The following is a 72,089-nucleotide window of genomic DNA, read 5'->3' on the forward strand; positions in this document are numbered from 1 at the left end:
ACAGATGAATCATGTGATCAGTATCATGAGAAAGGATTGATCTAATTTATGTTACTTTTAACTTTTAAATCATATTGTGCCACGAGTGTATTTATTATGAAATTTTCTGCATCACTTGCACTGTCTTCTCGTGTACATGCTTACAGTTTTCCAGTTTGGGAACTAAAAAATCTTCCAAATCTGAGATGAATTACTCTTTTTAAAACCTGATATCTGGGGGCAAGTGTTGCTGTTATGCTAGACTGAGTTTAATTCTTTAAGGGTAGAGAAGAGATGAGAATGAACAAGTTTAATCGCCTGAAACACCTGATCTTGGGGTAGAAAACATTAACTGGTTTCAAAGTCAGTCATATCCTACATGATCAGAAGGAGCTAGCAACAGGAAATCTATCTGCAGATCTTAGCTTCCAGACTAATCCCCATTACTAATAAATAGAGCAGATTCTATTTTTAGACATTTAAAGCTGTTATGTTAACACATATAATCAAATTAGTGATTGAAAACTCTTACAAAAATTGTGGCTGCCCATGGTCAACAGTGTGTTTTTAAAATTTGAGATATATGGTAGGATATAAACTTCAACAAACAATGGTACAGTTCCTTACAAATGACAATTTAATGACAGAAATATGAAGACTCTTCAATTTGAAATAGGTTGGGCTTCAATCCTGTAAGACACTTACAAAAGTAAGAAATCTCATTGAATCTGCATTTCAGAGTAAGCCCATGTGGTAAAAACTATCCATCGAGATAATTATATTCCTTTCGTCCTGAACCTTTCAACTGCATTTCTCAAAAATGAATAATTGAAAAAAAATTTTTTGCTAAGTTGCCATTTGACTGATACAGCATTTCCATATTGATGGAACCATGAGAAAACATTTTTATCTAATAGAAAAGGAATTGAAAGCCGTAATGAAAATTTTGGTGGATTAATTCACATACAAAGGATGATCTCAATAAAGTGCATTAATAAATTCCACTATCATCCCAAAGGGCCTGCTATGGTATTTTTAACTTTATTCTGGAAGGATAGAAAACATGCCTACTTTCAAATAATATCATAAAATTGCAAAACAATGTTGCTTATTTGTGTTAAGCACAAGCTATTACTTGCTGTAAAAATGGAAATATTTCTTTGTGAAAGATTTTGGGTTTAACTTACACATTAATCCAGTCAGATCAATAAATGTCACATTATGTTTCAGCAAATAAATTTTTTGCAAACATAGTTTCAGAAATTCTCTTATAGTTGTCTCTGTCCACCCTATAGCCCATTGCTATACATATATTTTGAAATTTTTAAGCTTCATATACTCCCTAAAAAATAAAGGAAATAGAGGGTGACTTTGTAAGCTGTGACAAGAGAGAGTTTATTTTGTTTGTTTCGCTCTAACCTTCATTAATCTTTATATGAATCTTTACATTTGTTTCAGACACAGGATGCTCTGCGAAAATGCAGTTCAGAATGTTTGAATATCAATGACTGGAAAAAACATGATGGTCTAACTTTTGCATATAAAGCTGTTGCGGTGTATTTATTACGGTGTAGCTTTCTCTTCTGGGAGATTATCCAGTTAGCTAAATCCCTCCTAAATATTTATTTTTATGCAAATCTTCTTTATATTTGCAAATCCTGACTACACAAAATTTATTATATGGCATCTCTGCAGTGTTTGGGCCACAAAAACCTCTGTATGGACGTCCTCTGTTTCGTGACCCCACAGCTGCTGTTCCCTGCAGGCTGGCACCGTGGGAGGTGCACTTTGGTTTGCCAAGAGCCATCAGCAGCCTTGGAGAGAAGAACTGCGCACACACTCGTCCCAGAAAGGACCTGAAGTGCCTATCAGAAATGCCCTTGGCATGGAAATTCCCTCTCATTTATTTTCTACCAGAGGAATGCTGCTGCAGGTGAAGCTCCCAGACCTCCCTCAGCACCCAGCTTGGCACCTCGAGCCTGTGCTGAGGACACCGGTATGGATCCTGATCTTCTGGGCATTGAAAGCTTCTGGATGCAAAGACCATCACTGGTAATGCTGCTCTTTAAAGCAAAACTGAAGATTGCCATGGGAAAGAGAATGCCATGACAGAGCTTCAGTGAGCTTACAAGGCATGAGGTCTTTTGTGCTATTTAAGAGTACAGTAATTTCTGTAATGTGAGGAGGAAAAATCAAGCTGGGACTCTCAAAAAGGTTTTTTCAAAATGTCCCTTGGCTTTTTCAACATCTTCCTTGAATTCAAGCTGAGAAGAATAAAAATTTTTAAATTGTCAAACACTACATCAAGCTGTTACAACTAATAGGCATAGCAGAAAACTTTTTAATAACAATACTTTAAATAAAACCTTATTGGCAGAAAGCAAGCAATCAGTATGATTTGAGAACCTTCCATGAGAAAGGCTTTCCGATGAAATAATGCTCTTACAAACAAGCAAGTTTCCCAAGGAAACGTTTTGTTTTGAAAGAATAAAAAAGCATGACTGTCATTTAGAAAAATGGAAATGTCTGCACCCAAGCATGTATGTAGCCCTTCTAGTATCCTATGACCCTGTATATCATTGGTAGAAAACTTAACAAGTGTAAAATTACATGCCATTGTTGTTTACATTAGGCTTTTTTTGTGTAGGTTTTCTTTTTTGTTTTGGGGTGTTTGGTATTCTGGTTTTTTGGTGGTTTTTTTGTTTTCTTTTTTTGTTGGGGGTTTTTGGTTTGTTTTTCGTTTTTATTTTTTCAGCCTGACAAAAGTTGAAACACATTTAAAATTTTGATTTTCTTTCCTCATAAGAGTCTTATAGACAGATACAAGTCTCTGACTAAAAATGGTAAATTTCATGATCATTATTTTTTATGGAAAACTTTTGTTGTCTATTTTAATTTTTTTATGGTTTAATACAATCTACTAAAACTATGTCAACATTGTATATTCATTTTATTATCTTTTTTTGTTTCCATTTTACTCTTGCCAAAAAAAAAAAAAAAAACAAGGAGAGGGGAATGAAATGTTATATTTCATGAAAAACAAATTACAGACAAACCCTTAAACATGTTTTCCAAAAAGTGAATAAAAATATGAAAATTATAGTAACACTTTTGCTTTTTGATGATTATAGTGTATTGCAAAAAACCTACTACTTTCAACAAGGATAATGGAGGAGTGAGGAAAAAATTATTATGTCAATCTTTTGTTGTTTCACCAGGTCCACCACAATTAAGAGTAAAACTCTAATGCCATTTAAGACAATGTCAGCTACACTGACAATTATATTCCTGTGTTCTAAAATGTCTAAGAACTACTTTCCTACCCCAGAGCTATTTCCGAAAAGACAGACCATCCATTGGCTCATGTGGGGTCACACGTGCCTCTCACACAGGTTTGCCAGCACACCTTCATTCTCCACAAGGAAATACCTGAAATGCCTCAACATCACAGTGAGGCTTCTTTATAAAATTCAGTGAAAACCTCAGCCTTTCACCATTTCCAAAGGATTGCTTTGCTACTATTCAGCAAACATTTTAAGAATAGGCAATAATCCTGCCTTTAGCACAAGCTCTACTGAAAAAATTTGTATCTCAACAAATATGGTAGTGTGAGGGCATTTTGAGTTTTGTTGTCTGGAGTAAGTAACAAATGTGAACTTGGCAGTTGCCATCTGGTTAATTCAACTACAATCAATAATGAAACGATGAGTGAAAGCAGGAAGAGGAAGAAACCTGTGAGCATCTCGCCTAATGAAAGTCTGAACACAAATTACGTCAGCCATGACCATAGTTAAGTTGCAAAATCTGCAGACTCAATAAAGAGGATGCAATTGGGCTGGGTAACAGTCAACAAAAAAATAACTATTTTTATAAATAAAGCATAATAATCTCATTTCGTTGCTATCTCAATAGAAATGAAACATGGAGGAGAAAAATACCTGCACAGTTTAGATGAATTTTGGCAAAAAATATAGAATCTCAATAAATATTCTTTGGAAGATTTATTAAAGTTTTTTTTGGACACAAATGCCCAAGACAAAATAAAACTACCATTTCCACACATGGACATTATGTGCTTTGCACTTTAATAGAAAATTTGTTGCTCGAGTGTTGACAGAACATTTTTAAATTTAAGATCTACCTAGAGTGGTGCGTGCTGTGGCCTCAATAATGTATTTGAAATAAATCTTTGTTACACACTTTAGGGTACTCTAGTCCAAATGCATGCAACAGTTAAGATGATGGGGGCACTTTAATTGTTATTTATAGTAACTGCTCTGTTTTCCTGCTTTGAACTAAGCATCACAATCTTTCCTCTCTTAAATTCCTATATTTTCTATCAACAGTGAGCAGGAAAGTATTGTACTGACCCCAGGGGTAGCAAATTGATTATGAATTGGTCAAGGTACTAAACACGGAACAGTAATGAGCAGCCTGAGCTGTCTGTGAATGCTCCATCTTGTTTATAAAGATGTTAAACAGAACTGACTGCCCCTTGCAGCATTGCCCATGGGAGCAGCACTGTGAAGAGTGCTAGATCTGATCTGAGGGTTTCTGCTAATTATCACACAGAGCTCTTTAAATGTACAGGTGACAGCAAAGGAAAACCTCACCGGATCTGAAGAAAGAGCAGTAATAGTTGCAGTCACATTTATCTGCTCCTCCACCCCCTTCTCTCTGCCCAAACCTGCGTTGAGTGAACACAGATTCCCACCCTCATGCAGTGCCTGGGAGCACAACAGGGGCCAGACACTGCTTGCACCAAGGTCACTGTGACCCTGGGACGCATCCAGCTGGGGCGGCAGCCCTGTCACGGCTTCTCCAGCTCTGCACCACTGAGGCACCTCCAGGCAAGGTCGGGCACAGCCACCCCCACACATTGTGTACACACCTGGCAGAAGGACTGTGACAATATTTGAAAAGGGGATGGAATACAGCTGAGCTCAAGCCTCAGACTCTGGCTTTCTACTGTGTGTTAATCTGTGGGCATCCTTTGGCAATCCCTAGAACTTGGTTTCAGAGAAGAAGCCAGCATAAGCCACTGCCGTGTCATTTACTGTAAGCCCACAATATTTTGACATTGCCCGTTAAACCATTTATTAAGAGCTCATTAATTTAATTTTTTTCTCTAGCAAGAATGGCTTAATTCTTTATGCCTGTAAACTGCAGCCTGGCACAACAACAAGGCCTGAAATTCTGTTTGATTACCTCTGTTAACAAACAAAATGAGCACAGTTTTCTAAAAGACCTTTTCAGCTTGGAAATTGAAATTGGCTGCTGGCTGAATTTGGTCTGAGAATATTTGGCATTTCTGCAAAGCTTCAATACTCCCAACCTGAATTTTTGCACTTCTATGAATTGTGTGTTGTCATGTCCGCCAGTTCAGATAACAGTTCCTTCCAGTATTAAAATGATTTTCTTATGCTTTTATTTTTCCTCTATTATAGTCTTTGCATCCTTTTCACTTGAGAACTTCCATATAAAAGGAGGACTTTCAGCCGGATTAGTGATCAAATATTTTTAGACATACCCTTTCTTACAATATGAACTTAGGCACAAAATCTATTCTTGATGATGACACTCTCAAACTGTCATCTCTGTGCAAAAGTCTAAATCTAGACTCCAGGTAGACAGTAGTGATCTAGGCAACTAAGAGTGGCTCTGCATTTACACAGAATAACATAGATTAAATGTTTAAATGTGTTTAGTAATACTGCTAGTATCTATTGTGGTCAAAGGTCAAAATATTGACCCACGAGTGAACAACACAATCTTTGGAAAATATTTATGTAAATTTTATCTTCAATGTAGAGAGCATATTGAAGATTTTTCCTGGAAGAAATCAACATCTCCTTTGCTTTTGTCAAAACCTCACTGATGATTCTGAGCCCCTTCATTCACACACACACACACACACACACACACACACACACACACACACACAAACACCCCTTTGGTTAGAAGTACTGTATATCACAATTGGTTTAATCCTACATGAGCAGAACCATGGACCTTCTGCATGTCAGGTAAAATTTCCAAAATGGTTGTGCTTTGGGTGCATAAATATATCTTGAATTCCTTGGTGTAGATTCCAAGTTCTTCCGCAGGCCTTTCCATGCTCCCTGGGAGCCATGCTTCCTGAGAGCTTCCACCCCATCCCTAAACCTACTAGTCGCACATCCATGCACTCTGCTCCACTTCTGTGTGTGTATAGTCACTCAGGCTATTTCTCCAAGAAAGGCCTCAATGGGGTGCACAACAAAAAAGGAATAATTTGGACCCTCCCAGTGCAACAGAAGAGTTCAGCAGGGATAACAGTCCAGATTTGGGTCTGGGTAGTAATGCAGGAAATGCAATAATGCTTGATCAAGGCAGATCAAATGGAGAGGGACTTGCTTTAAATTCCTTCTCAGTTTAGTCATTTTTCAGTAGCTCTGATAGAAAAAAAAGAAAAAAAAGAAAAAAAAAAAGTGTTTGACCCTCAGGCTAGAAATCTTAGTACACAACAAATACTATTTTAGAAATACTTGTCTTGCTGGCACTTCACCCAGGAGAAAGCTAAATTGAAATACACTTTAGAACTCAATTCATAGCAGTTTGGTCACTTAATAAATAATTTCTTTGATATTGTAGATATTTTTCACTGGTGCAATATTTTATATATAGCCCATTTGAGAAGACCAAAAGTCACAGGAAATTGACTAAACAACTATCACCATGCATTTCCTTGCCTTTATCTGGTTGTGATAAACATGAGGCCATGTCTTCATCACTGAGACTGCAGGGATCTCATTGACACCAACAGGCAGAGCACAACAGGTCTGCTGAGTCCACTGAGATCCCCCCAGAGGTCAATAGCAGCAGGCCCAGCTCCAACCCTTTAGTTTGCATTGCCTCAGGACAAGACCCTCCCAAACACCAATAGGGGAAGAAAATGAGATCCAACCACCATGGAGAACCATACATTTTATGGAAACGTTTCCCTCCTGCTCATTGCTTTCAATAATTCCTGTTTGTCCAAGAAATTGAAAGACACCATTAAAATTCAAGCAATTCAATTACTGCGTGTAACTGGTGGTACCCATGCACTGAATTGAGAAGCTGTATGATAAAATTAACTAATCTTTGACCACAACTCCACCTAACCCACCTCTCCGTGGATTGTCTTGATGTTCCAAATCTCAGAGCAGCTTTGCACAGCTGTAGCATCATAATATATTAAATAATGAAAAATAAAAATTTTTGAAAACCAGCCCACAAAGACATTTTAATTTTTTCTTCCCAGGTGCAACAGGTGCTCGCCTGAAATTATGCAGCCCAGATATCTGGAATGGGCAGCATGCTAGAGATAGTTCAATCTCTGACATTTTTACAGCCTATGAAGGAAAGAGAAGGTTATGCTTAGCAAAAAAAAAAATGAAAAACTACTCTTATCACAGTTCCCTATCAGATAGTGAATTAGCTACAAGAAAATGTGTAAAATATTTGTGTGTGTATCTAAATATATGCACACATATAAATACACATGCACACATACAGTGACCCTTGCTCAGGAATGTGCTGCTCTTTTGCAGGACACTGGGCACACTTCTGGGATATCTGCCAGAGCACACTTTGTTTAAATATTTTCCCTAGGGAAAGGCTTGACCTGTGGCTGCAGTCTGGAAGCTGAGGAGCTTCCCTGCACTGCTGTCTGCCAGGGCACTGGTGGCAGAGGCTGAGGGCCCAGGCATTGTGCCACAAACCAGTGCATCCCTTCTCACACACTGTGTGAAGCAGCACAATTTCAGCCCCTGTGGGTCTGTGAGCAGCTCCTGCACAAGCAGGGGCTGCTGCTGAGGGCTGCCTGCGAGCACATTTTTGTAACCCATGGTGCTCATATGTGAATGCTGCTCACCCAAATTGATTTCAGGGTCTTTATTTTGGTAATTTGAGGAGAGTGTGTGCTGTTGTTTCTCTCAGATAGTCAGCTGTGGGACTTTGCAGTGCCCATGCCTTCAGTCTGGTGCAGAGTAACCCCATGGAAGGGGAGGGACCCTGGTACCATTTCTGTATAAGCAACAGATGGTTATCATTAGGGAAAAAATCTATTTGCAGCATTGCCAAATGCATACCCATGACACTACCCTTACAGCCTGAATTTAAAAATCTGTTTGTTATTTGGAGTAATTGAGTGAAGATTCATTGGAAGCCTGTTTCAAACTATGAGACACTTGCAAACACTCCCTTCCAATTCCTGCTTGCAGTTTCTCCTTTGTAGCTGCTCTGTTCTTCACGTTGAGCTATCCATCACCACAGTCATACAAAATTGTTTTCATCTCTGTGTGGATGGGCACTGGACCACAAACAGCTTTGAAGATAGTTGTGTGAACATTCTCAGAGGGATTCTGCATGCAAAAATACCCTTTTTTCTGCAGTGTATACATTGTCATCCCTTGGAGAAAAGTCCCAAAGAAAAAATTTTCCTCCAGGAACATGTGGAAGGTGCAAATGAAAGGGGTCAGAAAGACTACTAGAGTGTATTTTATGTTCAACATTTGAATTAGGTAATTATTTGCAGTGTTACCTTAGTTTCAATATTTGAATCATCATGAAAACTTTTCTCAGATTTTAGACAATCCTTTTTTTCAGACACCTCTTCACTGAAAGCCATACCAAATCCAGCCTTCCAGCATATCATTTTTTGTTCTTCAAAGTGTCTATCTTAGGCTGCCCGGCCGAACCCTGAGTCTTATCTGAAATAGTATTTCTATGAAGATAAGAATTCTGTGATTCCATGGGTTTTTCCAAAGAAACTCTTCCGCAAAGCTACCACAAATTTCACAAGAGGAACTTTTTTCACATTTTCATTTGTTCTGCAGAGCTTTTAAATATCTAAATAGATAGATTTTTTTTTCTGTCCCCTGTCTATCCTCCCCTTAAATTGACAAATTAAAGCATAAGTTGCTCTTTAATGATTCAACCTCTGCAGAGGTTGAATTATGTGGTCTGTGAATGAAGAGAATATTGTATTATACCTGTTAGTTCTTTTTCTGCACTCAGTTTCTGGGAACCTGCATTCAATCAGCCTTTTTCCAGAGGGACATGTAGTGGTGACTAATTTTACATGATTTCCTACTGCAGTGTGTATCTGCCGTTTCATTTCCTTCTTGCTAATGCCTGCAAATATGGCTCTCTTTATCTGCAGCTCTCTGGGAATGCTTGTGAAATTCAGCTTCTGAAAAGGATTTGTGGCATAATATCTCAGCTGGAGATATTGTAAGATAATACTTTTTCTATAGCAACAGGGAAGAAATTAGCCCATATATCCTGTGGGATATTGTGAAAGCAGTTGAGAGGGACAAACTAATTACACTATCTCCTCAGCAGAAAACAGACAGATTAAGAGAGATACATCAGTTAAAAATTGTCTAGAAAGCTCATGCATGATTTTATCCATCTTGTAAATACAATGTCTTCTATTAAACTGATAAACCTAAAATCAGCATGTTTAGACTATAAATTAAGAGAGGACAGGGATGGGATTTTAAAAAGCATATAAATAATTCGGCCACAATAAATATTTATTGTGTTTGGAAATCATTTATAGCCTTCTTGGAAATTTCCAACCTAAATTATAAGCACTTCTGCCCAGGCTGTAATATTCAGTACACTGAATTTGAGAGTCTTCCATTCTGATGTATTCCCAATCACTAGATGTTAGCAAGTGCTTGACAGAATTATTTAAAAGGAAAGTACTGGAAGCCTACTGTGGAGTAAGTATTGGCACATGGATTTTAGATTTATTTTCACTGTACATAGCTGCTTTTTTACTCTCTCTGTAAATATATGTGTTTGCATAGATAGACAGATACAGATGTTAGGAACATATTAAACTTATGTACATATAAATTCCAAGTGTCTCTCTGTTGCTTACCTAGAAGATTTACTTACTAGAGAAGTTTTTAATGTGTTGAAGTGAGTCATTGCACGATCTTGTAAACTCATTGGTTTCTTCTTGGTTGAACCCATGCAAACGATTTTTAAAATAAAAACATCTAATCAGAAAGAATAGACATGTTTTCATTACTGTCTACATGCCTGGTGTTACTTGAAAAATACTGCTATAAAATTCAGCAGAATTACTACGTAGGAAGCCCAAAATATCAGTGGCGAAATTTGGGGTGCTCCAAGCTATTTCATGAGCTTCTTGTCAGATTTCTTCTGGGATCTCAGAGTAATTTAGCTTCTGAGAGATGCAGAGAGGTCAGTTAGCTGACTTTCAAGTTAGAGACAACTCAGAGCAGCTCTCACAGGTTCTCTGGGACATGGGTAGACAAGAAGGCCTTACCCAGTCAAGATCCATTCAGGCTACCTTCACAGTTCTCATTATTAAAACACAGGAATACTTAGTATCTTCTCTTTAGCTCAAATAAACACTCTTAAGCATTAAAACTGAATTATAGGTTAAAGAATCAACTTTTTCAAGATAAAACAAGTTTCAAGACAATATAGTCAACATGAAACAAATCTTAGTAATTTAAATATGTTACTTCACTTTAAATGCTTTAAAGAGATGAAACCCCTTAAAGATAGACCATACTTATGTTTAATTACTCAGTAGTGAATCAGATAGCTTGATGTCTGCACTCCTCATTTTCAGGCTGTAGTATTACTGTTCCCTGCAGTTCCTCAGGCTAGCCCTCTCTTGTACCTGTAATTTTTCCTCTTATCTGTCTTGGAAAAATCAATATCCTTTTCTGTGTTGATAGTCTCTTCCAACAGTTTATTCCTATGGACATGAACTTCAGGGATCTTTATATGGAAAAGAAAAATAGTCTTCTTCAAAGGGAAGACGACAAGCAATGACACAAAAGTTGTCACCATAAGCCACAGTGGCATTGGCATACCAGCACGTAGTGGTGTCTTGTGGCAGTGGGAGATCTGGTGAGACAGATCTGCCCAGGTGTAAGAAAGGTACTCACATTTGCTGGAAAAACTCAGAAATGGTGGAAGGTGTTAGTGTCACAAATTGTGTTAGGCAAAGATCAGTCCAGCAAAAGGAGTAAGAAGCAAAGGAAGGCATTATGCAGGGTATTAAAAGTGAGGCCAAGCACTACAGAAATTAGGAACAGAGACACGGTGAGATCAGGGCAATACAGTGGTAAAATTACCTTTCAAGCTTGCCACAAGATATGATGTTTTCCTTTATATTATTTTTTCTTTATTCTGTTCACTTTCCTTCCATTCTTTTCCACTATTTGCTTTAAAATTAAATGGGTTTAAAAAAATTATTGATACAACAATCAAAAATTGTAGAAAATCAACCCAATTATTTATCTAGTACATGGTTCTTATAGGAACTTCTTTCCCAGAACATAAAAATTATTCCTCCTTTTCAATATCTCTTATGGGCTTAATCTGCCCTAAAGTAGAAAGAGCAGCTTCTATTTCTTCCTTTAGTTCCAGGAAAAGACTGGACCTTCAAATCAGACAGTTACGTCCTGATAACAGGAACTGAGTCAACAGTCCAAGACAGCTGGGAAAATTTGAAACTGTTTTAGGGGAGCAATTATCAACTAACAGCAGATGCTGTATTTAGGGCCGGAAGCAGAATAGCCTGCAGTTGGCTTGTGGATTTCAGGTCATGTTAAAATATACTCAGCTTGGATAGCCTCTGTAACAGCTTTAACTTTTTGTTGTGTTTCAGTTGTCTGGTTCATGAGATACCATGAAAAAGAGCACAAGGCCAAGTTCACAGTGGCCATTTCTAGACTGTCTTGCAATAGCATCCCTGGCAAGATTGTTAATGTCAAATTCTACTGGGCGCTCTGAGCTTGCCCCAGTGACAGTACCTGAGGAAAAAGATCACAGTACCTGGGCTTCAGAGAGCCCCTCAATGTCACCATCAGTCATCAGCTGAGCCAGCTTTGATAGAGCTATCACAGAGTTGTGAAATGCTTTGGGCTGGAAGGGACTTAAAGTTGGCTAGTTCCAACCCCCTTGCCATGGAGAGATGGCTTCCACAGGACCAGATTGCTCAGAGCCCCATCCAGCTGTTCTTCAACCTCTTCCAGTGCCTCACCACCTCACAGTAAAGAATTTCTTCTTACATTCCGCTTTGGGGAGCATTTCTGGTCTGCTCATAAAATAGCCCAGAAATCCATATTTTTCACCTGTGCCAACACTGCTTGGGGCATTTTTCTGCCAAAGATGAAACTTTATTGGTGTAGCCCATGTGCATGAAGAGCTCGTGCAGGAATAGCAGCAGACATGAGGAGTGTGCACACACTTTTCAACACAGCCACTGCAGGTTCCACCTCAGGTTGAAGCCCATTCTCCCAGCAAAATATCCTTTTTGTAGTTTGTAGTTCACAACATGGTAATCCCAGAATGTGACCATTCCACAGATATGAATTACATGAGAATGATTTCTCAACTTGCTAAAAGCTCCCAGAGAAACAGGCAATAGAAATGGGAAAATATGAGAAGTCCTGTGCCAGAAGGAAGGGCAATGGTCCCTGTTCACTGGAAGTATGGATTATTTTGAAAATATTGAGAAAAGATGCTTTATGTCAGAGAAAAGACAGCTGCCAAATGCTGCTTGCTATGCAGTGTCAGTCTTTGTTCAGGTGTTCTCACAGCTCACTCTCAGCTGAGCAGCTGAATGCTGCATCTGCTCCCAGCTCAGTGCACTGACACTGCCCATCTTTCCCCATGACCCGGCTCCTGCATACCTGAGGGAAAGATGTTGGCTGGCAGGGTGGATAGTGTTTCTGTGCAGCCCTCTGGGACTGGGAAGGGGCTGTGCTGTGATGCCTTGAACGCACAAAAGCCTGGCATGGCTGGAAGGGAGTATGGTGCAGGAACAAAAGGTCTGCATCCTTCTGAGATTTGGCAGACTTGGGCAAGCAGGGGTGAGCTTTTGGCAGTGGGATGGATGGTCCTCACTGTCCTGTAAATCAGAAAATGCCAGGAGGGCAAGAATCCTTCTCAAAACATTTCTGCTACCTATAAGGGATCTAGCCCAGAGGTACTGGGTAGCTGTAGTGTCCCTCCTGAACAGTGGAAAATTATCTATCTCACTTCATTGATTGAGTCTACAAATATTCCAGATTCTTAATAACTGACTAATGAGGTTAAAACTGCAGAAATGCTTGATTTCTTTACATTTAAGCAGCTCCTGCTGAGAAAACATTCCCTTTGGCGCACAGGCACCAGCTGCTCTGACAAGAAACAGCCATGGGAGAGTCTGTTTTTGAGGATACCAGTTTGTTAGATTAATTTCCCCCTCTGTGGCACTCAACATGCCTCAAAATACTGCTGGAAGAAGTGCATTTTATTCAAGTGTCTGCTTTGGAATTTTTACTTTTCTTCCTCAGTGCTTCTTGCATAGCTGCTGCTGCTGTCCAACTAACTCTGAGCATTCCTGCATTCCCAGCACTGCCTGTCCCACATCACCATGTGGATGTGCACCATGTGCACCACGTTGCAAGGGGTTTTCAGATACAGAGGAGGCAGAAAGCTGTTTTCTGCTTCTGGCCTTTACCCCTAACTACTTGAATGCATCCATCCCTTCTGACCCTTCTGTACTGTAAGCCTTTACTCTCCTGGGGCTGTCCTGGCACAGGAACCTTGTGTATCACTGCCCTGAAGCAAGACTCCTTTGGCAGTGCCTGCAATGCTACTTTTCCTCTGCGTTACCACTGATATTTTTCTTGACCCAACACTGGACTTCAACATCTTTCTTTACGCACCAAAAAGTATAGGAATGGCACATCTGAATAAGATGTTCTATAGGATTTAGCCATGGCATGACACTGTTCCTTAGCATAAGCAAAATAAAAATTGTTTGTTCTGTTTGGATAAATTCCAAAGCCATTCATGTCATTAAGTCTTTTAAGCCAATTATTCTTTTGAAGTTCAATTAGCTATATTCTGACCTCTCCACAAATATAATTTGGTTAGGGAAAAGATGTACAACACCTTGATTGAATGAATGATCAAAAACTTCCCAGTGTTTTGTAGTGACAATAAAAAAGTAAAAACAAAAATAAGTACTTAGAGGACTACTTGTCTACAGATTTGCAGAGAGGAAATTAAAAAACCAAATACCTATTGTATTATACTGTATTTTATTATAGTTATTGTATTATACTTTTTGTATTATATTATTGTATTACATTTTTTGTGTAATATGTATACCTATTGTATTATACTTTTATGTTCATGCCGCCCAGTCTGGCAGCCCAAAGATCAATTTCCATGCCATATTCATAGTTTCCATTCTGGAATCCTTCAGTAATAATCAGCTCTTAGGGCACTGTTCTTGAGACTATCAATCAGTGTGAAAATTTAGATATGCAGCCACTTTCCTATAAGCCCTCTCCTCCCTTTCTGTATCTGTTGTGATGTGAAATTGCCTCCATGCAGATGAAAACCCAGGCTACCAGATCTAATGCTCTTGTGTGAGCACCATCATGTGTGATTAGAAGCTCTGAAAATCTGTGGAGATTCCAAGGTCAAAGCCACAGGAGTAAGTTACTGAGTTCCATATAAATCTGAAGAAAAAAATACCACAGCAAGGAATTTATTCTATGTTGCTACTTTAAGCTTTCTCTTTTTATCTCCTGTTTTGTTGTCCTATCAGCCTTCATTCCTTACAGCACTGCACTGCCTAAATTTTATACAAGTTTGGAGTTGTGCCATGTGTTTCACTGGATTTACCTACCCAAAAGATGCATTTATTCGTGTCTGGTCCCACTTACAGCTGCATTACTCTCTTCTAAAATGAAGCTTCAAATAGGGCCATATTCATTACCAAAATTCCACAAAACTTCCTGGGAGTTGTTACCATACATTTTTTGCTGGATTTTTATGGAGAGATATATATCCCAAGTACAGCATTTTTCTACTTTGCTTGTGTTAATGTAGGGTGATGTGAAAAATAAATTGTTGTCATTTAATGTTTACAAAGACAAAAGAAAAAAAAATAAAATGCTGTGGCATTTTCCCATATGATTATGCTAATCACCTGATTTTCTTTTCTTTCATATTTTTTCTCATTTTTCTCATCCTCATAAATGTCCCCTCCCTCTCGTTCCACATTCTGAAGAGTAAAAGTATCTTAAGCCAAAAAGCCAAACTTTTCATGTGAAAGCTGGTACCAAGCAATCAAATAAAAAGTACTTAACTTTGCTAAACTTTCTACTGATTAATAACTCTATGTCTTAGCTGGATTTTGACACCTGAAGCCATTTCTCCATATGGCAGACCAGTTTTCAGCTTTTTCCTCTTTAAAAAGGGGATTTCCCAGCATCATTCTTGCTGTCTATCTTTCCAGCTCATTTTTGTTAATATCTGCTCAGCCATTTTGCTATATTCTTTGTATACTTTTTTTACCTATGCAATTATCTGCAATGCAAAGAAATATTTCATAAATATAAATACATATACAAAGAGTGATAAACATAACTCTTAAGCGATTTTGAAACCATATCAACAAAAAAAAGCCAATAACAGAGCTCTAAGAAGTACTTATATCCTATTAACATGGTCACAAGAATATCAGAAGTTCAAGAACACTATAGATTTTGCAGTTTCATCAGTGCAATTATGGACTTTTTTTTGTATTTATGGTTTGCATTTACAAGATATAAATATGTAGTTTCTTTTCTTCTCCAACAATATCTACCTTTTCAAACCAAGTAAGTGTTTTCAGTATTGATAAAAGAATCTCCAGCTAAACAAATATAGTAGGTCTTAGTGTGTAGAGCTATCACAGAAATTTTATTTACACTTGTTCCATCATGATAGGATAGGTGAAAAAATACCTCTGTCATGTCACAAGAAAGTTTAGAGACTAGGTATGAGCAAGAATTCCAATAAAGTTGCCCCAGAAGCAAAATTTTTCTTTCACATCTAAAGAAATAATCATTAGAGTGTGATTTCTAAATGGAAATGTCTTTTCTTTCCTAGATGACATTACAACTGGCTTGTATCACTACTGAACAGTACCTTCATCTATAATATAAGCATAATCTTCCCCATTACTCCCTGAGTATTACAGCTTTGCTCATTTCTGTATGCAGCAGCATTCATTATCTTCTTCTTTTATGCCTTATCCAATTTCCCAATTGATCCTAATAGCTATAAAATTTGTCCTCACAATTTGGTCCTGATATAATTAAAATGTATAAAACTTTTAGATATACAGTTTCATTTTATGGCTAAATTGGGTCCATTCTGGGGGTTTTTTTATGCCCAGAGTTAACATATATATTTAAAGCTCTATTTTCTTGTTTCTTGGTGTGGTGCATCTCAGATTTTGAATTGTTATGAGTAACAGATGTACCTTGCTTTTTTAAACTGAGTCAAACTGGAATTCTTGAAAACATGTTTATCTTTGGGGTTCACTTGTGCTTTGTGTGAAGAAAAGAGTAAATATCTTCAAAACCAGGATAGGCTGTGAGGAAAGCACTCAGTTCTAATATGCTTCTGCACAGCAAGTGATATGCTTTTGCACAACAGTTTAGAAGAGACAGGGTACCTTTTTCATTACCCCCCTGCAGGACTGAGAGGTCCGCAACTCACATCTGAAAAGAGCAAAATAACACTCCTTTGTATTGTGTTAAAGAATTATTAACGAATTATTATAATATTAAAGAATACTAAACTATACTATATTAAAGAATACAGAAAGGATACTTACAAAATGCTAAAAAGATAATAATGAAAACTCGTGACACTCTCTAGAGTCCCAACACAGCTTGGCCCTGATTGGCCAATGAGTGAAAACACTCACACCACAAACCAATGAAACAATATCACCTGTTGGATAAACAATCTCCAAACACATTCCGCATGAGCCAAACAGAGGAGAAGCAAATGAGATAATTATTGTTTTCCTTTTCCTCTGAGGCTTCTCAGCTTCCCAGGAGAAAAATCCTGGGTGAAGGGATTTTTCAGAAAATGGGAATGTGACACCTTTGTTTATTTGTCTGGGAGAGGAGGGAGCCGACTGTGGCAGGTATAGTTGCATAGTTGTTCTGGGGCACGAGAGCAGGGCTGGCTTTGGTTGCTGCAAGGGCAAGAGTTTGCTTCCAAATGTTTGGTTACCTTGATGTGACATCTTGGAGACAGACTTTCTTCCTCATGATCATTCCTGGGTCAATGCCACCATTGTCTTTGTGCCAGGCCAGCAAGGAAAACAAGATTAAGGCTTTCCAGAGAAGGAAATCAAAGCATTTACAAACATCCTTTGCTGGGTGACTATAAAAACAACTGGATAGAAGGGAAACTAAATTTTAGGCAAATCAATTATTCAGGGAAATCCTAAGTTTTCATCAGGAAAATGTCACTGATAAACTTGAGAGGATAAGGTTAGCTATGCCTTGTGCTTCCAGATGAGAAAGCCATCTGTCTGCATCCACAGGGCCTCCAGTGAGGAATACAAAGGACGCCCACTTCAGGAAAGATGAAACCTCTTCCTACACTTTGTGCATTTTAAAAGTGGTGCTGCAATTTAAAAGTACATTTTAAAAGAATTATAATCCAGTGATTTTTGGGCAGAACTGCAGGGCATCTCTGTCAGATGTCAGGAGCTCTTTATTAGGAAGCAGCAGCTCTTTATTAGGGCTCTTTACCTTGGCTCCTGTTCCACCCTTGCTTGATGGCCACCTGGGGAAAGGCATAACCCTCCAAGGGTAGGTATGGTCCTTTCCAGCAGCAGAGAAAAGATCAGAGAACTTCAGCAGGCAAAATGGTGGCCTGAAAATATACCAACCCACAGGCCCAGACAAAACCAGACCTTGTTTACTACATAATTACCTTTCATTTTCCTGCTCCTCAGAACTCTCCTGTGTGTTATCAGCTCTAACAATTCCATACTAGCCATGCCCAGGCTTGTTTGAATAATGGTTTCTATTCTACTCAAATTCCCTATCTGCAGATAAAGCTAAGAAACTCAGTTCAGCTATGCAGGAGGCAGGGAGCAAAAGGGAAATAAAGCAGCAGAACTCATCCAGCCTTAGAAAATCTTGGCTATCTCAGTTTTAGTGACTTGTAACTGAGAGAACCCTAAAGAGATTATTTTAAAAAATTATATTTTCAAGGCCACTTTATTTTTCAGGGAGCCTGAGACCTGACATCTGAACAATAGCAATGAACCAGTGCCCCCAGGCACACACTGGTGTTTAAAATTGCATCTGTGTGTCTGACTATTTACTTCAGATTTCCCAATCTGTTGTGGCAGGAAACTGGAAGAGGTGTGGGGCATAGGTGTGTGGCAAAGGCCCCGATTAGAAATAGATGGTGACAGGCAGAAAGCTTAAAGCAGAGTGGAATACATTCTTTCCTGAAACCACCATGTAATTACTTATTTCTGCTGACATTGAGAATTTTCTGTAATGAAGATATCAAGTACCTGAGGAAAAAATGGTCAGCTTTAAGTCTACAGTAAATGACCAATATCTTTTGCCAAGGAAATAATTTCTTATTTTAAAATGTAGCCTTTAGCATGTCCCTAGTTTTTCCTCCACTTCATCATAATGTGTATGCTTACTCTTGCCATTGTCCAGTCCTCTAATGTAGTGTCAGATCCTACCCCAAATATTGATGTTTCTGCCATCTCATATTTCTTCTAAGACACCAAAATGATATTACTGTCAAGGGGAAATATAGCTTAGTGTCTGGCAAGTATCTGTTGGAGGAACATACAATGCAGGTATGTGTATATATTCCCACTTGCAGAGCTTCATCCAAAGCTGGCAAAGATGGGAGGGAGAGGAGGACATTGGTGTTGTCTGTGTTGCTGTGTGTGCTCTATCTGCCTGTGTCAATCTGAGTGTGTGTGTGTCTGTGTCTCTGTGTGGGTCTGTGTGTGTCTCAGTGTGTGTGTGTGTGTGTGTGTGTGTGTGTGTGTGTGTGTGTGTGTGTGTGTGTGTGTGTTGCACACCTACACCAGAGTGCTTGCTCCTACTGGATCAGTCTTGCCACTGGCTGGACCTCAGCCATGGACCTGCAGCAACCTCACCTCTGTCAGAAGACTGTCAGATTCAGCCCTGCATGCCTCAACTAACTCTTTTTATGCTTACAAATTGCACACATTTGAATGAAAACTTTCACATATTACTGAATCAACTGAGAACATTATTAAAAATATAAATATTTGCATGAAAAGATCTTTGTGCTTGTGTTTAATGAAGTACGATCAAAATCAATATTATTTTTACACAGTCACTTTATATTTTAAAACATAGTCATGGAGAAGAGGCTCACAAAGCAGTGAAGCAGAGTCAGTGATCCAAATTGGTAAGAGGCAGAATTTGAGTTTAAAAGAGCAATCAAGTGTGACTGAGCATGTGGTTGGATATTTAAGAAAGCAAACAGACTCTTCATAACATTGTGGATTTTATATAATTAATATAAAAAGATTCCTGACACTATGAGGATCATTGGACAAGAATTAGTTCCTACAACAGGTCAGCCAAAAAAAGATATATTAAATACTCTGCTGGGGCTCATCAGAGTAAATATAAAAAATAATACAGTGTGTGCTCTAGAACACTTTGTGTGGCATTACGGTAATGCCTTAAAACACTCCCTCTGTGGTATTCTGGTACTTTATCTTTTGAGGAAAAAAAAATTACATAATTGCTTTTTTTAATATGACCATTAATTTTCTTCATTCCACTTTCTTCCAGTCCTCACCAGATATCTGTGAGATAATGGAGGTCACATCCTCATCTTGTGGAAAATGATGCCACTTCACTATTGTCTGTGCAAGTGTGACTGGAGTCTCTGTGTACTCTCAGCTCCATTCTGCACCCAGATGAACTTGCTTCTTCCTAAAAGATTTCTTCATACTTGGTGTGGTTTCTAATCAGTTGGTCTAGAGTAGAAGAGGGACTGACACAGTTTTATCTTGATCCCATTACAAATTTTTCCATACTATTTGCTCACATACTTACAGTTCAAACACCCACTGATGGGTGACAGCCTTCCCTCTGTCACTTTAGCTAAATCCTTTCTACCTTCAAGTGCTTCTGTTTTTCTTACTGTGACTTCCACTGTTTCCAGCAGCTGCTTGACTAATGCATTTTTGTCCAACATACTTATTTGGACATAAACAGCGCTTCTCTTCTTTTCAAGCAAATATTATCAGGTGAGCTGCTTCTCTGGGGGGGAAATCCTCCAAGAGCTTTAATGCTCTCCTTCACCACCTACTGTGCAGGCATTGCCCACATGTCAAGCAATGCCCCCTGTCTTCACTCGTGTGTCTCTTCCCAAGTGCTTTGAGTGTCTCGACTGTACCGCTCCCCTCACTGCTTCCTGCAGGCTCCAGCACTGACCTGTGTGCCTTCCTCCCACAGGTCTCCCTCTGCAGTGTTCTACATTCTCTGTCATCCTGTCTGCCTATCTTCAGTGTCCATCCCTCTGCTCAGAATATGCTACTGGTTTAATTCCAGAGCTCCATGGGTGCTGAACCCATGGGATTATGCCCCTCACAATTTAGGAGCGCTTTTACCTTTTTTTCTTGCTGTTTCTCCCCATAACAGCAAGACTGCAATTCTCCTTCTGACAGCAAAATTAGTGTCTTCCTAGGATTTCATTTATTTCACAATTTGCCTAGTAATGAATTGTAAGTACATACATCCGCTGCAAACATTGCTGTGTTTCTCAGACTGGGTTGTTGCAGGTTCATAGTTTGCCTGTTCTTCCAGAGTTAACTGAAAGCTGTCACGTCCTTTAGTGCTGGCCGTTTTCAGGAATAAGGACACTGAATTTTTTCCACTCCACTGGCAGCCACAACTTGCAGATACAGTATGAAGCTCTGATTAAACCACATTTCTGCAGTTTAAGCGCTGCTGATTGTTTCAGTTGTTCCATCTTTTTGACCAAGCTATTTCCATAGTTTGCTTTATGGCTAGTACCAGGTGTAATTCAGTAACCATTAGGAAAGGAGGGCTGACAGCGTTCAGCCTCATTAGGTGCCTGGAGCAGTGGCAGTCCCTGGCAGGTCTGCCTATGCCAGCTGCAGGAGCCCAGGGAGCCCCACACTGCTCCTTCCACAGTGCCAGCACAGCAGCTCATGCAGACACACAATTACCTGAACTGGGGAACAGACCTAGTTGAGAAGCAACCTTGCCTGGGAAAAAAGTTAATTTCCAGCTGAATTAGTACCCTGCACTTGTTTGGGTTTTTGGTTTTTGTTTTTTTGTTTTTTTAATTTGGTTTTTGTTGGGGGTTTTTTGCCTCCATAGCCCTCTAACATCTGTGCTAGCAAAGTGCCAGTACAGCAAAGTGATGAGGAACCATGGGAGAAACCTGCTTTAAAAAGGATTTCCTCCAAAGAAATTCTCATAGGACTGCAACCTGAGGGCTGGATTCTGCCTGGCCTGAGCCACACTAAAGTGCTAGAGACAGCTGCCATTGTACTGCTTTCTACTACGGCCACAGTGGGTGCTCTAATGGACCGTGACTTAAATATTGCCTTGAATCTGAGAGGGAGGCAGAACTGCGGGCATCCACTGGAGCACACCTGCCAAGATTTTTGCGGCTGCAGTTAAGCTTGCCAGCAGATCCTTAGGACCACAAAATTTAAAGGCCTTGTTCCCAGCATGGGGCATATAGCTCTTACCTAGTGTCTTGGAAACCTTAGGGAAATTGTTTTGGTAAATTCGCCTATTTCATGGGACTTCTATATGGAACAGCATGACCAGAGTTTGTATTCATTGTGAAAGGCCAGGTGCAGTATTTTACAAATAGGTATTCAAACACAAAGCTATTTCATGTTTTTATCTGTGAATACGGTGTATTTTAACTTTCAGAAACTTTAACTGAGAAAGGTACAGTTGTTGAAAAAGAAATTAATCACTCTGGCTGAACTTTAACACCCATTCAACATCTAATTAGTTGAATTAGAGCCACTTTGCAAGAGAGTCAATCAATTCTCTAGCTTTAGCTGCCCCAATGGTTCTGAAATTTGATGATGTTATCATTACTTCAGAGGAGACACTCAGTTAGCATTTTAATAAGTACATTTTTCCCTGGCACTTTACCTCTGTACAAGGAACTATAATAAGTTTAAATATTATCAGCAAAATGCAGACTCTCCTAGGCCAGAACTGTGTCCACAGAAAACTTTCCTGGTAGAAAAATTCTTATTACTTTCACATGGATCAAGAGAATTATCATCAACTGAATATCACGATGTGAAGACTGAGAAGGTAATTAAGAGGACAGACTCTGAACTGCAGTAATACCTTTGCAGGGAAAGCTCAAAATGAATTATGAAAATTGTCTATTCACATATGAATACATGGTGAGATGAAAGTGCCCCCAGAAGTTTTAAGCTAGCCTTTAAATACAAACCAGATGAATACTATGCTACCAACCTCCTCCAAGTCAAGCAAATATATTTGATGTTTCACAGGAGCACTGTCAAGGGAAAGCTGAAGATTTTGGTTGAAATTTAAAGCATACCAGATAAAAGGATATCTATACATATGGAAAGTCTGGATTGGCCCAAATTCTTGACTATTCACACTATTTCTTTTAGGAATAGAAAAAGGGGCTCTTGTAGCTGTAAAATTGCTTGGTCTGACTTCTAGTCTTTTTGCTTTGCTGAAAAAGTTATGTGGGCTACTGAACCCTTCCTTCTGCTTTAGGGCATTAAGAAAATGTTCAGGAGGTAACATCCTTCAAGTAGCTGTATGAGTTTGTGTTTGAAGAATAGCTCACAAGGCAGGCCAGTTCTAGTAGGAACCCAGACAAAGGGTAATGTCTCTCTCACCTCTGGAGCTCTGGATTAGCAGTTTGGCTTCCCAAGGAGGGGAAGATGTGTCTCCTAAGGTAGCTTGTGGAAAAGCAGTAGGGTGGGTGGAGGGAATGGTAACTCCGCCTCCCAGAACCTGTCCAGTCCTTCTTAGGTATATCAGTGGCCTGCCAGCTTGAGTTCACTTCGTGTTTTTCTCTTTAAAAATATTACCCTGTCTTTTTGTGCTTTCTGGACTATATAATCCTGCATAGATGGCATGAACCAAAATCTCTTGATACCTTCTCCACAATATTTTTAAACCTTCCTAGCTCACAGCCACCATGGACAAATTTACTTTTAAAAAGGAAAGTTTCATGAAAACAGAATGAATAAAACAAAGGTTTAGAATAAAATTTTTACATGTACCATGAGCCAACTATGATGTCAGCTTTCATTCCTGTTGTAGAAACCTAGCTGTTGTGCCAGACCAACTTCATTTGTTGAGTGCTGCAGTGCTCCACCTTCTTTTTTGTGCTTAGTTTCAATTCTTTAATTATGTGATAGCTTTGCATAAATGATCCCACCACATTTGTTCCAAACATATCCTCTCTCTGGAGTCGATTTTCCAGGTAGATCTCACTAAAACACTGAGCTCTTGGAGAACAAAAACAAGCCAGCATTTCTGAAACATGGTAAATTATCAGAGATCACTAACTCTTTTACCTCCACAACATCCCCATATGCTTTAACAGTTGCTGTTTATAAATGTTTAGGTAGATGTAACAAGAGAAGGGTGAGGATAAATGAGGGAAATGGAAATGTGCTGAGCCACCTCTGAAACATCACAGTGGCACCAGTTTTGATCTCAGCCATTGCCTGCAAAGGAACAAATCTGGGCTCGTGTTGATGTGCAGACATCAACAGTTGCTGTCAGCAGAATTGCTGCAGCATTCCTTCTCTGGGTTACAAAACCAGGAACCTCAAGAGAATGAAATACAGTGGAAAATGAGCTCAAAGATTCACATGGAAATTTGCTAAAAGATTTGAGTGAGAGGAAAAAGAAAAATTAGGTCATGCAGCCAGCAGGGAGAACAAAGGGGCCAAAGAAAGTCAGAGATTGTAGCTTTTATCACTCTTCAGAAAAAAATGGCATTCTGGTATTCTCAGAATTACCACATCATTAGCATTTACCTGCTTAATTAAGGTACTAACTTATTTATATCTTTGCTTATGGATCTTGGAAGAGCTACTATTTCCTCAGATGTAAGGACCAAATATAAGGACCAAATCTTATACAGAGCCCATTGCCACTTCCATTCATGGAAATTACGGACCATGCCTTTGATATAGTTAGCCTTATAATATCCCTATGCTTGAGACATGAAAGTACTATTTCTCTTTTCATTTTTAAGTACAACATAACAAAATTTCCTGTTGAGTTTTCAGGTGTTTGAGGTCTACAACTAGTGATTTAGGCCTGCAATGATGCCATCAACCTCTTGCAGAGCAGATGTTTGAATCCAGCACCCTGAATTTTTAAGTAACTCCCCTAACTGCTGAGCCATGATGGATTTTTATACTGCTAATGCAAAAGCTCACAAATCCCAGTAAGGTATGACATGGTTGGTTTTTAACATTCCTTATGCTGATCAGCCGCACTCACCTCTTCTTTCTATGTCTCCTGTCAGTACCACAATATACCAGATATTTCTTATCAAATAAGCCAGCCCTCTGAGAATCCCAAGAGACAAACATTAAGAAAATGAGATGAGGCCATGAAAAGGAGAGACATCTCTCACTACACAATCAGCTCTTCAGTCAGAGCTCCATGCAAAACTGTGCATTTAGATCTAATCCTCTGCATGGACCTTTTGCTTCCTCTCCCTGGAAATGCTCTGGTATCAGGACAGTGACCCTGCACATGCAAAAGTCCTGGCTTATATGGATTGAAACCTCTTGCTAAAAATGATCTCTGGAGACGAACAAGGACAACAAGCCATAGACATGGTTCAGCAGAAAATCTAATTCTCCATGTTAAGCATCTTTAAGAATTGTGCCTCACTCAGCTTAATGGATTTGTCCTTCACATTCATGGATGCAGGTTTTTAAAAGAAAAATGGAAATGAATTAAAAAAGAATATGCAGGGTTCTGGAACGGCTAATCTGTTTTCTCTCTCAGTTTATGTATGAGACTTAGAAGAAAACATGACTTGACATGAGTTAATTTCCTTTCCATTCTCTTCCTGTTTAAGATTGCAAAATAGTGAATTATAGAGCAGCATATTCATAGCAGATAAAAAAATTTCATGCAGAGAATAATAAGTGTGCTGAATAGTTTACTATTTTAAAAGATTTAGATATAACCCTGGAGGTAATATTTGTACTTGAAGGTATGAGCAAAAGCAATTAAGGTAACTCCTTTTTTACATTCCAGCCCTTTAGGATATTTATATGCCATGGCAACCAGGCAGAAGTCAATGGACCAGATCTAAAGTTTGTGAAAATCAATGGGGAAGTTAATAGGACCAACTCACTTAAAACTTGCTGGACACCCGACCCAGGATCTGCAATAAAAGTGCCATATTTCCTTTCCTTTGTTTATTTGCAAGCATTTTAGCTTTGATTTCTTCAATTGTCCTGTCATCCTTATCTGGTCCCGGTCTGTCTCCTTCTGGGAGGGGATGGTGGGGAGTGTGGCCCAGGGGCTTGTTGAATGCTGAGCACTCCAAAGCTGAGGCTGGCAGACGCAGCATAGTGCCCTAGGGAGGAGCGTGCACCCTCCAGGACAGGCTATATTATTTGCATGATCTTTAAATGCAGTTTTCCCAAGGGAGAGGTGGGGCCTGAGCCTCCCCGAAAGTGGATGGATTGCTCAGTTCCCTATCTCCAGCCAGGCTGCAGAATGGGGACTTGCTCAGCTTTTTTTTTCTTTTTTTTTTTTTTTTAATATGACATGTTAAGCTGCCTGGATAGGCTGAAAAACCTCATTCTGCAGACATTCCCCAGTTCACCCCCTCTCCATACCCCAAATCACAGATAATTTGCACTTTTCTCTTGTTTAAAACTGTTTCAGATCCCTCTAGCAGGCACTTGACATCCTCCTTAAGATCTCAAAGACCTTGTAGGCCCCTCCCAAACTTTGCAACTGATTGCCTATGTAAGCACAGGTCTGAATGGACTTCATTCTGTAATGTGCAAGCCCAAACATGCCTAGACCAATACATTGCAACAGAGCCTGCAGAGAAAAAGGAAACTTCATTTCATCAGTGTGACTTTTGGACACTCACAGACACCAGAAATTAGTGTTATAAACTTGTCAGCAGGTGATGTGTGGCTGCAGAATTATCCCAGCATTACCCCTTGTGTCCTTTGTGTGAAACATTAAAGAAGAATGGAAGTTAACTATGCATGAGATGCACTAAAACTATATGCTTAAATAACACCCATCCACTCATTTTTCCTATTACATTTCAGGTCACTATTTTCTTCCTGAGTATTTTATTTAAATGCTTGCACTGCAAGTCTTCTGAGCAGCTTTTTAAATGCTTGTAACTGGACCAAAACATGGAAAGGGCAGCTATTTTAAGACTACATGAAAGATCACCATTTCCAAAACATGTCAAGTAGCAGAGAGCATTTCCCTTCTTGGCTTGGTTCAAATTTCCTAGCAGGGGGATTCCATAATGATCTCCCTTCTCATGTCCCCCACAATAAGTCCATGACCTTACACTGTTTTACCCTGGAGTGGCTGAGCCACATGCTCAGTTCACTGGAACAAATGGAAAGCTGCTCTTTTTTTAGAGCATACAGGAAGAAATTTAGATGAGCACATATCAAGGGATGGATGAAATACTTCTGCCCAATTTTTATTGCTTATTGCATTTCCACACAAAATAAACATATAGTTTTACCCACTGAAAAAATCTATTTAATTGAGTAAAGATTAATAATTGTATTGATTTAGCTGGAATATGCAGCAAAATGTAAACTAATGCAGGTTCCTGGGTTTGAGATATTTTCCCTTTAGAAATATTAAATATGGTTTCTATGTTTTCATGTTTTCTTTCATTAAAAAACTTTTTCTTTCATTAAACTTTCATTAAAATTATTGTCAAGAAGATATCATTATAAAAATAAACAAAAAAAGCAGATCAAACCAGATAGGATATCTTCTCAATTTGAGGAGACATTTGAAAATATATAGATCTTCAGTGAGAAAATTAACCTTAGAGAAAAAAAAATAAAAGCAGTGAATGCAATTGTATTAATAATCTTTATAATTTTGTGTTGTCAATATCAGGTCCAATATTGTCTGAAATCAGGCACTTCTCTGAAACTTCTCTGAAAATCTGCAGTTTCCAGGTAGGAGGGAAAATGATCTTCAAATTAACATGTATAGTCTCTGCAGTTTATAAGGCTTGGATCTGATGCTTTGTGGCACAAATCTTTTCAGAATTTTCTGTGAATAATTTCCTTCTCAATAGTAGTGCACAACTATACCACAGAACATATTTTCTGTAACTTAATAGGATTTAATGTAAAAATCAGAATTAAGCAAAGCTTTAAAGGTCAATTAAAGCTGATGAATGTCTCATATTTCTTTCTAGAGCAAACTTAAACACATAAATGATATTTAGAGTCATGCTGAATGCCCTGGTCCTTTAGGTTGAGCATGAAAGGCAAATTTTCCTTGCCAGGGCAGGATCAAGAGATTTTTAGCGTAAATGAGCATCCATTTTAAAACCTTTCTCAGCTGGACAACCACACATCTCATTGTCAGTCAACAGAATCTGTCAAGAACCTTTCCATAAGGACTGATAGCCACGCACTAAAGTACAAAACTGATAACAATGGGTAGATCAGTCCTGGACCACTTGTTTGGAGCTATATGTGGGTCTAGTGTTACTCTGAAAAGGATAAAATATGGTATGGAAAAGTAGGAATGATGGTAGTAGCTTGGTTTTTAGCAGAAGTACTGATCTGGTCTGATTTGAAATTAGTACGGAAAATCCATTTTTCAGTTTTCTGCTTTATTGAAAGTCTTTCAAACACAAATTTCATCTTACAGCTGGAGGTAAGGGGGAAATTGCTTCTGCAGCTATGCTGCCTTTTGTGCCCAGGGGCAGAATTTTCATATCTCTGTAACACCCATACATCATGGGAGAGGTTTTTACCTGGTATAATTGACAGAAATCTAAAATGTTCCCCTGAGGATGAGCACAGCAGCTCTTTCTCTGCACATTACTGCTTCCTGTGCTATTACAGATCACTGTAGCCAATGTTATCTGACCGACTTTGATTCAATCTGCACAGTACCACTATTAATGACAATACACATCGAAACATCCTTATAAACATTTTCCAATGTTTGTCTCCAGAAACAAAATGTTGGTTGGTCTCATATTAATTAGACATTATCCTCAAGAATGTTAGATGGATTAAAACAGCTTTCAACCTTCGTAATGCAACCTATCAAATGCAAACACAAGTTTGCTTCTCTATAAACAAACTGCCATCCTGTTTTATGATGATACCTCCATGTACTGCGGGAACAAATGACAACCACATAAGTTGCATTGCTATCTCCCCACAGCTGTCAGGAGCTCATTTCTGGAGGGATCCAAATGCCAACTGAGCAGATTTGCTGGAAATAGTAGAAAAGCACAACAAAGGAAAAAAGGAATTCACTTGGAGTTTGGCTACTGGGAAGAAAACCCTACTTATCATTAGTACGATTTTTTTCTCCATTTTTATTCTATACAAGAAAGTGTCAAATTTTCCCATAGGAAATTTGACTCCATTTTCCTTAAACAGAGCCTGTTGTCATTTACAAATTAATATAAACTACTATCAGCAGATTCTACCTTTAATTATATAGATTATTAATATTGTAGAGCATGCATTCAAATAAAATTATGATTTATGGAAGATGTCAAAAGGCTTTTGCTATATGCACAATTATCAAAGCCAACAGTTTTTTATCAATATTTTCTTACCCTTTGTGTCTCTCAACATTTAATGGTGGAAAATTTTTCAAAAAACTCTTGGAGGGATGTGTGCTGTGTGTGTGTCTCTGGACATTTTATATATCCACAGGTGTTAGGAGAGGTTTATTTGGGAAGGACTGCAGATTGGGGTATTTGAATAGAAGTTAAGATATCTGAAGCAAATTGTGGAGTTTTTGTAGTTTGGAAACAAAAGCTCAAGAAGCTACAATAACTGCTCACAAAAATGAAAATAGGACTGTAAGTAGAAATATATGTATTAAAAAATTAATTCTTTTTTATCTTTTACAATTCTGGGGAATAGCAGCATCATTCTGCTATGAGTTTTATATCACAAAAATTCTGTTCTAAGCTGTAGTCCTGTAAGTAATAGGGCAAGTTGCTGTTTGGTGATGCAATACTGAATAGTTCTGTATTGTTCTATCAGAAACTGACAAGCAGATTTTTAAACCTGAGTTCTGAAAATAAAGCCAAATGTCTTTGACATGCCTCTAGATATCATTGTATTTTGTCGAAGTCATCAGTCTGAATTCGCCCTCAGAATAAGTCAGCTCAACTGAGCAGCACTGTAAGAGAATGAGTCTAGATTAATGGAGTTGAGTTCAGGATAACGTTTAGCTCTTGTTGTATGTGGTACAGCATAAAGCTGCAATTTTTCAAATATGTTTTATTCCTAATCTGCATGTACCTTTACTGTTTTAGAAGTGGGTGCTTATATGCCATAAACCTTTACATTTTTGGACCAATTAAATGAAATTCTGCTTATTTGCTTAAGTTATGCACCTGTTAGTTGACTGATTAGAAAGAGTTACATCCCAAGATATATTTGACTTAGAAGTTTATATGTAGAAGAAATATTCAAGAAAGTGGTGATACAAAAAAGGACATGCTGAATTTTTCTAATTTAGTTGGTTGCAAAATAACCTCAGGATTCCCCCTGAACAGCAGATCTGCAGGCTTCTCATTGGTGTATCTCCACTGGTGCTTTAGTTCAGAAAGGGTGCACATCTCCCAGAATTCTCACAGCTAACACATTTTCATTTGAGTAATTTCAGAGGGCAGACCTGGATTCCAGTTGGGTCAGCTAAGCCAGAAAACCTGTTCTGGGAGAGCACCTCAGTAGCACCAACCAGGAATGAGCTTTGGTCCAGGAGCTCAAAATATAATGTGCACATTAACATAATGTGCAAATTCCAAGTCTTTGTAGTGTGGATATCATGAGAATAGCTTCTGATCACATTAATAATGTAATAAAACTAACTATCTAGGCAAGGAAATCACCATACCAAATATTTGATGATTTTTTATATTTCCATGTGCAACAATACTTTGAAGAATAGTTTTCTGAGGTTCATCATCCCTAGCAATATCAGTAGAGAGAGAGCATGAAGAATTTTTTTGATGTATGTCAACAGAATAATGAAAAACTTCTCATAATGCAGTGCAGGTATGAGATATTGTCCGATTTCAGGGCTGGAAATTTCCAGCTTCAGAAGATGAAACACGTTTTTTGCATTTGCCAGATTGCCCCAACACCCATGGGAAACACAGGTTCTGTCTGTCAAAGGAAGCATTCCAATGGCAGTACAGCCTGCCGTGAGCGCAGCTGGCAGAAATTGTCCTTTTCAGTAGAGTCAGGCCTAAGCAACGTGGAACAGTGCTCCTGTGCTACTGCCCTGGACAACAACCTCAGCTCTTCCTTCAAGACTCCTGTGGCAGTGTGAATTGTTTCCCTGGAGTTTTCCATATGACCCCCATGACCAATCTCTCATTCCCGCTAGTGGACATCGAGTACCACTCAGCCTTCCTGACCACTCTCAGCAGCATCTCCTCCAGCCTTGGTGGCACCCTCTCACACAGCACATGGACAGGCTGGCCACTCTCCAGGTGACAGAGGCTACACACAGCCCTAAACCACAGTGGAGGCTGCTGCAACAGAAGAACAACCAGTTGTGCCAGGTGAATGATGACAGGAATGTTTTCCTCAAGCGTCTTTGTGACTAAGGTGCCTCTGCCGCTGAAAAGCTACCAGAGCTTAGATAGCTAAGAAGCATCATTTTGAAACAGATCATTGTGCTAGCTGCCTTGAAGTGGAATTGCAGGAATTGGATGGACTCTTGTACCCAGAAGTATTCATACCCAGGACCTTGATTTAAGCTAGAAAGAAACTCTGCTACTAAAATTCTGGTTGAATTTGCCCCTATCTCTCACTAATGCTCAGCTAACACATGAAATTTACCAAGCGGTAGCAGTATTTTGAATAAGCAATTCAATGAGAGTAAGAAATTATTGCAAAATACAGCTGCTGCTTTTCCTTTCCAGAGATAGAGTATGCTAATGTGTTTAATCTCAAAGTCTGACAAGGAAATGGGGAAGGAAGAGGATGTAGTAGCCTGTTGAAATGCAAATTTTAATAATGAATGCTCTTTCAGTGAAGCAAACCCAATAGAAATTTTCATTCATTTTTTCAAATAATTAAAAATACTGTGTTTCTACAGCCTGATTGCTAACTTTTCTTAAATGATTCCTTAACACTTCATTAAGAATATTCTATTGTTTAACACTTCATTGTATATAATGGGCTTCAGCCATCACTCTGTATTTCTTTCCACAAGCCAACTTAACTTTTGGGCCCAAAGCACAGATTTCAGGGGCTGTTTGAGAAGATACCACCCAATCCTAACCTGTTTTTAAAATGAGAACAAATAGGTTTTAGAAATTCTGTATCAGCCCTAAAAATAAAGAACATATTCACAGAATACAGCTAACACAAGGACAAAGTAGTAGACTCAATGTCTGAAATAATATAAACTAATTTTAAAGAAAGCCAGTTAGTAAATCTTATTCCTTATGAAGGTCTCTGTGCTGTTCTTTTCTTAAAGATTTTTAAACAAGTGACTCCAACATAACACATTTCTGACTTAAATAATGATATAGACAAGTATTCCCTGAGTCCTTTCTAACAAACTGTTTATTAAACTTAATTTTGTGCATTATGTAGTGCATCTCACTTGTTATTAGGGAAATTCCAGAGGAATGGCGAGGAATGGCATGAAGTAGAAGTTCATGATGAGAATTCTGTATCTTAATTTGAGCTATCTAGAATCTAGTGGCATATCCTACATAAAGGAATGAAGCAGAAAAGTGAGATTCAGAGATTCATTGAACTTGTGCTGTAGTTATTTCAACCCTGGTATTCTGGTATTTCAGGCTCAAAATTGTTCTTTACTTAATTTTATTCCAAAATTATGATTATGTAATAATAAAATAAAATTCAACATTCTGTGACAAGAATTAAAAGTGAGATAAGTACTGATTATTTTTTTTTAAGCCATTTAAGGATAAAATTATCAAGAAATCCAGGCCAAGTGTTTTTATTTTTTCTAAGTTGAATGGTCTTTCACCATGTGAATAAATTCACTGACTCCATAATTTGCAGCAATATATCAAATCTCTCTTCATGCACACACTGTAGACTCTTCAACCTCACAAAACAATGCATTTAGTAAATGAAAGGATCTCTGATGGCTATAAATGAAAGGATCTCTGACTTTGACAGTTTGAGAAGAGAACACCCCTTCTAGTCCTCTAGGTGAGTTGACATTTTCATCTGCCCTCAAACTGCAAGAAAAATATTCTCCAAATCATGTACCTGTGCAAACGCTGTCATTTACTTGATAAGACAGCAGTTAAACATGTTTTTGTAGAGTTCTAACCCCATAAATTGATCAACCTTCATGCAGGGTTGTAAAACTATCACCTGGTATACTGTCTCCTACCATTAATAAAAGTTTTGTTTTCTGATCAAGGAGTATTAGCACTGGATTTCTGTTACCTGAAGAAAAATAGAATTCCACAGAAAAATGTTATTTTTTGATTCCAGGTTTTGCTACTGATAATGTCTCAATTGCCATTATACTGACAAAAGGTGATGCAAATACACAATTACAAGGAGTTTGGAAATTTTAGTAGTGAGGTTTAGAAGTAAAAGTATCACTGTTTCAGGAGCTTCTAAAATAGTTTAGCTGTTATAAAATATTGACCTTATTTTTGCAGTTCCTTGTCAAATTCAGGGATATATTGGTTTAATATAACTTTGTCAATTCAATTCTCTCTCTAGTAGGATGTAAAAAAGTATTTTTATTTAATTTGGATAGATGTTGAGCCATAACATCAAGTAACATTTATTTGCTACATTAGCTGAAATGTTTTGCTCAAGAGTATCTTGGCATAGCAACCTCAAGAAAGTCAAATCTCCATGGCAGAAGGAGACAATTTTTTAGGTTTATCATGAATCAGTTTATCACTGATTTTCAGAGAGTTATAACAATGTGCAAAATTTAAAACCATAAGCCAGTTAAAGAGAGGTCTTAAAACCTTAATTTGATGATCCTTAACATAAACAAAAGAGAAATATTATTTCTAATACAAGTTAACAATACTTACCTATCTGGGAATCTTATTTCATTGATTTTTTTGAAACTGCTTTAATGCACCAAGAGAAAAAGAAATAAGAAAATTCTGACTGTAAACAATGTGTGTATGTACTTATAAAATCCCTTCCTTTAAGGTTTTTCACCTTTTTCCACCTGTCTGCCTGTTCATAAGTCTTTGTCTGTGGGAATTTCACAGAGAATCAAATGCCCTTTCTCAGACACTTGGAAGAAGTCTCATATGCTTGCTTTGGGAAACAATGAGAGAAAAAAATCAGATAATAAAACCAGAGGATAAATAGAGCCTTTCTGAATATAGATAATCACTACCAACAAAATGAGGCCTCTACACCTAATTTTTTGTCTCTCCACCTGATCTGTACTGCAAGTAGATTTCAGAGCATTTGTCCCTGGTAGGATGATGCCACAAGGCAGCAACCACTGCCAAAGGCACTCAGCATAGGGGTCATTGGGTATTTAAAAATAGTACATGGGACACTCAGGTCCAGAAGACAAAGGGTTCAGGTGGGTCTGGTTTCTGGATAGGTGGGCCAGAGGAAAAAGCAGAAGCTGTCAAAGGGTCTGAGAGGGGTGGAGGATGCCAGCTGTTGTACAGTAGATGACAACTTTGGATGCCTAAGTGACAAATGGATATAGTCTTTAATTCCGCCATGATCTCAAGAGCAGAGGATACTTTACTAAACCACAGTGGTTACAGGGCAAATTCTGCAAATGAAGTGACAACAGGTTTTGTTTTGACCATGAGAGATATTGCATCTCCCATTCTCTGAGAAGGATTGCCACTGCTTATGATATGAACTCCTGACATCTACAGGAAATCTCATAACTCAGTTTCTTGACAAAAATGACCTTATTCTTGCAGTTGAACCAAAAGAAGTAAACAAACATGAAAACTGCTTTTACTTGAGACATCTCATCCCTTATGTTGTCTGAAATGGTAAAAATTAGAAAGTACCCAGCATGTAATAACGAAGATTGGCTTAGAAGGGTACTGAAATGAGGAGAATTAAGATGCGTATCCTTGGTGCTCTCTGAGCAGCTTTGCTCTGGGATTCTGCTGATGTTTTGTCTTGACTGAACTTTGAGTGTTGCCTTAGTGGGCAAGCATGTGCTCTGCTTCATTTCAGGCACAAAATAATACATTTAAAGGTTTTATCCCTGAGATGTTCCCTTACTTTATCAAAATGACACTGTGGTTTTACTGCAACCCATTTTTACAAAGGTAAAACAGCCTCTTGATCTCTCATCTTTGTCTTCATATTGGCTGCTTTTATTAGTATTGGGTTTTTGCCTTGGAATCAAGGAAAATAAAACAGCAATTGACATTGGAGAATGACCTTTGAGCTAGCTACATCCTTCAGCAGCAAAACAATGTAACTGTGTGCCTCTTAAACGTCCTGAGAATCCTTTATTGCCATTATTGTCTGGTGCACTTCCCATGTCATTTACTATTTGATTTTTTATATTCATAAGATTAATTTGTTTGAGTTAGTTATTGCAGAAGCCCCAGACTTTAAATGCAATGTTTTCCAGATCACCTGCTCTGTGACCATTTATGCTTGTTCTCCATGAAGACTTCGAAATTACTTCTGTTTCCATTAATTTCATCTCACATCCTTCTGCTACAGTTCATTGTTTCTACTAAACAATGTGTTTCTAACATATTTCCTTTTAGCATTGCTGTAAGACATGTCAAGAAAGTTCTTTGTTACATTTGACTCCTTGGCTCCTATTCCATTTTGCCTTTCAACAGCACTTGTGTCCTGAAAATAAAAGAAAGTCTTTCCCATTGGTACCACATAAACCTTTTCCCTGTTGCCTCCAAGGCGTGAAGTGTGTCTTCTCATTCCATTTTCTTTTGTTTTGCTCTCTGCACATTCAGAGTCCTGCTCTTCCCATCACTATATCTGCATTTCACAAGTTCTGGGGGAAAAAAGCTTTAAAGCATATCCTTTATTTACAAGTATAAACATTTGTATATGTCTTAAATAAAAACGAGACTGCTTTATAGTGGAACAGCTTTCAGAAAAATTTAGCATCTCGAATGTCTTGTCCTATTGTTTTTAATGTGTTCAAGAGTTTTGTAAGGGACTAGTAGGACCTTCAAATCAGAGCATGTTGCCTGGTGTAAGAAAAGACCCAAAGCCACCAGTGCCTAAGAAAATCCATACACTGTCCATACCAGAGAGAGTCTGCCCAGACTGCCAGAGTCTGTCTGGAAACACCAATACTCAATGAAGCAGACAACATGGGAGATCCTCTGAGGTTCAGAGGGAACATCCCATTAACCATGCTCCAACATCCTGCTATCTGAATCACCCTAGGCTGCCCATTTCAGTAAATTGCCTAGTTTTCCAACTCATTTTTCCAATCTTTTCTCAAAACAATTAGAGTTCAGGATTCTTGCGAGACGGTTTCATGGTGACTGCCCTAGGTATCTCACAATTTAAATGGCAATTTCGCACAGAGTGACAGCCAGGGTAAGATCTCCAGCTTTTTCCCCTGCCTGGCTCTCACATGGGTTTTTCTCTTCCAGCCTGCTGGCCCAGCAGGTGCTACTGCTGCCAAGCACTGGCCCTGCCAGAGACTGGCCAAATGTAAGGAAGGCACATGCCAGACAGACATGCATGGTCTGTCCCACTCTCATTGGGATGTATGGCTCCTGCTGTATCAATAAAAACTGATTTATACAATTGCAGATGGTTCTGCTCAGTAATCATCCAGTCAACCACAGAGAGAATGGGAGAAACTCATCAAAAGTAATTGAGCTTTTGCTCTTAAGCCTCTCACATCCATCTGCAAGTCCTACTCTCTATCTTTCCAAAGAAACTGCTGAGCACATTAAGACTGCTAATGCTGTGCTAATACGGGCATATAACTGAGGTCCTCCTGATAAGCCTAGTAATGATCAGGCTGTCTGAGGTGTACCAGCTCTCTACTACTTAAATGCTAAATGTATTCTAGGAAACCAGGGAAGCAATTTAACCTCTCATTATAGATGTCCAACTCATTTTAGCAGTAACAGCTGCTTTAGTTTATAAATTAAATTGTTAACTTCTAAATGCCTTTGCAAATTTGTGAGTTTATCAGAAGAACAGGTTTTAAATTTACTTCTGCTTCCTTACACCATAAAGTGTTAGCTGCATGCTAAGATTTCACATGATCTGAAGAGGAAAATAAACTGAGTGAACATTCCCTGCTGGCTCTATCCCAGTTTTGCTCATCTGGATGATTTTGACAAGCTAGAGACTTGTCACAAATATAGTCTAGTTCCCACAAGAACACAGGAAAATAGGTATCTTCCTGGGCTGTTATGGTAAACTGTCACAAAACTCACATTCAACCTGAAGATACTCAAAATTCTGGAGTTAAAATATTTGCCATAGTCCTTTTTACATGCAGTTATCACTAAGGATGCAAGTGAAGAATGTCACCTCTTGAACCATGGATGGACATGTTAGATAAAGGAGCACAGCCACAACACTGCAGCACCTTCTCTCTCTTTCAGACCTGGATTTAACAAGACATTAAGATGACTCTAACTTATCACAAAAACCATGTGGGCACTCACAGCTGTTTGGGTCATGCCCATCCATATCTACTCCTTTCCATCCTTCTATCTTTAAAGTCTTTGTAGTCTTTAAAGACTTTAAAGTTGAAATAAGCCATCTGCCTCCTCACCTTATAACTTTGAATAACTTTCCCATTTTTGAGTCTCCCTTTGCTTTATCTCCAGTTGTTCTGATGGCTCTTCCCCAAGCACTGTCCAATACTGTGTTCCTTCTGTGGGGATTGGCCTGAACTCCCTATTGATGTTCCTGTTTGTCATGCTATTAGCACTGGTTGAAGAACTCTACCAAGGCATCAGAAATACCTCTTGATCAGCTTTTGAGTCTCCATGCACATGTGTTTCAGTGAAATGTTTATTGAATATTTAATTGGTTTTAACCTGCTTTGATGTTCACTTCACTTGATTTTCCCCAGCATAAACTAAAATCAGCAAAAAGAGTGAAGAGGACTGAGTAGGGATGTTTCTCATGCCACTGGCTCTTGCTTCTCATTAAAACCCACACAACAACATTGTTGAAGCCTGCAGGTGTGGAGCATGAGACCAATGGTACCAGCATTAAAGTAAAGGAATGCGAGTGAAAACTGCCTGTGTGGCTCCAGGCAGCTCAAGTGAAAGGCTGTAGAGCTTCAAATATTGACCTGCAATATTACACATCCTGAACCACTAAGGCAAATCAAGCACCATACAACTTCATTTTCTGTTTACCTACTTCACCCCACATGTGATTTCACAGTCATCTGCCATACCATCCCTGTACCTCTTTTCAGTCAGAGAAGTCTCATTAGTCCATCTGCATGCAAAGTCTGTCCGGTGTCTGTGACCATCCTCATCATTCTTCTCAATGCTATCTTTGATTCTACTGAGACCTTCTGAGAACCTTGCATTAGAATTATAGTCAATTTTCAAGACATGCTGTGTGAAAGTATTATAGAGTGGCCTGGTGATGTTTTCTGTTTCATTTTTCCTTAGCTAAATAATTCCTACTATTGAATTTGTTTTTTCACTGAAACAGAGTAATGAAATAACCTCCTGTTTTTATAACCCCTGAAACTTGTTCACAGTGAGCAGATTAAGCCAAATAGTTGTAATATACTTTTGAATCTTCATGCTTTTAATCTTTTCTAATAAATTATGCTGACTGAAGTTGAATTAACACATGAGCCATGAGCACTCTGAAGGTCAAAAATCTATATGTATGCAGACATGCAAAAAGTATATTCATACAAATTATATTCAAAGAATATTCATACAAATTATTTTGGTAAAGGACATTTTACATAGGTTGAGAGATATACCCACAGATCTGCAGTCATTTGATGTGTTAGGGCAAAGGACTTGTGATGTTTTCAACTTCCTAACACTCAATTTTCTTTAATAATGTTCCTAAGACATAGGCTTCTCTACCAAAACACCTGGAAATGTTGTTGTCACATTTCAAACAACCAATCATACATGCAATTCACTTAGATACAATCATGAAAAATATTTTTAAGTGAATATTCATTTACTGAAACATTTTTTTTGTATCACTGAAGAACTAAGTAGAGGAAGTGGAAAGATGTTGCTGTCTGTACATAAAGTGAATAAACACAGTCCATTTGTGACATGTGAGCGCCATTGGTTCTCTTGGGCTACCATTTCTGATATGGAAACTAGAGAACTATGGAAAAAATTAATCCATACCTCCTTGGATGTGGAGAATCACAGCATTAGCAACATCAACCCAGTACTAAGGAACTTCACTTACCAAAAGCTATTGGGGACCTGATCCTAAGGCCTGGCTCCCAGGCACTTCAGGGATTTGAATCTGCTTCTCACTGCAACGTGAAACTCATTTGCATATAAATTCCCATTGTAGCAAAATGTTTTATGCTTCCCATGCAGCTGAGATGGAGCAAAATGGGTCACTAAGAAGAAAGAAAAATATTTAAATCTTTTGGAGACTTTGGGGTGACCCCTATCACCTCCTCCCTTGTCTCACTCACACCAGTGTCTTGGAGGCCAATGTGCCTTTAGCCTGAGGGCCGGTTTCTCATGGTAAGCTGCAGCACAACGAGTGGGAATGGAGCACCTTTTGTTTAGCATGCCAGCTGTTTGCCTGCTTAAATATAATCTGCCTAACTAATTACCTGCTTTTCTCAAATTTGAGCTTAAATTTATTTTAAACTTCTTTGCAATGTAAAACCCAGACAGGTAATTCAGTTCCTCAGACTTGTAAAAAACTCATCTCTAATTATATAAAATTAATGCAGGCAGGGCAGAAACCTTAAACCTCTAATTTGTTGAAAAATGCAATTCATTGAATATGTGAATTCAGGCAAACGTAATGAATGGGTTTTTGTCAGTAGAAAAACAGCTGTTCCTCAAGTTGGAATGCTTTGTCTAGACTTATTTTAATAACATGTTTTATCTTTTTTTTTTTTTTTTTTTTTTTTTTGTTTCCAACTTTTCAGAGCCTGGGTGGGCAAAAACACTTTCTAGAGATGCTATTCTTTTCCAATAACTATGTGAGATGGGCTCACTGCAATTCTCTGCTTAGATGACTCCCTCAGGTGGCTTATACTAGTTGGCATGAAAATGGCTATGCCTGTTCTTCAGAGACAAAACTGAAAAAAAACCCACAAAGTCCTTTGGAAAAAAAAAAAAAGCAAAAATCAGTCAAGTTAATATGCAGTAAATGGGAATTATCCAGAGGATCTCACAGAATATATGAGACAGAACCTCTGTCTTCACAATGAAAAAATCCCAGCCTAGTTTAGCTCTTAAAGAAACTGATTGCTGAAAAAAACCACAAAGAAGTTGTTGAATTTCCATCCCTGGAGCTATTAAACCCTCAAATGAATTAAGGCCCACTCAACCAGACCCAAGGCTGAAGATAGCTGTGTTGTGAGTCCAGGGCAGGACGAAATGACTGCCCGAGATCCCAAACCCAAAGCAACCACAGCTATTCCATGAACGTGCTTCTCGGAATCGGTCTACACTACGGTAGAAATGAGAAGGAACAATTTGTACAGAAGAAAACTCTCTTCCCTCTCATAGTCAGGTCTTTTAAGATACACTTGGGCAAAGTTACCTTCGTCAGTGAGCACTCTTTCAGGTCAGGATTAAATTGTGCTTGATGTTTTAAATGCAATACCAAGGAAGAACATCAGCTCTGAGACTGGCTCTGACTGAGAAACATCTGTCCTTTTCCTAAGCAAAGCATTGTCCTTCTTCTTCCTTGTCACTGCCAAACAACTTTCTCGTGAACACAGAGAGGAAAACTGCAATAAAAAAAAGAGAGCATTCCAATTTGAAAGTACTGAGGAACCTTCAAAAACCAGAGAAAGGTCCAGAAGACTGAGCAATATGCCTGGTTTGCTTGGTCACTTTCAGCATGTGATACAAAGTTAATGGAGATTTCAAGCCTGATTTTTATGAGGATAACCAAGTTTAAATGCAGAAACACTAGCAGGAGAAGAGAAATAAGCAATTAGCCTTGCAGTGGTCATAATGTGTTTTTCACTGATTTGAGTTATGCATATCCATACATATGGATGTGTATCAGAGATGGAGAGTTGGGATGAATGTGTGCATTCCATACAACTTCTTTTACTGGACCGTGTTGCTCACCATTAAGGCTGAAATCCCAATTCAACCTCTTCCTGATATTTACACATTAATCTTCAATATACATGACAATATACTGTTTCCTGAGGAATCATGCCTCATTCAAAGCACCACATGCCACCCTCTCCTAGGAAATATTTGCTGCCTTTTATGAAGTGCTGTAAAATGAATGTATATAGTACAAAATGTAAAGTATAAAAATATAAAATCATGTTGGGAAAGATAACTGACCCAACAGCTTTGCAGTCCAGTACTTAACATAGTCATAAACAAGCAATTAATTCACAGATGCTATGATTGTACACATGTGAAAAACTGTCCCCAAGAGAAAGTGTGAACAATGACCATAGGGTATCTTCAAATCCAGCCATAAACACTTGATAACCATGAAGCAGCTTTAAACTGTCCCAACAGAAAAGAGAGTTACACCTGGTTTTTCAGCAGACTGAAGTACTGATATATGTCATAAAAACATATAAAATGTCTCTAAAATCTGGGCTTTCTGGTCTTGTAAAGGCAGCATTACATTTTGGATTCAACATGCTTGATTTGGCCCAAGATAAAAATGCCTCATGTCTCTTTATATCAGGCTAGAAATTTTACTTTTTATCTTTGCTCAGTTATAAATTGTGGATTAAATTCTCATCTCACACATAAAAGTAGAAATGCATATCCAAGAGTAGAATTTTTCCATTTAATATCAAAGTAATGTGCACTTCTGGTGGAGCACTATTTAAGATTCTGACATGGAAACATACATTAACAATTTGCAGTAAAATTTAAAGGAAGCAAAATTGACTCTTCTCAATTTTTTCAAAATGAGACCTAAGCACTGAATCTAATCAAAATATACCAATTTAGAAGAACACTGACTTGTAAGCAAAATGTTTATTTCATGTCAGTCATTCCTGATTTGGATTCAGTGTGAATTCTTGTTATAATTATGTACCTTTTTTAATGCAATTCATGCTGCAGAGAAGCAATGTAAATAGACCAAGGTTTCAGTGTTAACAAATAGCAAATTTTTATTTAGAATATCTCTTTCCTATTGTAAAAGCCCAGAAGAAAAAGCACTATACTGTATGTGTCTGACACTGATAGCCAGATAGCCAGAGTCAATGATTGTTGGCAAGAACACACTGTGAGAAAGAACAGGATGCACCTGGCAAAGGAGCCATACAGATGTAGAGCAACACTTTTCTGGGACAAATGTTCTTGTTCTAGCTCCTGGAGATAAGCACAACACAGCAAAAGCACATGAATGAGGCTGAGAAGTGGGCATGGGCTGACCAAGGGCTGACTCAGTAGCGTGGCGGATCAATATTTCCATAGACCCTGAACCCTTCCGACTCTTCCTGAAAGGTTGACAAAAACAAACTGCACATGATTAATAATTTGCACAGGGAGCATGAAACAGCTCCAGCAGGGGAAACTTATCTATGAAAAGGCACCCTCAGGAAGCTTGGACAGTGCCTCAAGCACTCTAAAAACAACAGCAGGATCAACACTTGAACTAGAACTCAGGATCTCTATCTTTCATTCTTCCTTTCTTTGTCTCTGCCTCTCTTTATCTCTCTTTCTTCTCTTTTACTCTACCCCTTAAGCAAAATCCATCCAAGTGTGTTTATACTAAAAAATGACAAACTAACTTATATCAATTTCCATGTCAAGGGTGTAATTCACTAATAAAACAATTCTAAGTTTTTGAGGATTCTCTGACTGTTGCCATTCATTCTTGACAATGGACATCTACCACTCTTGGGTGCTCCCTTCCCCTTAGGGTGGGACATCACACCAACAAAACAATTTTTCCTACAAACAGCAAAAGTCTCATAAAGCTTAGAAATCAATAAGATATAGTGATTTTGAAGCATGCAAACTTTCTCCAGATGCCAAGTGTATTTCAGTCTGTTCTGCATCTGAGTTCCTTTAACAATTCAAGAAAGTTTTGATGCCTAGGGCCACCGAAGGCAATTGTTGACCACCACCCTGTTAGACAACATAATTTCTTACTCTTCTATACCTTCTGGCTTTATAAAATCAAATACCTGACTTGAAAATTAGATAAATGTAGTTTTTTTCCCTCACCTAATCAACTGCACATGAAAACAGAAATTTTAGGAAAATAAAATTATTAAAGCCTGTAATAAGTCCTGCCAGTGAGGAAAGCCATGCAACAGCTTTCATTTCTGTATCACATCTGCCTTTGCTAAGGTTTTACTATTCAGAAGTTCCTTCTGCTCCTTTTCTATTGTTATCTGATGCCATCAATGTATTCATCATCAAAATTCAAATTAGCTCATCACATCAAATTTGATTTATTAATCTAAAATTTCCAGGACTGATCATCACTCTCAGAGAGAATCTCATAAAGATATTTACACATGCATTTAAACAAAGGTATGGCATGTATGTTTTAGATTTGGTAAGGAGGCATGATTGGTGCTAACCCAGCTTCATCCACACGGGAAGATGTATCTCCAGCAGCCTCCTTGGGGCTCTCAGACATCACCGCTCCCAGGCACAGGAATAATTGCCCTATGGAAGTGCCCCTCAGGGTGAATGACAGAGCTGACCTGCAGATCACATTCATTTGGAGCTACTCTGCTTTACTGAAGCCTTTTTCAGGAGCAAGCAGCTGCAGCCAGGGTATGTCTGAATGAGAGAATCTCTAATTCAAATCACATAGTCCACTAAGGAGACTCATGTTGTTATGCAAAATGCTACAGAAAGCCAGGGTGTTCTGCATTTCACAGGCTCAGAGGAGAAAAAAAAAATCAGATGGATCTTTCTAAAAAAAAAGTAAAATTCTACTTTTATTAACATACATTCTGACAGAGAAAGCAGTCCTATCCAGCACAGCATGTATGCTCTATCCTAAATGTATCTTTAGCTCAGTGAGGCTGAGGGGCCTGAGCACTCAAAAGTAAAAACCATTGCTTACAAATTTTGCTTTAAAAAATCTGGATGGTAGAAATCTGTTACAAATGCAGTAGCAGGGGCACACACCTGGACCAGATGGAACATCAAATATTCACTCAAAGGTCGCTGTGGACATCCATTTTGGAACAAAACATTCATAGTATCTTGGAAATTACTGGATGTGACAGATGTTCGGTTGCCATAGAAAATCAAATCCTCTTTACTAAGGTGATTAAATACATCTGTGGGTGGCTGGTTTTATTGAAAATGTCTGCCTTAAAATCAATGAAGCTTATTTTTCTATATTCTTTGTTTGGTGTGACCAAATTATTCATGCTTGTTTATGTAAAATAGTCTTACAATTTTCCTGGCAGAACATGGCTTCCTGAAAATAACCTGTTCAAGTCCTATCAAAATACTGAGAAAAAATTTTTCAATATTGACTAGAGACCCAAATTTAGAAACTACTTGTAAAGATTCTGATAATATTTTCATTATATATATTGTAATATCATACCTTTTCCTGTCTTGGTAGCAGCTGGATCAGGACCCTGATGCTCACAAAAGCACACAGGTTTTCAAAAAAGTACTGAAAAAAACCCACCTGAATTGTTGAATCAAGCATACAAGACATAACTTACTGGAATTACCAACTGCATAACATGGGAGATGTGATTATTCCTTGTGTTGTGTTGTTCTAATCCTTACACAAAAACTCTCAAATTAATAGCAAAGACTCATTTTCCAACAGAGATTCTAACATAGTGTGTTAGGCGTAACTACATGAAAAGCAAAATTCTGCTCCATATAGAGAATATAAGTTCATAAAGAAAACTTAATTTTAATTTGCATTTGTGAAGCACATCAAGATTTGTACATTACTGATAACTAATTCTAACATTGCTCAGACTGTGTGCTTGTGATGCTGGGATCAGAGCAATCCTTATCCCAAACCTGTATCAGAGGGTTGCCACAAAATCTATAGATTTGAGACATAAGGTAATGGCAAACCGAGGGGTAACAGAGTTTGCAGTTTGTGAACAAATGCTCTTAGCCTGTAAAATGTGAAAATATATCAATATCTCTGGAGCCTGCAGAATAATTCATTCTTTAGTAACTAAATTAACTGAACTAAAACCAGTTTGTTCTCCATGACAGAGATCAGAGACCAAAGAGCAGAGGAACAGATGAGAAACCAGAGGGCACACAGCACTTCCTACTGGAAGAATTTCCCTGGAAATGCTCCTGACTGTTGTAAGATGCCCCCACATGTTTTAGCAAGAGAGATACACATACCTTTTATGAATATCCCTTTTTTTAGAACATTATAGGATAAATTGCTATACAAGTGTAGGTTTTGCTTGCATTTCTGGGCAAATTTCCTTATTGCTTAGTTGTGAAACATAAAGAAAATCTACTTTGGTTAATGACTCTCATATTTTCATCTGTTCCTGTTATCTTTACTGCTGTTCCTCTGGGAAAATGAACAACAGACATGTCAGTAAGCAGCCTAAGACACTTTAGCCAAGCATTGAGGTTTCCAAGAACTCTATTTTCTTTAAGTCTCATCTCAACAATACTCAGTAAAGCTCCTTAAAAACTTCCTCATGTAGGGCTATATCAATTTCTCACATTTCTACTTTACAAAGAAAACCATCTTACATTTAAGCAGTTTTCAAAGGGTGTCTGTGATTCAGGCAATCAAGTCACACTTTGAAAGAAAATGTCTCTCTGAGTGCCTTTAGTCATGTCTGAAAGGAAGATTTAGATTTCTAACTCACTTAAGCTTTTCTAAAAAATATGTCTGTCATCCATCTGAAATTAATTTACTCTATGCTTTCTAACTCTCTAGGCATTCATTCCAAGATGTCATCACTCTGTTGGTAGTTTTAAAATAGCTACATGTACAAATTTTCTGAGCAGTTCCAGTTTTGCAATGAGTGATTTGTCAGTGCTTCTTTTCAGTATTTCCCTTTCCATGGCTAAAACATCAACAAGACTAGAAAAAATTCAGTTTGGTTTTTCGGGTTTTTTAAACATGCATTTACTCCACAAAAATATTTTGTTCTGTGTGCCTGATTTCCTTTACTTTCATGCCTAATAATAAAGTGGAAGATGCTGAGGTTCCAGGACAACCTTGCAGTTTTTCTTCAGGAGCAGGGATAGGGGTGAAGCTCCCTGGAAGCCCTTTCTGTATGTGTCCCAGGATCAGTGCAAAGTCTAATACTGCCAACAGAAGTAACAACATCATTAGCCCTCCCCTTGTGGGTGATGATGGAAAAGAAAAACATGCCGCAGTCCACTCAACACCAGTGTCTTTATTTTGAAACCCGTTGGCACTTCTTTAGCAAGCAGGGAGCAGGATGTGCTGCTGGGGTGTGCAGGCTCATTCCTGGCAGGGGTTTGGCACAGTCCACTGGCAGGCATTGGTGAGACATTTCACTCTGCTTTTCAACTTCTATCAGTAGCACATAGGCCCTAACATGGCCTCAGCTGGGACCTTTCTCCTTTTATTGACAAAATTATTCTCTTCCATGCATTGACATTGATTTACCAGTGTAAAGCAATGGTTTAAAGGGACTCCCCATTTTAGGCTTTACCGTGTAGACCTGAATAGCTTCAGGACCAGCTGTGTCTTTCCCAACAAGAAGTAAGGACATTGGGAGCCAGGTCTTTGTTCTCCCTCCAAAACGGGCTGGGCTTAAACAGCGAGGTCATCATTAAAGATGTAACAAGTACAGAAATAGCTGAGTTGCCATCTTAACGTTACCTGAAATATTTCTCCAGTAGATAGCAGTCCTCTCATGAATACTGTGACCAGGAAGATGCTGTTCAAAACATTTGAAAGCTGATGCAGAACATCAAATTGTATGCAGTTATCCATATTTTGGAAAATTTCTGTACTGCTCAGTTGTTTAATCTTGTGGCAGTCTCACTGCACTTGCATCTCATTCTGACAAGCCGCATTTGAAGAGTCCAAAACTGACTCATGCAAAGCTCCATTTCTTTTAAAGAAACAAAGAAAAAATACTTCATGTGTATCTTGGATATTCTGTAAATCAGAGTGTCACAGTTTTTTCATTCTTATCACCCAGTACACAGATGCTCTTCTACTTTTCATCTCCATCTTATCTCAGAAAGCACCTGAGGACATGGTGAAGAGCTGTCTGTCCACCAGAAGGATTTTTGTGGTTTGTGGAGATGATCGAATGTAAAGGTTTGGGGATGAGAGAAAGAAAGCTCTCTCACCATCTATCTCATTCAAATCTGAACATATAACTCCTTTTAGCAAAAAGTTTTTGAGACTGCCATACAAGCAATTCTGTCATTGTATTTTTTAGACAGTGAGGGGAAATGAGACAAAACGGTGATTACCTATAATGTTTCACTCTATGAAACACTAACAGCTTTTCAATTCTCATTAAACTGCTCTGTATTTAGATTGCAAATATATAATAACTTTTACCATTAAAATTATGATATAATTTAAATTTAATTAGCTTCCACACTCCACATACAAACATGTGCATAAACTACTTTAGAAAATATTTCATAGAATTAATAACACACCTTCTGCTTAGACTCTGAAGTAGGTAGCTTTGAACTAGATATGACAGACTGAGAGACAAAGACATGGAATGGGAATTCCTTGAAAAAAAATGCATTATCCACTTCTGACAGGCCTTTTGTCATCAGTTAAAAACCCACATGCCATACAGATGTCGCCACTGCCAGAGTGACAATGTAACTGAAAACTGAGTATAAAAAGCAAGTGGTCTGAGGGCAGCACTGGAGGGAGTGGGAGATCTCCTCAGACCACAGTGACGTCTCACCCCACTGGTGCCAGCAGGCCTTTCCTTCTTGTGACAGATCACATTCACAAACAGAAGGAACTCAGCTGGGCCTGACTCATTCATGTACTTTTGCCTTTTATTATATCAGCTTAAGTTGGAAGGATTGAGGTCCAAGGAGTGCCTGGAAGAACACAAGGATTCTGCTGTTGTGTCTGATCCATGGGGATGCTGGGTCCTGACCCCAAATATGTTGGCCCCCCTTATCACCCACCCTTGCAGGAGCACAGGCAGTTTCCTTGCATCTCTTTTCAGTGCCTGCTCAAACTTACTTTGAATTTTTTCACACTTTCTTGTTCTCTGAATCACTTAGCTTATTCTCACTTTAGTTTCCTTCAGCATATTTGTGAATCTTCTCCAAATTCTTTCCATCCTTTCTTAGCTGCTTTGCATTTCTATGTCTCTTTCTTTCCTCTTTTCTTGTCATCCAACAATTCTTCCTTGTTGCCTTTCCCGTTTTCCTGTTTCCTGCTCTCCTTACCTTTGAAGGCATGCCTCCCTGCTGATATAGACCATTCTGTTATAGTGAGCTCTCCATTACTTGTCATCCTCAGCTGTTAAAGTCATTCCTGCTCCACTGGCAGCACAATGACTCTCTTTTCCAAATACTGTCAGTTATATTTTACATCAGGGAAGTTTTGCGCACAACCAGCCGGAGCTGTGTGGCCACAGGACTGCACTGCAGACCACAGGCATGCCCTGAGCCTCCCTCCAAATGCTCCCCAAGTCCTTGGCTGGCCCAGGTGAGCCTGCAAGAGCAGAGCTGCAGACCTGGCATCCCCGGTGTCCCTACCCACGGCTCAGGGGCCTCCCCCTCTGAAACATCCCCACTCCTGAGTGCACCTCTCCCAAACTCAAGAGCACGGAGTTAATGTTGCTCACTGCTCTCAGCGGCAGAATGTGCTGAGGGTGACTACTGAAATCAGATATGCAGAAAAGTAAGGTCAAAAAAACCTACTGTACATTGAAGCTTCTTTCCATGCCTTTGAAAATAGAAATAATTGTCCTGGACATCAACTAATCCCTGCAGGCCACAGCTGGAGAATGGCCAAGTTACTGCACCAAGGAAAGGAGGACTGCAAAGGTTGCAATAGCCTAAATAAGCCTGAAAAAATATAATGAGAAATTTCGCTGTTGCAGGGAAAATACTTGTAATAATAATAGTTACAAATGGGAGTCTGAAAGAATTCTGAGAATACCCTCATGATAACTTATGGGAGGAAAAAAAATCATCCTATAAAAAAACTGATGGAGAAACCTTGGAATGAAAATATATGATCTGGGTATTTATGGAAGTACTCTGCCTAATTTAAATTTATTTTTTTCTTTTTATTTTGGCGTTCCAGTCATGTGTTTTCTGTCTGAACAACCAATTCTTAAGATCTACCAATGATAGTGTTCCTAAGCCATCCTAGAAACTAGGTAATAAACAAACAGATTTCAATAAATATTAATATCTTACTCTTCACTTCAAAGCTAATGTAATTCCACTTATTCTGGTAATAAGCTTTTTTTCCCTTACTATCTCAAATGTCAAAAAATAATTCATTGACCATGGACTACTATGGCACTGAAGATTAATTATTAAGTTCAGGGGTCACAGGTTTTATCTATACACTAGAAAACTAGGGACAGTTTATAATTTATTTTAACATTTAAAAATGCAGTATTTTTCTGAACATGCTGCAGCTCTACTGATAGAGTCTTCAAAGAATCAGAGGAGGATGTATAGAATGTTTCAGTACGGCAAAAGCAAGTAAGTTTTCTCAGATCATGAGATCCTTGAAACTCCCTGAAAGATTAATATGGTACTTTAACATAAGTTAGCTCTAAACGAAGTCTTCCACCTCCATTATGTGCCAAGCCTGGCAGCTGTGCCAGACTTTGTGTTTTAAACCCAGCTGTCTCTGTCTTAATGTAAGTTCTGTTCAAAGAGATATTAATCAGACTGGCTAGACTGTTGGGACTTAATGTTTCACTACCTACTTCTTTATGTAGGCTTATAAACTTTATATTGAGATATAAATTAAGACTATTTGCTTCTTCGACTCCTTGCCTGAGGGTACCTTTTATTCTAAGCTATCTGACGAGCTATACAAATGATGCATGCCAGAATTCCATCAGCTTTGATATGATGTTTATTTCTTCCTGTTAATGAAAGGATTTCCATTTTTTATGCATATTTCTTCTGATTTAAGAAAATGCCATCTCTGTATTGCTTTAAAATTCACTATGATGGAAAGACTTTTTATTAAAACAATATTTTTCTCCAGTTTCAAGATTGGCACTTGCATCCTCTCACTCTGACAGTTTACATTATTTTTCTGCATAACAGGATTGAAGCAGTGGAAGATTAACAGGAGGCAATCTAATTTAATGGTTGCAATTATAGTTGATGAAGAAATGTGTTAATCAGGAAAAATATAACTTTGATGACTTCCTATGTGGGAAGAAAAAAAAAGAAGGAAAAAAATGTAGATGAGAAATCTGTGCTGGGTGAGCCTTCTCATCTGTATATCAACTTTTGTTCTAGAATCATATTTTAATATAGATATTCTTGCATAAAATTGCATTCTGTAGTACATAGGCTGTGTAAACCCAATGGCTCAGCCAGCAGAAAATGTTGAGGAGTTACTCCAATGTCTTCACTAACATCTGAATAGGTACTGATAGAAAAATACCAAACAGTTTGCTTACTAAATCATCCATGTAGGCAGGACTCCTGCCTGCACAACAGAAATGAACTGTGGGACTGCTCCTCCATTTTAGCTGCTTTTTAATCCTACAAGTGTGTGTAAGTACATAGCAACTTGAGAAACCTGCCGGGGTATTGTTGACCACTACAAACCACAATCTGCCTGATGCTCTAAAATGTAAAGTAGCATGCAACTGGGTGTTGCAACCTCACAGATCAGCCACTCAAAAAGGGTTTAGGGAACTCCCGACTCTCTTATTTCCTTTGGATTGGTTGGCGCATTTTCCTAGAAAAATACCTATGGCATTATTTAGTTATTATCAACATAACATGGCAAAAATTACAGAAATACAGCAATTTAATAAAACTGGATTTTACACACAGGGAACGCACTTCCTCCTTTTTGTGTCGTATTTCAGGAAATGAGAGAGAAGGGACTGATCCAAAGGGTGACCCTTCCTTCCTAGATATACTGAGTATCCCCAGCCATAAGCATCGTGCATTCAAACACCCAACACAGTGGCCCTGGTACTGATTCTGCACCCCTATCATGGGGCAGAAAAGGTCTCAATTCCTGCAGCATTCCTGCTCAGTGGACCTCTGCCTGCTGAACCATGTAGGACAGCACCCTTCTTCTCACAGGGCTGTGAATATGAGGTGATTCTCAATTATAAAGCAAAATCCACTACTTCACATCAGACTTATCCCCCCAGGCCCTCCCACTCCCCGCCGAAAAAAAAAAAAAAAAAAAACGAAAACCAAAGAAACCAAAACAAAAAAATAAACAAACAAAAAACTCCAACCCAAACCTCCATTCTGCATTCAGACATTTTTGTACAAATTCCTCCTGGAAAAAAAAATGCATCTCTGTCTCAGGGGAAATTTCAGTGAGTGACATTAAGAAGCAGAGGAACATAAACAGTACACAAAATGAATGCTGAGCACTTTACATAAATATTTGCAGTAGAACTGCATATTTTTGAGGATTGATTTTACGACTATAAAAAACATATTCTCCATGTGTTAGGTCTAGCCCGATGACTGTCTTCAGTGATGAATATCTCTACCAAGTTCTCCCACCAGCTAAAGGTTGTCAACATTTGCAAGCAGGAAGAGCATCCCTTCCCAGCACCAATCCCAGTTTCAGGAGCAATGTAATGCTCTGTAGGTCTCCTCCTGTTGTCATCCTGTGGACTACAGGGTTAAGCAGGGACATGCAGTGAGCATGGAAGCATTGGTCTCCTCCCTCTGCCAGCCATGTGGAGTGGTGAGCCCCTAGGATTGGAGCCCATAGGAGAAACGTGTCAGAAGAAGGACAAAATGGGCCCAAAGCATTGCTCCTGTGAAGAAATTAATCCACCCTACCTTTCTTTAGCACTGTAGCTTAGAAATAACAAATAACACTGCCCCTCAGCAGCAGAGGCCTGAGGACCACAGTTAACATCTACAAGCACTTTGTGCTGATACTATATACCTTTCTGGCAAAACACAAGAAGCATATTATCATTATTACTATCATCATCATCATCATCATCATCATCATCGTCATCATCATCATCATCATCATTATCTTTTGAAGGACATGAAATTAATGGACTTAATGCTATGAACAGTAAATAACTACTGATTTTAAACATGCAGAGTACCCTCCAAGGCAGAACTTTGGTTCTTTATTACTTGCATTACAACAGAAATATTTTAGTCATCTGAAGAAGCTGAACAAGGACTTGTGTTTCAAGTGACCAACCACATATTACAAGCAGACAGTCTGCAGCGAAATGTTCACGGATATAAGATTTATATTCGGTGATTTAGTCATTATTTTGTGAACAGTTCTGAATAGCAAATATCTTTGTATGCTTCATGGTCCATTCAGAAACAAACAAGTTAAATACAGTGGATAATCTATTCATAGCAGATAACTCCTGGAACTCTCATGCTACATGGTTTTAAACCTTATCATCCAACTGTTTCCCAGGAGACAAATCCTTGTGCATAAACAAGTAAGACTTTAAGAGGTGTGATCTTGCATTATCAGCACAATGCAGGATTTTTTTCTGATTTAAAGCACTTCAGCTTTAAACTCATTTCAGCTCATTACTTTTAGCATAGGGTTATTTTCATGACCTAGAAGTAAAACAATACTACTTAATTCCTAAACTTGGGCATAGATATACGTAAAAACATAGATTCTGAGGAAAGCTTTGCTCTGGCCTTTGGGTTTTGAAACAAGTACAACCATTAGCCTATTCTGGCAGATGCAACATGCACCTATGATTTATTATCACTCATGGGCAATCCATCATGCTCCTATCTGTCCTCCTCCCTTGACATCCTCTCATTTTGAAATGTTCTCCCAGCACTCCCTCTTCTGTGCTTGACTCAGCCTTCTGCCTTTGCTTAACATTTTTTTATGAGCTAAATCCTAATTGTTAAAATTGACTCTTAGAGCAGTTAATGCCATGAGTCTTTAGTGTTTGAAACATTTGTTGTGCCTTCAGGATATCTCATGGAAAAGTAGACTGCAAACCGACTCTAATATAGCTGCCATTTTCCCCTGTTCTCCTAGGAAAGTTATAATTGTCCTTTCCAATTGGTCTGGAAATGAAACCTGAATACTGATTTTTTAGAGTTACAGATCTATATTCATTCAAGATGCACCATAAATAGAAAAAGAATTCATTCAAAAATGCTTTTGACATCAAACTGAGTTAGGAAACTGACATTTAAGAAAATATGGGCTGTACACACCTCATATTTCATCTATGGATGATGTTAGGTTAAAACTTTAATATAGAAAATAAGTCAACAGGCTTGCTTTTCTAAGCAACTTTATGTTTGGGAATTCTTTATTTTTTTAATCAAAAAAAGGAGAGAAAATACTCTATTTTGAAGAAGGAAAAAAAAAGGTAACAAATTGGTTACAGAAATCAAGGTACACCTCTTACATCTTCCAGATCCATAGAGTAAAAAAAACCTTGGATGGAGATTGCAAATTGAAAGATAGTGGCAATGATTGTATGAATAACGACATACAAAAAAAAAAAAAAAAGAAAGAAAGAAATGGAAATGAAAGAAATGAATAGAGAATATAAATGTAAGAAGTGACTTGGAACTTCAAAATGAGCTCACTGGAAACAGAAATGGAAAAACCATTGGACTGGAACATTGAATGACAGGGATGGAAGAGGAAAGCGTGGAGGAAACCTTGGTGTGCACACAACTGAAGTGCTTTCAGAAATGCTTAAACAGGAGGATATTAGCTGGCTCAATTCAGGAATTATTTTGAGTTACTAAAGAGAATAGAAGGGCTGATTATAAAAAGGTTCAGCTTCGTGGATAATATTTAAATGTTTTCCAGTACTGCAATACACAGCAGGAAAATCTATTGCTATTGTGTTAAACACTGCATAATACTATGAAACTTTTCAAGGAAACTTTTCAACAGCTAATGTCTCTGGCAAGGGAAGGGGATTGGGGCAGGGAAAAAACCTGTTCAAGAAGAGAAAGAACTGGGTATTTTACCAAGATGTGAGTTGTGAAATTAGAATTGATCAAAAACCAATAGTTTGCAGTTGCAATTTTCAGGGATGTGACAGAGATAGAGAGTGAACAAAATCTGGTTTTCTTGTTTGTTTTTTCAATAGAACCAAGTCCAAATCAGCTCCTTACAGCTTGTTGGAGAATTAGAACCAAACCTGCTGTTTCTACCTCAGAAGACTCTGATAGCGCTCCTTTTGATTTCTGTGTCTTCCCCATTGGAGCATGGCTAAAACAGCAGCAGGATATTTCCAGATTTCCTCTTCCTCTGATCCCACCCTCTTTTTTCAGCTATTTCTCTGGTCCCCTGAAATACCAGGACTCATGGATCTAGGCCATGATCTGGGGTCAGATGAGAACCAGCAAACAAAATAAGCAGAAAATAACATTGGGTGAACAAAATCCAGTTACATTTTAAGATTTTTTTCTGTTCATCTAAAGAGGAAGATGCAGCAATGAGCCAGAAAGAGAAAGGAGTTATTGTGTTTGGATATTATTTCACTGGCAGAAATTCACAGAGTGGGATTAATAAAGATATCAAAATAAAGACATTTTATGCTGTATTTACTGTTACAGATTTAATCTATTTAATTTATAATCCATTTAAATTTCCTATTCTCTGTGTATTGTAAAATTTCTAGGCACTATGTAAAGGAGTGCTGCCTCATAATGGAGTGATCCAAGGAAGAGGGGCTGAAAGTCTTTTTTACATCTATTTTTTCTGACCACAGGAGTTGTGTTTTGGTGAGCATTCAAGGACACTGAAACTTTCCCTCAAGGCTACCTCAGTTATTTTGCACAGGGCTCCAGGGTGTAATATGGATCTGTCCCATGCAAGCTCCTTTTTGTGTAAGACCAGACAACACGTGATTGTCACAATTTATATCCCCTGACACTACTGATTTTTGGAAAAGCCATTGAAGGAATGGCCTGACGCTGCCTGGGTATGGTAATCAAAGAAATGCAGGTTTGGCCTGGTGTGGCAAAGAAAAAAGCAGCTATCTGGAAAAGTCATTCTGTCTAGGAAATGAGAATAAACGTTTCAATTGAAAATTTCATTGTCATCAGGGAGGTCCATGCCCTGCTTTTGGGTGATTGAAAAGATTTTGACATTTTTTCCATTCTAAAATAACAAAAAAAGCCCACTAAAAAATACCCCAAACAACCAAACAACCAAAAAATCACTCTCCTCCTGACATAATTCCTAGAGGGATTTTTTTAATCACTTTATGAAAAAAAATTTGATATCCCTGTGGGAAGCACTGAGGAGTGAGGAAAGATTTAATACTTCATTGCACTTCTAGGTATCTGCAGGAGACATCTCTAAAATTACCTTATCTTATGAGTAGTGCCTTTAAATGTTGTTAGCAGCATTCACATCACCAGAGATCAGGAGCAATTTCATTCCCACACCCCATTACAGATGATCAGTGCAGAAAAGTCTGAATCCCAGAAAGGAGAAAATGTACTGTCAGCACCTAAACATCAAGCAGCATCATCCTGGCTCAGACAGCAGCATTAACCCTCTGTACCCTTCCAACAGAAGGTTGGCCTCACTTTACTTCTTAACACCTTCCTTTTTCCTTGCTGGCCCTGTGACATCTTTTTTCTTTTTCTTTCTTTTTCTCCTTTTTTTTTTTTTTTTTTTTGGTGTTTTTTTGTGATGATTTTTGGTTTGCTTTAGCTTTGGTTCAGGGCTTTGTAGTAGTGTTGTGAAATGTTGAAATGCTATTATTGACCATTATTGTATACTCAGGCTGTTTCCAATTTTATTTTTGTTCATTGGGTCATTCCTTTTTTTTTAATTTGAAAACTCCTTACAATCTGTTTATTTGTCCTTAAAATAAAAATACAGGGAGCTGTCCAGGTGAGTAAGTACAATAACCCATTGGTGTGGATGTTGTACATGAAATGGCCATCCCATAAAACTTTAGAAATTTTTATTTTTCTGTTTGATCTTCTGGCTAATTTACTGTGTATATTTTCTGTTTTACTTCATGGAGTTTATTTTCAGGGCTTGGCTGAAATTGTCATCATGGGCATTTAAAAACCTCAAGTACTAATTAACTTATTAGCAAAGCTGAAGTGGCAAAGCCCTTAGATAATGTCTGTTAAACAATTTTTAACACTTAAAAAGCTTTAACAATCTGTAGTAATATGTATGTAAAGAAAAATTAGCTTAAATTTTGTAGGCATTTTTCATAACTCTTGGTTCTAATAAATTGTAAATATGACTTTTCATGGTTTTGTTTCTATGTTTTGGGTTTTTTTCAATCAAGGACACTCAGGTCAGTTTAAAAATTTGTTTGGTTTACTACTCTGAGCTCTGCCTTAATTATAATGTCCATCTTAAAAAGGCTTTAGTCAGGGACTATCTTTTTGATATGAAATACTTTTTGACATGATATGATATGATTGTTATTATGTGATATATAAGAGCTATATGTTAATAAAGTATTATAGTATATGTTAATAAAATATTATATAGTATAGTATTATAAATACAGAAATTTCAGCATTTCTGCTATGCTTTCTGATTTGATATGACTTCATTACATTATGTGAAATAGTGAAGAAATAAACAAAAAAAGCTTAAGAGAACACTTTCATAACCAAAAGTGGGTGTTGTTTTTATTTAATTTTGAGCAAGCTCAGCTTGCTAATTGTTTAAATTATTGTAATTATCCAGCCCAAAAGGGTGAAATGGGAAAATCTGAATTGCCCTTTCTTTAAATTAACGTTTTCACTGAAAATGTGCTGTGTGTTTGCACTGATGATGCATAAATGTTGCCTCTAATACATCAAACTACAGGAGATGTTTAAAAGCACTCAGTGTGGGCCTAACTAGTGAACACAGTGAAAGAATTTTCCAATAACTTCAATGCCTGCTGACCTGGGTCACTGCCAAGTGCTTTAGAAACCCTTGCTTTCAGACTTTTTCCTACTAATAATTAATGTTTATTACATCAGTTCTTATACCTCACCAGAAAAACCATCACTTCTGCTGCCTTTTCAACAAAATGCCTTATGCAAATACATTTAAATTCGTAATTTATTTGAATATATTTTCAGGATGCTACATCTTAGGAGCTTATTGGATTTATTTTCCATATAAGCCATTGAATTCCATGACATCCCCAGACTTGAAAACATGCTTCTGTCTCTTCAATCTGATGAAATGCTACCACAACTAGGCATGATTTCTGTCACATACGATCTGGAGCAATGGACTAACCCGAGTCACTCAGCTCCTCTCTCAGTCTCCCACAGCTGAAATGTCTTTTGTAGTAATACCTGAGTTTCGGTGTTCTTCTTTATAGAACTTTCAAAACTAGAAACTTCTGCTTATTTCAAAGTGGAAGCAAATTACTCTTGTTTAAAAAGAATTTAAAACATATTTCCCAAATAATAAATGCTTTGTATTTCCTTTAAAAACTGAAAATCAAAATCAAGTTGTCCGTATGTTGCTGCTGTAAAACATTACATTTTTTGATTAAAACATTTTTCCACACTAACAATTTTTTTCTTTAATCTTCCATGGAAACAAAGTTTATTTACTGACCAGCTTTCTAGTGAATTCTTCCCAGAGCTCTACATGTCAGTTTGAAATAGGTGGGGTAGTGTACAGCAAGCAGGGTCCAGAGAGAAGAGCAGAGAGAATTTCCTGCAATGAGAAGTTCATCTGTGTCCTCCCATGTCATACCCAGCATTTATCCTCCTACCAGGAGCCTTGCTACCTCCCATAATCTCACATCTGATGAGGTTCCACCAGTTCCAAAAATTCAGGGCAAAATAGGGTTAATTCTTCAAGAAAAGTCACAGGACTTTCCAAATATTTTTAGTGCGCATGTTTCAGGAGGAGGTACAAATACGTGCAGATTGCATTGAACAGTTAAAGAAAGAGCTGGAATGTCTTTTTTTTTTTCCAGAAATATTCATGCAGTGGGTCTTCACAGAATTTTTGGATAGTTTAAGGAAAAAAAGAAGCAAACAAATGAGTTTGCTGAGTGAGAATTAAAATATCATCTAACAGCTATCATAATAAAGCAGTTACTTAGCTGATGTACTGCTTTATTAGCAAAGCAGTTTATTACTAACTAAAGTTTATTACTTTGTTACTAACTTTGTTCAATCACTTGAAAAATATAATTACCATTTGCTCATATACTAATCATTTGTTTTTTCACAATAATATTCTGGACCTGGAAAAAAATCTCTTTTTTTCCGTGTTTTTAATGATCTTATAACTGATGATTTTTTCCAAATTAGACATATTATTCTAATTTGTGGAATCACATCTACAAATAAAAGAAAAGCATGGTTTTTTTCAGGCAGAGGCCAAGTTTTTTAAAAAGCCAACAAGTCAAGAAAATGTGGTAGCAGTTTCTCCATTGCAAAGGACTGGAGCTGTCACAGATCCCTGTGTCAATGCCCTGCACTTCCTGTCAAGGTGAAGCACAATCCACTGTGCTGCAGTTGGTGTTGCTTTAACAACCCCAGGTGGAGAGAATTCCTGCCCACCTGATAGTCCCAGGAGAAGCTGAGAATTGAAATGTCAGCCTCCCCAGCAAGAAGCACCTCCTGTAAATTCTTATCAAGGTTTGGCAACACAAGCTGAGATTTAGCTTGAAGGCAGTGAGGACATCCTTCTTTCTTCCACACATGTTAAATTCAAGGGTTCATCCTCAAGCAGCCCCTGGAGCCTCATGGTGCTGTGAGGGCCATGCTCAGTAGTGCACTTTAGGGCACTGAGTTTGCCTCAAAGGCCATCTGAACCTTCACCGGAGCAGGCTGCTGGAGCCCTTACTGGAGTCATTGAAATGCTCTGCTAATATGAATTTAGTTGAATTTTGTTCTGAAAATAAAAAATAAAAAAAAAAAAATGAAGCAAACCCAAAACAATCATCACAAAATATTTTATTGTGATATTTTTAAAATTCTCTTTATTCTAAGGCTCAGCTGCCATTAGATTCTTAATTCTTCAAATCACTGGAGTTTGAAAAGTCTGATGCTGTCTTGGGGTCTTTCAGGTGTGAAACAAAATTGTTTAGCCTCCCTTGAGAGCCAGAACCCAAAACCCAGCTGCCTGTCCCTGGGATCCAGTTCTCCCAGTCATGGTACTGTGTGATTTACTACCTGAAGAGACAATTACCAATTGTGTCATTGATAGCCTGTAAAATGAAAGGATTTAATATAGTTTTAAAACAGAACACTCACTCAAAGCAATGCTTCTCTACCTTCTTTTCCATGCTATGGAAATTTATAATTTGCCAGCATTTCCTAAAAGTTTCTTCCTCGCTTCTCCCTAGTAAGTCACCCTGGGATATGCTCTTTATACCTGGCATATCTTATTCTGTCTCTGGTGATCTTCCATTCTTTTTTTTCTTCCATTCTTACAAAAGATAGGAAAAGATCATAGGGGAAAATTCTCACAAACCCTTGGAAGGCTATGTGTGCATGTGTGTGTATGCAAAGTTTCATCCTATATATTCGGAAGGAATCTTGCAAATCTTTGTGGGACACCTCTCTTTCTTGTCTTGATTATTTGTTTCAGATATTACAGGTTATAATAGACCTGTTTACCAGAACAACTGAATAAGTAAAGCTTTTTTTGTGGAACTAAACAGGACACCTATGGGACAGAATGCACCTCTTGTTTAGTACATCAAATATTTCCTGTGTTCGTGATAAGGAAGATAAATAATTGCCTGCAAAAAGTGTCATCTAGTCTTCAAGTAATAACTAATATATTTAACATATTGTAATAGCTGAAAATTCTAGGAAGATGTTTATAATCCAGGAAAAAGATCTTTAAAAGGCTCTAATCTGATACATCTAGTTCCTCCTCCCAATTTGTGCTTGACTGCCATTCAAGTTATATGCAAACTGAAAAAGAAGATTATCCTGAAAAGGATTTTTTTATTAAGTCTTCCAAAGTTCCATAAATTTCATGATGTTTTTATTCAAATTTTGAAAAATGCATAAACCATTTTCATGTTCTTCTTTAAAATTGTTCTTCATAAATTGAAAGCCTCAATTCCTCCTGTAAATTCCTTCCTCCCCCTTCTTTGAGACTGCAGGTCTTTAAGTAAAATATTGTTTTTACTTAAAGTGAAATTCTGCTTAGGATTAGCATTAGAAGGCATCTGTGAATTTGTGAAATGTCATTTTTAGAAGAGACAGAGAAAGAACTTTTGCACTGGAGGAGAATAGAGGCTACAAAAACCAGCCATTGTTGGAAAAGTGATGTTTAGTCTTAGGTAAGGGAAGAAAGAAAAAAATTGTTGCTAAGAAGGATATATAGAATACAGAAAAATTAAACTTGATAGGTGGAAAAACTTCTAATAAGTCCAGAGCATTGAAATGACTATTCAAGGACTTTAGGAAAGTTAGAAAAACAGGCAAGGGGAAAAATGGATCTGCCTGGGTGGGAAACCTTCAGTGTCCCTTCCCACATTATGATTTATGATGTTTATTTGACATAGTAAATTTAATTTAATCTCACAAACCTTACTATACCTCTTTCATTCTCTGGTATTTGTCACTTTTTGCCTTCTTCCACATCTCAAAATTCTCAGCTATTCCAGTGAGCTGTTGTCTGTTCAGAGGTTCATAATTCACAAAATCTCTTTCTTCCCACCTTCCAGTGTGACAAAAAATATTTAGAATCTTCTTTTTATGTGTTAGCCTAGCCCATTTTATCTTAGAAGCTGTCACATATATTTGTCTTGGCTGTGCCCGTATTCCACACAAGACTTCCCTTCATTTATGCTGTGGAAAATCACTTGCATGAAAAACAAAATCCAGCATAACTGAATCACAGGAACTGATTTGTTATTTGTTGGAAACTACCAAAAAAATTTTTGTTTTACTTAAAAAGAACACTGCTTAAACCATCCATCTCTGGGTCTTTGAGCAACTCTCTAGGCTACTTCTAAGGGGTCTGTTAAAGATAATAAAAACAAATAAACCTACTCATTGACAGTAGAGAGAACATCCATGTACAGGGATGCACAAGGAATGTTTCAGAGGATTTGCAAATTAAAAGTCTTTACATGAAAGTATTGCACCTCCAGCTTTCATTTTTGTTTGTAAATATTAGGGAATAACTTCCAATAGATCTTTAACCGTGACAGCCCCTCATGATTCAGCAGGACAGGTACAGTTATGAAGCACCTGCAGCCTGGGGGAACTGGATGAGACCAATCTGGGTCTTGCATCACAAACACAAACCTGTGGGTTTGTCTCCCACTCCTACCCATGAGAGAGGACAAGGATGGCTTGTCCCTGGAAGTGCCCTCATACCCACTCACCTCCTGGCGAGACAGATGGCTGCTTCTCTTGGCTGTCCTAGACAAGACCCCTGATCTTTATATAACTGAAAGTAGCTGAGATGGAGGCAAAAAGAAGATCTGAAAAACAATGCCAGAAACATCACCACAAGTCTCTGTGCATGGCTCCAGTCACAGACATAAATGTGCATTTCTGACTGTGTATGGACACACTAGGACAACCAGAAGACTGAGGCCTTGAGACTGTCCTATTCTCAAGGCTGTTATTAATGGGAAACAAGAACATGAGTTCTGTCCTGAAACCTGGCTATGAAACATTCAAGAATACACAAAGAAGAAAGATTTTTACACCCGCTGAGTTAAACATTAGTAATTTATATCTTCTGGGACAACAGAACATTTTAATTTCCAAAACCCCAAGTTTGAAGTTGAACTGTGAAAGTTTTGATGGGGTTTTCAAAGACATAAATAACCATTGTAATGATTCTTGAAGAAAAGAAATTCTTTCTTTGAAACCATATCTTTAAAATAAACCGCTGTCTCCTAGTCACAATTAAGCTTTTTAAGTATGCCAATTAGACTGTATCTTGTTCTTAAGAGATTTTGATTGCACTTCTGAGAAAAGTGATTTGGGAATCAAGTCAATTCTCAGAAGAGGCTCAAGAAGCTTTTAAAACAATTTTTATGATGCATGAAAGCGCAATCTAAATGGATCTGTGTTTTCACATAAGGTCTTTTTCCTTAATGTGTGATGTATTAAGCAATACTACTCATAGTTATAGTTCAAATAATTTTAAGAGGCACCAAGAAGTTTATTTAAACGGTGGTAGGAAAAATGCACCCACTTGAACTCTTTCTATAGAGCAAACATCACTGTAAAACTTTTTTTTTCACCTTTCAGATGACAGCTTTTAACCGCTGGTATTTTTGCTCTGCATTGCAAACAAGCTTAAGAGCATGTGAATATATTTGCACTGTAAGGGTGAAGATTTTCAAGGGTTATTACCATTTAAAATTTTGCTCTAAGAAGGTAGAGATGATCAAGATGAAAAGAAGGATTCATGACATCAAGAGCTCAACTGCCTAGCTGCAAGAGAGCCTGGAGGTTCACAGGTATGAAGACCTCTCACTCCAGACTGTGCTCCACCAAAAGGCAGCTTGGGAGGCAGTACATCACAGGACTACCATTTCCTGGCTGCCAGGACTTCAGGGAACTCTCTGATTTCGTTTTTCACTCAAAAAACCCCTGTTTTCTCTGTGTGGAAACTGTTTTGGTTTTTTTTATATGCAGCTTACATAAAATGTGTAGGGAACTTCACATGAAAAAGGTGTTTTTAATCTGTCTACATTTGTTATATTTTAAACAGCTGGGAGCACATGGCTTTTTCTTTCTAGGTTCTGTGAATAAAATTCACCAAAGTGAATGAAATGCCTGAAAGTGAGTGCAGAATTATAGTGCAACACAAATGTCATGAGTGTCAAAAAGATATAAGAAATATCATGGTGACATTGTAATATGTGGTTGTTATAAAGTCCTTACACAGAAATTGCCCTTTGAACTACAGAAGGTCTCAGAGTAATACAACACACACACACACACACCCACACACACCTTCCCCCATTATAAACTTGGTCTAAAAAACACCTTAATTTTGAATGATCCTTGCTAATAGTGAACAATGTCCATTGGTTCAGCAGTCCCACTGGCAGTGTGAGCTCACAGGACCCTCAGCTCTCGCCATCTCCATCTCGCTGCCTTCTCACACTCCTGCAACCCCTTCAGCCCTACAGCCCACACTGGTGCATAGGAGTGGTGTTGTTCAGCCTGCATCTACATTTTCATCAACTCTTATCCCATCTCTCAGAATTTTTTTAATAATTAGTATCAAAATCAATGCAAAAAGTAGAGCTAGAAAGTGTTTTGCATGTCATCTTTTCCAATGCCAAAGTTTCTGACATAACACAATAGCCCTGAAAATTTAATATTTTATCCTCTGTAGGAGCATTAAGGCACTCCCCTGGTAAAACCTAGCCGGCAATTTGGCTGTAATGGAGTCCTGAAGGATTATGGAAGTAGCTGTATTATGCTGCGCAAATACTTAATTGCTATTTGCATGAATTTTTTAATTAAACTGTCATTAAGAATTACAAACAAATCTGAATGTATTGCTGTGATCCTACATGGAAGAGACAGAGAAGATGGGAAATAAAAGCTGTCTTGTGCTGAGGATAAATTTCTGAAATAAAACATCCAATATCTCAGCCCAAAATAATAAAAAAGGAACAGCCCAAACATGTACTCTTATTCAAATCTAGGTTATGCTGGTTCAGTGCAAAAATCTATTAAAAAATTAAAGAGACAGGAGAAACCCATGTGAAACACACAAAAAGCATGGGAAAAAAGGTCACAAAATGACTGTGATGTCTTAAAAAAATATTTATATGGAAGCCTTTCCTCTTTTTCATATATTTCCTAATATGTGTTTTGCACAAATTGATTAGTACAGATTAGTACAGATTTGAAATAATTAAATAAAGTTGAAAAAAATATTGGAACATAATTTAGGCATGGCTTTAAAACAATCTTAATTAGTTAGTTGATACCATGGTAAGACATGCACTACTAAGACTCTTAATGCATAGCTTCCCATCTGTGTTTTATTTAAGCTACAATTTCTTTCTTGTTCCAGTGAGGATCTGCTCTGTTTCCATCATGAATCTTTTGTTCCTATTAAAAAAACACTGTGCTTATATTTATCTTTGTTACAGGCAATGGGTTGATACTTCAATTCTCTCATCAACTTTCAAATTATCTTTATTAGGAGTATCAATTTTTTTTACTTTATTTCTGAGACCACCTTGTCTACATTTAATTACAGATGTAATTTTACATCATTATTTTGAAACCTGGGCTTTTGGAGACAGCTTTCCCTTTTTCAGGGTATTTTTATATTATTATAATTCACTTATTTTCCACAGCTCTGACCAACAGCATTTTCTTTGAGGTCAATAAAATGCCAGTATCTGTACAAAGGAGCTAGCTATCTAAATACAAACATGGGCAGCATCCCACCACTTCACAACAGAAAAAGAATCAGTACCTCTGTTAACCTCTTTTCTCAGTTTATTCAAGTAGCGTTTCAATTATTTTGCTTTATTCAGTTAACTCTTGGTTGGGGTAACAGATTTGTCCCCAGTAAGGTTAATGTGGGTGAGTGGCAATGTGGAGGGATGACGTGATGTGGGCAGTATTTATTTTAGCATTGAAGGAAAATTTAGTTTAAAAAATGTGGCTTGTATGAAGTGTTTGTAATGGCAGAAGACAAGACTATTTTTTGACCTCCTATGAGTTCCACTGTTGTGCGCCAGTTTCTGGGAATTTCATCTCCTTAGGCTTGAATTTCCTTCTAGACCCTTGATTTTGGAGTTCTGGTGGAACATAACAGTGCCAGGAGCCTACTGAGCAGGTTGTGCCAGCCTGGGGGGGCTGCAGGAAACATCAGGGCTGGGGCTGGACCCTGCATGGACAGACAGACCTGGCTGTGGGGTTGGGCACCCTGGGCACGGGAGGGACAGGGGACATGAGATTTAATCCTAAAAAGTGAATGGCAGCAACTTCAATTATTGCAGTGACCTTTTGGAAACCACAAATGTCAGAAGGAGAGCTGTATTTTGTGGGTGAAGTCAGGGCTATTTTAGAGCTGGAAGAGAAGTATCTGCCAATTTTACATATTCTTAATGTTATAATACCTTCTGTTTGGGCAAAAGAGCACACCACCATCTGCTACCCTCTTTAAAAGTTACAGCATCTGCTTTCCAGATGTGTTGCCAGTGCATCTGGCAGCAAGGTGAAGCTCACCCGGGCCCCTCAACCAGGAGCAGGGGCTGCCAGAAGCTGTAGTGAGGCCTCAGAGACATGGCAGGGAGCGCAAAGCAACAACACCTCCGTCCTGTCACTGACAGGAATTAAAAGCTCTTCCTGACAGAGAAACATTTCTTTTGTGATCCATGCTACATGACAGAACACAGTGAGAATTTATTTCATTTGATATTCTATAAGTTGCTACAACTTTAAGCTGATTAGAAGCTGTGAATAACATCATTTTCTCCTAAGATAACTACGTAAATGATCATTTTTACCCTTTTATTTACAGCATTTCAAAAAAGCCCTCAGCTTTACCTGCATGAGCAGTCACACTAAAATTCTCCAGGCAGTTTGCAGTCATAAGGATTGGTACCTGCATGGCCTCATACTCAGGGTTTGCAGAACCCCTTTAACAGCAAGGAGGGAGACCAAAGGTGTAGGAGTTAATTTTTTACATGAATGCATATAAATCAGTGTCCTGGGTTGACTATATGATGCTTTTATCCCCCATCATCTCATTCTGTTTATGTTGAATAATAAGTTTTGCACCTTTAAGAGTGTTCCAGAGATTGAAGGGTTGAGAGAAGAAGCGCACAGTTTGTTTTCCGACACTGCACTCACTCCTCCACATTCCTGCTCTGGGACTGTTGTCTGTGGATGAACAGACAGTAGGACAGAGCTCTCCTTTGCTTTTAGTTAGTTTAGCTAGCTGAGGCAGAGAAGTTCCCTGGACTGTTTTTTTTTCCTTTTTCTTTGGACCTCTTGAAACTGCTCTGGACTGAACACCCAGGAGAGCACCGGCAGCTGCACCTGTGGCCCACCGGGCCGGGCCTGGCCTGCGACAATTCCAGCAACGGAGGGACTGATCAGAGACTGAGTGAGCTGAGCTTCAACCCGGGTTTTCTCAGTTTGACATCTCTTTTAGAGTGGCAAGGGGTCTCATTGTTTGATATTGTGTTGGTTTTATTGTTTAATAAACAGGTTTTTTTCACCTTTCTCCAAGGAAGTATTTTTTTCCCTCCCGGACCAGTTGGGGGGAGGGGCCAATTGGATCTGCTTTTCCCACCGGAGATCCTTTGGGGGATTCTTCCCCAAATTTGCTCTAAACCTGGACAATCAGGCAGTTTATTTTGCTGCATTTTGAAGCATTTCAGGGAGTCATAGAATCATTAAGGTTGGAAAAGATCTTTAAGAACATCAAGACCAACCATCAACCCCGGCAGCACCACCACATTCACCATTAAACCATATCCTCAAGTACCACACCCACAAGGTTTTTTTGAGCACTTCCAGGATGGTGACTCCACCATTTCCCTGGGCAACCTGCTCTAATGCTTTACAACCTTTTACAAAAAGAATTTTTTCCTAATATCTAATAGAAAAATACCCTGATTCAACTTGATTACATTTCCTCTTGTGCTGTCATCTAAATCCTGTTTTCATTTGACAACAGAATAATTAAGATGCAGAAGTACCATTATGCAACAATTTTTATTATAAGTCGGCTTTTGTTGTTGCTGCTTTTGGAAAAAAACCAAAACATATTCACACATTTTGTATTAGCAAAAATAACTCTGGTATGGCATGACCTTTGAATACTGTGAAACAATAATTATGAGAGAAAAAAAAGCCCACAATCATTTAATCAGCTGCAGTTTTCTGTATTTCCTTAAATCACACATATGTTTTCACTCTAAATATGAATAAAGATGAGGTGAGTGCTCATTTTATGCACATCATTTCAGCCTTTCTTAATGAGCAGGCTTATTTTCACTGCAATTTATGATTTCTTTTTCTTTTGAAGTTTTTACAGGTAAAAAAACAGAACAAAAAGCATCACTTTCCAAAAGTGCTGTGGCACGTTTTAATTGAACAGCTGTATAGCGAACTTGCTGCACATGTTCAGGCAACAGCAACATGTTAATAAATCCCATTAATTCCCTTCCCCTGAGGTCTTTGCTCACTGTTTGACTGACAAAGTTCAAATTTTATTAGTTATGACAGATCAGGCTTTGATTTTCCTCTCTCTGGGGAAATGCCATCCTGTTATTTTAAGGTGAATTGTTCAGTTCAATTTAAAAAACTGCCTTAAGTTGTCATGACTGTTAATGCAGGGCAGCTGTTTAAGTCAAACAGTTCCTCACTTTCCCTGACAGGAGGGTTATATTGATTATGACAAAATGAAGATGGTAGATGGGATGGACAGGGATCTTCCAAGGGATTCAGTCCACAACACCTGGAACACCCTGCTTCCCTGGGCTTCAAAAACATGCACCACAGAAAGATGAGAAAATAACTTTCTCTTTTCCCTTCTCCTTTAACTTGTTTGGATTTTGTTATTTTTAGTATGATTCCTCCGCTAGTGCTTAGATATCCAGCCACTACTGTGCAGTTGGGTGCAGCTGGGAAGTCCCAGTTTGTGAAGTCTCTGCCCTGGCTTTGCTTCTCTTCTGTCATACATGTGTACCTACAGGTTGACCCAAAAAGCTAAGCCAGAATGTGAAGTGGGAGAATAAAAATCCAACCTTATCTAATCACAGCTTTCTGAAAACCCATTTCTCAAAATAAAGGAGTATAGATTGTTCTTGAAATCCCCAAACTGTGGATTACCAAAAGCTGCTCTGGGACAAATAAGAGAAATGAGGCTATCATTGTATGTGACCATGGGCAGACATCAACAGTGAATCAAAGCTGGAAAATTCTGTTCTCTTCATTTTTAAGACCTGATGAGTTTCAGTCGTCAGTTGCACTGATTAGTGGAAATAATTTTGTGTCCCAGGAAACTTTCAGAATTTTTCTTTTCAGCCCCACTACTGCTTTACTTCACACTTGTAATACTTAATGTAATAGGTTTATAGCATTTTTCCATTAGTAAAATTGATAATTAAACAATTGATCCTATAGAGCACCTTGTAACACCTTATGTTAAAAAAAATGGACTGTGCTCATATCTTTTCACAGCTGAGCTGTTTGAAAGGAATTGAGGGTACATTTCACACCATGGGATCACTTCATAGAGTTTTAAAATGAACTTTATTATTGGCTTTTTAAAAAATATTCACAATTTATATTGACCTTTTTCCCACAGACTGCCATTACTTTTATATGCTCAAAAAATTGCAATAGGTTAGAGGCAGATAGTTTTCTTTTAAAGAAAAATTGCTGCTGTATCTCTGAATTACCTCGAATCTCTGGAAATTGAACAATTTTGTTTTTAAAGATCAATTTTATTGCTAAGATAAGTCTTAATTTTATGCAGTTCTCTGAGGCATCAGCTCTGATTTTTCAAAGCATATATATAATGTTTTCTAACTTCTTGATCTTCAGTAAGCGGAATGATATTAGTATTATATTCATCATGAAAAGTAGCATTATAGTTTATTTATGGGGTAACTGAAATAAGAATGACAGCCAGTCTAACGACAAGAATTTGAAATTCAGTGTGGGACCACCACACAGCTCTGTTTCACTGGTGAGTGGTGAGAAATTCCCTTCCACTGAGTCATTAGTGGCTCATACATGCCTGAATTATTTCAGAAGTTCACTAAAATGTTAATTATGTTTTTAAAAAGCTCTATCTGCCTTATGAATGTTAAGGGTCTTTCAAAGTGATACACATTCTCGGGGAAGTACAATCAAAGCCAGAAATAATAAAAATGCTGTCCAAGCCCCATGAATCCTCAAAACTGCTCACTTGTCTTCAAAATTAATTCTAAACATGAAAATCCACTATTAGAAAGCTCTTGGAAAAATCACAAGAGATTCGTGCCAGAATTAAACCAAACTGATACCTGTCCTGTGCTGATCTGCTCCTGTCAATCATCTTTGTCAGTTTTTCCTACCCCTAGACATGCTATCAGGAGTGTCAAAAATCTTGCACAAAAATGTCTATATTTTTCCAGTCAATGCAAGAAAAAGAATCATAGAAGCATTAAGGTTCAAAAACACCTCTAGGATCTTCAAGTCCAACCTGACATTGCAAGGTTCACAACTGAACCAAGTTCCCTTGGAAGGTATAAATTAAATTTCAGATAAGTAGGGCACATGTAGGTGGTCAGGGCAAGTTTTACTCCCCCGGCCTGTCCAGGTCAGCATTCCTTGCTAGCCATCAGGGCTGGCAGAGTTCAGGGCAGAACTTTTGTCCACAAATAAGTGCTGCAAGGGGCAGGACCTACAATTTCTGTGTTTTCCATGGACACAGCACATATTGTGTCTGGCACTCTCTCAGAAGAGGGACTGTGCAAAGAGGTACCACACAGCTGAGTACCAGCAGCATGCTCATGACCTGAATCCTCTGGTCTTGTGACCTATTCCACTCTCACTGCCCACAAGTGATGGAAAAATATTAGCTTTCATCCCTATTCTGAGTGCTGCTATGAGTACTTAATCATCTCTTAGACTGATATTTTATGTCAGATCTCACATGGGGTTTGCCCCATTTAAAAGAAGGAGACTTACAGAGAATTAGTAAATGGGAGTGGAAAGGTAGTACACCACGTCAGGACTTGTAGAGCTCGGATTGTGGTATGCCTGAGCACAGAAAAATTCCATTCTTGCATGACTGAGGAAAATATAATCAGCAAAAGTACTGGAAAAAACCTTGCCTAATTACATATTTACACAATAGAGAAAAATGGCATTGGAGTTTTTCCAGGTTTTTGGTTATATAATACATGTTTAACAAAACTCTCTGATTATAACTGCACATATTTACTCAAGATATGTAAAAGGCTTCAAAGAAGATATTTCATGCTCCAGGAAAGATTTTAAAAATATTTTAATCATTTGCTATTGCTTAAAAATCTGTTGCCTTTCAGTTTATAAATATATTAATGGAATATTATTTATTATATAAATATGATATAATATTTATCATATTAAATATTTTTCAGTTCATATATTTTATATAATATTAATATTCTATAATAATGCTCTTTAAGTCTCTTTATTATTGCTTTCAGCCAACAATAGCTTGGAACTGAAGCCTGAGTGAGATATTCCTTCTAGAACAGACAAAAATAGACCACAAGGGCTTCAAAATTTTCTTTTCTCTAGGATAATTATCCAGGATAACTGCAGGATGCAGCCCTATGTCCTGTTGAACCAAAATATCTTCATGTATTAACACACAAGGGATGTGATGCCTTCTTAGATGACAGAGGCTGTTGTAATGAAAGGTCACCAAAATAAAAACAAAACCCAAACATAAACTGTTAACACTGGAGCAGCAGAGTTAAATAGGACAAGTCCACCCTGCTGAAAAACAGAATGACTCATGCTTTTTCAGCTTCCCTTCTAAGTATTGGCAAAAAGGCAAAATCCTGAAATGGACCGATTTTCAAACAGATGTTATTATGGAAATATGGAAACAACCTTAAAGGACAGGTTTCTGGAATAATTTGCTTTTTTCTTTTAGCTAAATATAATCTTTGCCTCTGTCCATCCCATGGGCTTCCTGCTTCATGCCTCACACTCTGGACACTCCATTGCACGGAGCAAAGGACTAGCAGCCTCTCCCTGCATCCTATATTTCAGCTTCTTTTCTGCTCCTTCCCTGCTTGTGTCACAGCACACAAACAACCCAGCAGCCTCCCGCCCCTTTCTGCTGGCAACCACAGTGCCCTGGAGCCTCACGGCCATTGCACTTCCACCTGTCCCTTTCTCCTTCCCCAGTGACTGCTCCTGGGCTCAGCCTTCGGGATGGAGAAGCCAGTGTGTTCTCCTTGATCCTGGCTCACTGGGAAAGCTGCACCCCAGCTTTGAGGTCAGGAGACCTCCATCCCAGGAGGAAAGGGGGGTGTCAGGTAAGACAGAAGTGTCATCGCCGCCTGGGGTGTCAGGAAGGTTCAGGAAGAGGCAGGCATCCTGCCCTTTGGCCTGATTCCTACAGGAACTAACAAATCTCCACAGGTTGTCTCATTTCTGAAGCCAGCATTTTTTGATGGAAGAATTGCTCTATCAAAGATTCCTCTTTTTTTCAACCATCTCTAGCCCTGAGATAAATTTATTGAGGTTTTGTAGAAGCATCATGTCCTCACTAGATCAAGCATGGACACAAAGCTGCACCACTGAATCATCCGATGCAATGCAAAATAACTCAGCATAGCAGGGCTTTAGAAGAAGCTCAGGGAACAAGTGACTCAACTGCTTGTACCTTCTGTCATGATGAACTCCCAACTGAACAGCAACTTTATTTTGTTAGTACAAAAGCACTCTTTAGTCAACAGGACTTGCACACAATTGACAGGGCTACAAATTAAATCAAAAATTTTCTTCTCCTTGAGCATGTACAATAAAGTAGTGTCTTCACAGTAAGTAATGATAACAATGGTACAAGGGCTTGAGATGATGGGTCTGCATGTCCTCACCAGAGACCAGAGATAAATTATACCCAAGACAGAAGAAAACTCCCTTTTGCAGAAGCCATTAGCAAATCCATTTCTTGTTTTAATAGATGCACCTCCCTCCCACTTTTTTGCATTCCCTTTAAATATGTTAAATATCCAAATACATTATCAGGCAGAGAAGGATATTAGTCGAATGCTGGTTTTTAATCTGTGACAAATACATTATGTATAATAGATTCCTCTTAATATTTCATAATAATCTTCATTGAATAATTGATCTGAGTCTAATTTGTAATGCTCATTACTCATATGAATTGAGAATGTTTTTCATCTCCCACTATAGATCCAGCACAGGCAAAGACAGGAGCTGTGACTGCTGCTCTCGTTGTGTTAATCAGGAGCCAGAGCCTGGAGAGAAGCACAGGTGCAGGGTGGGAAGCACGTCCTTTCCCTGGGAATGCTCAAGGACAGAAATTGCTTTCCTGAGTGCGCTCTGACGTATGCTGAGTGCATGTCAGCAGAGTGAAGGGCATGTCTCATGCTATCTGTTCAATTGCGCTGTCACCGCCAGCTCAGGCATGTCTTTTCCTGTGTTGACATGCATGACAAATTGCAGAAAAAGCTCTGACTGCTAATACTTTCTTCCTTCATCCCAGCTTTCAGTGCCGGTGAAATGCAGTTAAGCCTCATGAAAGGGCTGTGCTCATAAATTCTTGTTAGATATGTAATATTTTGCTACGTGCGCTGAGATGATCTGTCACAGAATAACTCTGCTCGTATTTTGGAATCCTGCATGTTCAATCTATTGTGACAATCACCACTTAAAAAATCGAAGGATTTTTTTCTTACCTTGTAATATTACAAGATGCCAACAAATTATTAGCACCTGTGAGGATCTGTTGACTGAACCATAGCTGAATGTAGGCAAATTTTCTTGCTGCAATATGTTTCTGTAGCACAAAATATACCACAGTGTCTGAACCATCAGAGCAGTGTTTGGACACAGCAGGTGAATTATCCAGCCTATTAACAAATAGGCTAACCCAAGGAAACCAGCAATTAGTCATGTAACGAGCAAATATTGGTGGAGGTATTTTAATTTGTAGAAACTATGAAGCGAAAAATGTGGGAAACTTGTTTCAACAGCTGTGAAGTCGTGCTCTTACAGGAGAACTGTGGACCTTTTCAAGCCTCAGGTAGTTTAAACAGATGTCTTGCACT

The sequence above is a fragment of the Melospiza melodia genome, chromosome 3 (genome assembly GCF_035770615.1).
Source record: "Melospiza melodia melodia isolate bMelMel2 chromosome 3, bMelMel2.pri, whole genome shotgun sequence".
NCBI classification, from domain to species: domain Eukaryota; kingdom Metazoa; phylum Chordata; class Aves; order Passeriformes; family Passerellidae; genus Melospiza; species Melospiza melodia.